The 62,259-nt window shown below is 39.4% G+C and overlaps 2 protein-coding genes across 3 annotated transcripts; both read left to right on the forward strand.

Annotated features, from left to right (window-relative positions):
- Positions 1-7,276: 7,276 nt before the first annotated feature.
- farp2 (FERM, RhoGEF and pleckstrin domain protein 2) lies at positions 7,277-44,385 on the forward strand. 2 transcript variants are annotated; one of them, XM_015001314.2, is made up of 27 exons: positions 7,277-7,495; positions 9,464-9,686; positions 20,185-20,289; positions 22,094-22,136; positions 22,212-22,290; positions 22,905-23,002; positions 23,229-23,343; positions 26,126-26,273; positions 26,370-26,465; positions 26,556-26,719; positions 26,834-26,902; positions 28,276-28,333; positions 28,935-29,187; positions 33,160-33,344; positions 34,110-34,199; positions 35,006-35,139; positions 35,231-35,312; positions 35,401-35,638; positions 36,434-36,564; positions 36,665-36,733; positions 36,816-36,905; positions 38,875-38,957; positions 39,636-39,754; positions 39,942-40,105; positions 41,753-41,860; positions 41,950-42,101; positions 42,959-44,385. In XM_015001314.2, the coding sequence occupies exons 2-27, from the start codon at positions 9,486-9,488 to the stop codon at positions 43,050-43,052; spliced, it is 3,168 nt and encodes a 1,055-aa protein (XP_014856800.2). In that variant the 5' UTR covers positions 7,277-7,495; positions 9,464-9,485; the 3' UTR covers positions 43,053-44,385. The 2 variants fall into 2 exon arrangements, with proteins under 2 accessions (XP_014856800.2, XP_087861257.1); XM_088005131.1 differs by having other exon boundaries at positions 33,160-33,296.
- A 3,078-nt stretch (positions 44,386-47,463) lies between these two features.
- On the forward strand, positions 47,464-60,195 carry boka (BCL2 family apoptosis regulator BOK a). Its single transcript, XM_015001318.2, has 5 exons — positions 47,464-47,839; positions 48,045-48,399; positions 52,948-53,076; positions 56,416-56,579; positions 58,858-60,195. The coding sequence occupies exons 2-5, from the start codon at positions 48,186-48,188 to the stop codon at positions 58,981-58,983; spliced, it is 633 nt and encodes a 210-aa protein (XP_014856804.1). The 5' UTR covers positions 47,464-47,839; positions 48,045-48,185; the 3' UTR covers positions 58,984-60,195.
- The last annotated feature ends 2,064 nt before the right edge of the window (positions 60,196-62,259 follow it).

The raw sequence follows: 62,259 nt of genomic DNA on the forward strand, positions 1-62,259 counted from the left end.
TAATAAAAAAAATTAAATTTATATCTCCCATCAGAGACATTGCCCAAGGAAACAGGCATTCATGTATCACTAAGTAGAAGTTTCAAATTCAATTCAAAGTCAACAAATACTTTATTTATCACAAAAGCAAATACAATTTTGTGATGACTCATATCATCCATGGAGTAGTAATAGCTAGTCTTGAAGCAAATCTGTAGACGCCCCTGACTGAAGTTAGCTAATTTTCTGGGTAGCAGAGATGACGTTCTACAGTGACATGTCCTGTTACATGCTCAGTTACCGGCGAGCATTGCTACTCCACCTCGTTTGCTTCTGCCACTCCTCTATAAATCTCTGTCTGGTTGTGTAGTTGGAAGCTGGACAGAGAGATGTTGGAATCGGGGATATGATCCTTATCCATTCTGATCAATGGAGGAGATGGTGTGAACTTCTTCTTTCTCTCTCTCCTATTTGGTCCTGCTCTGCATCAGTGAAGTCACCTTTTCCAACTCGTCTGGGATTTCCCACCATGCCTCACCGTACACAGGATGTTCCTTTTGTCATGTAAATTTAATGTGCAATTTAGTTTTCTACTGGTAAGTTTATATTTGCATCTTTTAGAATTCAAAGTAATACATTTTTTTCTATAAACGTTTGTTATGGTGTCCAACTACCACAGGGTTTTATCAGCAGCTGCCAAATGGTATGAAAATTAAGCTAACTGCTCCTTCCAACCTGAGATTGTATTAAAATCATATTAAAATGCGTCCAGCTTGGAATAAAAACACTATTCTAAACTACACAAGAGGTACAGAAAACAATTTGAGTAAAAATTTATTTTGGAAAAACAGATGCAGCAGATGAAATAATGGTAGACCGCTCACAAGAAAGAAACTGCAGCAGCATTTTCTCTTGTGAATCAGAACAGAAAGTATTCAAAGTAACATCTGGATGACCACAGAAGGCTTTTGGAGCTAATGAAACGGATAGAATAAGTTAAGAAACTGAAACTGAAATTTGGCTGCTCAGTGCACTAAAGCAAGCAAAATTAAAAACACATTTAAGAAAATGTTTCAGAAATAACCTTTTCTTAGGGGTAATAGACATTTATTGTATAATTTATCATGATAAATGATATGATAAATTTATCGCGATAAATTTCTTTTCATGATAAGAATTTTGATTTATCACTGACATGATAAATTCCAGTTAATAATGTTTTTTTTGTTTTTTTTTAAAAGTCCACATTGTCAGGATTATTATTTTTGCTATTTTCTCCACTGTGTTGCTAAATAAACTATGTGAAGTTTAGTGATACAAATCACTTCTTTAAGCATATTACAAATTGGAATGTTTTTCAAGAGCAATGTTTTTGTTTATGGGGCTACGATTGCTGTGTCATGCAGTCACAGCCATACAGCTACCTTTAAAAAATAATATAAATAATATAATGGTGGTAACATGACAAAATGTGAAATCGCTTATAGTGTAGGAATACTTTCTTACTGTTATCTTTACTGGGGTTTTTTTTAAGCCTTTTCTTCTGTATTGCAGTTTGCTTTCTGAAACTGCTATCAATTGTTCAATCCTGGGAAGGCAGGTGGGATTTTTTTTTTTTTTTTTTAGCACTGAGGCGCATGGATAATATTTCTGTTCATATTGCCATCATGATGTGGTAAACAGAGAATAATATAAATGAACAACAATATACTTCTTATTATTTCCACCACTTTCACTCCGTATTAAGTTGTAATCTGTACAATACATAAAGGAGCACCGTGGCCGACTGCCTCATGTTATTACAGAACCATGTATCACGACTAACTTGATTAAATACAGACACTGTGAGGAGGTCCTGGACTCACTGAGGATAAAGACTACAGATCAAAAGATAGCCTGAAAACGGCCAACTCAATCGACCTTGACTCTATCAATACGCTCTCTGGTGGCCGTCTTTGTTTTGATAATCATCCACTAAAAACATCTAGATATTTGAAAACTAAAACTAGGAAATGAGTGAAACGTTTTGTCAGAAATAAAAACGAGGATAGAAAAAGTATGTGAGTACACTGCCAGACAGCTTAATGAGAGATGAAGTGTTTGATCATTTTTAAAGATGACAAGACAAAGGCAGGGGTTGGTTAAAAACAGAGACAGGGACCTGCATCTCAAACAGACACACAGCTCTGCTGCTGACCTGGCACTTTCAATGCATGCTGGGACTTCACTCCATGACCATCTGAATAAAATAGCAGATCTAAAACCTTAAATGAGAGTCTGTAATTGTGGTTATTTAAGGATTTGGTAGAACAAAAGGAGAGCACCATGATAAGTATTTTTTACACTTACAAATTCAGACCCTGATCAACAAACTGAGCTGTCAGGTTAGAAAGGAGGGAAACAAACAAAACACTCTAGAAAGGTTCACCCAGAATTAGCCTTTCTAACATTCAAGCTCTAGGGTCTGCATCCAAAAACCACCAAGGTTCTCAGAAAAACAACAACAGCAAAGAAAAAGACAACAGGACCCAAACCATGCACAAAAACACCACTTGAGGGACAGAAAGACACCCAAACCGGAGGGGACAGCCCAGTTGAGAAACATGGCTTCAGATGTAGAGAAGCTAATTCCTATTCTAGCTGCTTCTAAGTAGTTAGACTTGTTCTGCTCAATGGTAAAGGTAATGGGTCAAAGATGTCAATAAGATGAACCTAATCAGCCAGAATCAAAGATCCTGAGGTCCCAAAGCAGAAAGCTTTCTCTTCATAACTTAATATTCTGTCTCCGAATATCTTAAACAGGATCAGTGACAAACACCATGCCAGTGTCCAAACCGGTAAGGGAACGGGAATGACATCATTGGATAAAAGCAACCCCATAATACAGCAATGCCTCCCACAAAATAGCTACAGGAACATTGCTATTGGTCTTTTAAGGTCCATAAAGCACATGACCATGTTGGACTGGCTTCTCTTCATCCTCTTGACCATGGTCAGGACCTCTGTGGTGTTCTGGTCAGGTCTGTTTCTGGCCAGTCATGTACAGTACAGTAAGACCAAGGTCATTGAACCAGCTCTTGGTACCTTTGGCAATGTCAGCATGTACCGTGTCCTGCTGGGAAGTGAATTCGGCATTGTTATAGCATTTGTCAGAATAAAGAAGTGTTCTAAAATGGTCTGCAAGTTGGCTGCACTGACTGTGGACCTCAGGAAACCCAGAGACATGACACTCTGAGTTTCCTGACAGAGAAAACTTCACTCTGGACTTCAAGCAACATTGATTCTGAGCCTCTCCACTGTTCTTCCAGACTCTGGAACCTTGACTTCCAAATCAAAAGCAAACTTTACTTTCAGAAAAGAAGACTTTGGACCACTGAGCAACACTCCAGTGTCTGTTTCAGGAGAACCTTGGCATGAGGAATGTCATTTGTCTGTGTGTAGTGGCTCTTGATGCTTGAATGGGTTTTGCTTGGCACTTCTCACAAGGCTGTGGTTATCCCTGTCCCTGGTGCAACATTTCACACCACAATTTCTCTTGCCATTTAATTTTCTATGAATGTGCTTGGATATAACATTTACCTTTGTGACTTACTCTCACTGGGAAGGTAGCAGTCTTCCCCATGGTTGTAGAGTTTACTGACCCAGACTGAAACACTTTTTAAAGGCAAAGGAAACCTTTGCAGGTGTGTTGAGTTAGTCAACTGAGAGTGTGACACCATGAGTTTACAATATTTAACTTTTTCACAATACCCAAATTTTCTGAGACATTGTATAGTAAATTTCCATAGCATGTAATCCATAATCACCATAGATAAAAGAAATAAAGGCTTTGAAATACTTCACTTTGTCTACAAGCAGTCTACATACTGAACGAGTTTCACTTTCTTGAACAAAGGATAAAAAATGTTGAACTTTTTCTCAGTATTATTAAATGTATCCATATTTATTGTACTGCTCTCCTGTCCTCTTCTACTGCCACGTATTTTAGATTTTGTTTGTCAGGTTTTCACAACAGAGGTGACCTCTCGGCATCCTTCTTCTGCACAGGTCTTAGCCAATTCCGAGCTGATGGCACTGCTTATTATCGTCTGATTTAAAAGGAAGTAAACACAACATTTCTTTTATCCGCTGCTTTAAGTTACTTTGACCTGTCCCTCTGCCTACAAAGCTCAAGGTTTTCTATTTCTTTGTGTGCTTCAGAGCCCTTTTAAAGCCTTTGTCTGGGAGGACAAATCTTGCCAATGCAGTCTGACCTGGTGCTATGTTTATTTATGCAACATAACACAACCATCCGTACACTTTTGTTGGAAACGGTCCGTAATTTGAATTTTTTTTTTTTCATAAGAAGCCATAGATTAAAAAACCCCCAACTAATTATTTGATTTTTATTTAAAATGACAAATTGTGAAAATCAAATGAGATTCATTGTTTTATTTTGTTTTATACAAGCAAACGGATAAGTTGCATTTGATTTAATTTTATTTTCATATTTAAAATATAAAAAGCCACAGGTTTTTGGCATCAAAAATATTAGATATTAGAACTGGAACTCACTTAAAAATATTAAACATGTCAATTGCGGGATATTTAATTAGTCATATATGTAGTCATACCAATCATAATCGTCTTTATTTAATCATATATATTAATAATATACAGTAATTATATATAATCAAAAACTGTATATATTGACAAAATAAATAAGATTTTATTTGAAAACCCCTTTTTGATTTGAATTAATTGAATAAATATACATATGAGCTCCACAACAATAATATTTATTATGTTTAATCTATTATTTTGGTTATCAAAGTATATGTAATTGGGCTCAATTGCCTATAACATATCTCTGTAAGATGTATAAATGAAAAGTCTCTTAGAGAGGCTTAAGTAAATAAATATACTACAGCACCTGTCACAGGTTGAAAAACCACAAAGTGTTTTACAATAAAAACAGGAACAAAATAAAAGCACAGAAGACTAAACCAATTTCATATTATACAGAAAAAAATAATTCTGCAGTAAACTATTTACAATCCAGTCTGAATAAATGGGTCTACAGCCGTTTCAGAATTGACACGGAGCAGAGATGGAAGCAACACGTTCCTCAACCCGAGGGGTCAGCGTTCCAAAGCAGCCTATGTCGTTCCAGACATAGGCTGGGGGTTGACCAAGCACAGCTCTAGGAAAGGTCTAAAATTTGAAAATAAATTCTAAAATAATACCAACAGTTAATGTAGAGAGATTAAAACAGCAGTAATGTGCTGTCTCCTTTGTGTGTCAGGTTTGCTGCAGCGCTCTGTAGTGACTGGAGATGGTTGAGATGATTCTCATTCAAACACATAAGAAGACTGTTGAGATAATAAAGATGAGAGGAAACAAAAGCACAAATTATCATAGAATTTCAAAGTTTAGAAATGTTTTTTTTTAACTGAAAAATGTCATTTCAATGCTAATTCATTTATTTATTTGCAAGGATGTTGCAGAATTAAAGATAACACCATAGTTTTAAAGGTTTAGATGGACCACATACCAACATATTCAATAAATTAGAATATACGTCCCAATGAGTCTGGTTTGTCAGATTAAAAGTACCCTTTGAAAATAACAACCTTTGTGCAGGTATTCAGCATAGTTTTCACTAAGCACACATTTCTGTTTTTAAAAAATACTGTTTACATTGACCTGACGCAATCTTCTAATCTTAAATGTTGTATTTTCATTAGCAGTTAGCAGAAAATCATCATAACTAGGAGAAATATAGGCGTTAAAACATCTGTTTGTCTAATTAGCCATTATAACGTGTTTCACTTGGTGATAGAGAGACTGAAATAAATTGACTTTTCAATAATTTTCTAATTTGTTGAATGGGTCAGTATATCAGTCTACAAACTATTTATTCGACCATCATGCATTGTGGCTTTAGGGGGCGCTGTTTCTCCTCTATACATTGACTGTCCCCTGAACTGGAAAACTGACACTCATATTGAGGGATCTGAGAAGCTAAGGTTTTTATAAACCAAAGAGACACAACAACATATAACTGAGGTTAAAAAATAGGAACATATTCTACATTCAAATAGATCTGTAGACCATTTTAATACTTCACATGTTGGTGGTGGATAATATTTACAAAAAATAGAATCAACTCTGTACACAGACAAACTAATCAAACAAACCTGTTGCTTTTTCACATTCATGTTTGAGAGAAGTCCATGTGTTCAGAGGAAACAGCGCCTCCTTGCTTTACATACACAACATATAATGGTCTTAGAATAGCTTAGGAATGTTTTATATATATCTATATATCTATATATCTATATATATATCTATATATATATAGATATATATATATAGAGAGAGAGAGAGAGAGAGAGAGAGACTCTCGTGTATCTCTTTAGGCAGCGATTCAGGTATGGGCATCTGGCAGTACTTCTTGGGTACTGATCTTTTCATTGCACCCCTTTGGAGTTCTGAATATTGATCAAGGTGCAAATTCAACCACAAAATTTTAAAATGCTATTCAAACATGACAAAGATATTTGTTTGGTGCTCAGGAGTTAAAATAAGATTTTTTTTTTATGTGAAAAGTATCAGAGATTGAAGGTGCTTCACATTTCTGCGCCAACAATAGTCTGCTGTCACAAATATTGAGTTCATTCTTACTGATCTGTACAAACAAAAGTCTGCTCAGGCTAGAAGTGCTGTAAAAGTAAAAGAACAGTTTTAAGTCTGACTTTAGAGATAAAGTTTGTATGGCTATCTAATTAAAGAAATGTAATTTATACGAAAACTAAAATTAAAAAAGGCCTTTACTTGCATACACTAGATTGCTGCAAATTTATTACATTTAACACATGGCATAAACGCTAAAACATTTATTTGCTTAAAAAGGCCAGTAGGGGGAGCTATATTATAATGTGAGAAACACCTTTGCCTTACTCTCAGATGTTAGTCTTTTTTTTTTTTTTTCTTCACCTGAAAGCTACTCGAAGACGTTGGACTTTGGTTAAACGAGACATAGCCTAACTGAACATTACTGATAGATAAATACACATATATACAGAATAATTTAAATCAAACTAACACAAGCTTGAGGAGTGGGAGATTTTATCTTGTGAGTGAAATCTCAGCGTTCAAAGTACTCAGAAGAACAACCATTTTATTTTCTATCAGGGTTGACCACTCTGGTAAGAAAGCCAAGTCACCGCCGTAAACATTTCGAAAGTTTATTTTAGGCCCTAGAAGAAAATACAGTGTGCTTTTCCCTCCGACATATTTCTTCTCTTTTCCATCCATGCAAGCTATTTAAAGTGAAAGAAGGTAAATCTTCGTCCCACAGCCCACAAACCCTCGGCCACATCTGAGCCAATGACAGGACGAACGCGACGGTTTCAGCCAATGACAGAGGAGTGTGAGTGCACACTGGTTTAGGCGACGCCGACCATGGACAGGAGCGGTGTCCTTCTCAGTGTTGCGAAGTTTTAACGTTTTGTGTCATTTCCAGCAAAATACGGTAAGTTCAATACCGCCGTTTATACTTTGTTTTTATCACATATGACTTTTATTTAGAATAGGTATCCGAAACCGTAAACTTCAGGATTTAACTTCGCGTCCCCACTCTTTCGGTGGTTTTGTATTGAAATGTATCAAACTTCTTTCAAAACGAATTAAAAAGGGAGAAAAAAAAAACAGCTCGTGCATTTTCTTGACGTCTTCTGCGCCATTTGTTGTAATTCCTCCGTTTCACAATTTAGCGACATTTGTATCTTCCTGACCTAGTTGGGTCCAACACTCAAAATAAACATCGAAAGAAAAAAAAACCCACACTCACAGCGTCATTAACGCTGCACACCGAGGTTTCTTTTTCTTTTTCTTTTTCAGGCAGTGGTTTCTGCATAGTTTTAACCTTCTGCACCACATCCACGTCTCTTTGACTGTCTCAGATGTGTGTTGGCTTCTGGTCATTTCGCTAATTCTTAGCCCCATTTAGTACCCAGGCGTTGTCTTTTCATCTCTGCCTATCTCCATTTTGTATATATTTACCTAAACTGCTCAGTTTATTTGTCCTTGTTGCTAAATACTTTAGCTAACGACAGTGAAAAGTAGTCGTAAACATGCTCAAATCTCAGATATAGTGTAATTGTGTGTTGTTTACCCTTTTTCCATTTATTTTGGTTCCGATCCTCGTTTTGGTAGCAAGGGCTAAAAGTACTCAATAATTTGTTCAAAAAATATCGATATTAGTTATTGCGAAATCGGAAATACACTCATATTGAAAGTACGTTAATTGATACTTGCTTCAATAATTTATTGAAAACATAATTATTTTTGAAAATAACAAAGGAAACTGCATTTTATGTTAAGAGGACATGTAACTAGGCAACATTTTATTTGTTTAAACTCAAGTGAAAGTCCTGTGTTAGACATATCAATTTATTTTACCAATTATATCAGTGGGTAGACTAGCTGCTAGTGGTTTGATCTGCATTTGAATGGCCTTTCTTCTTATCCAACCTTGGTCTATTTGATGAGCCACAGTGACTTCATTAATAATATGTTGGGGTGGAGAACATGAACATTTGAACCGTTTCCACCAATCAGCACCAATTGGGCCTGTTAACTTTTATGAAATAAGAATAGATAATGGCAGATAGTGACCATAAATCGATAACTTGAAAAAATAAGTGATCTGCTGTTGGTTGATATTATTACTTCTAGGGTATTTTCTTCCAGGGCCTAAAATAATACAACACAGTATTATTATTATTATTATTATTATTTTATTTCACCTGGCTAAAAAAAAACAAAAAAAAACCTATTGAGATTTAAAACTTCTTTTTCAAGGGAGTCCTGGCCAAGAGGCAGCAACAAATACAACGCTGAAAAATTAACAGCTTAAAGAAAATGTCAAGCTAGGAAACGGGTACATGTCATAGGATCTGCTTCAAGAACTGCTTAAATTTAAATGCACTAAAAGAGATAAGTTCGGTCAGTCTAAAAGTTTCTTGAAACAAGTTCCGTGAAGTTTATCATAGAAAATAACTTTAAATCATTGGCTGTCCAAGCAGATTTGCAACATCTCCTTGTTGGGAGACACCTATATGTATCGCTAGAAGTCGGGTACAAATTAGCCAAGACTACAGAGAGAGGAGTTACCTGCTTCCAAAATAAAATATTATGATCTCTGATTAAAACAAAAGGAACTCCAAGTGACCTGACATAATTACATTTATTGGAGTAGACTCTGTGGCAGACAACTCTTTTACTTACCTTGAAAGCCGGGTGCTGAACAATGAAATGGTTCTGTTAAGTGCCTATAAATGCGGTTCATGTGTCCAAACCGGGAAAGGCTATAGCTAGTCTTCACTATGAGCCAAATCCAAACATTCAGCATTTCATCTGAAGTCTCGTTTGAAAAGAGTTTTATCCTGTTTTTTGTTTTCATGATTTGCAATAACATTTTTTTTTCTGTGACCTACAGGAGTTAGCGGCCCAGAGGAATTATGGGGGAAATAGAGGGTTCGTATCGGGTTCTACAGACCCCCGGCACAAGGCTGGGAGCCCAGTTCAACGCCGGTATCAGCACCCTGGAGCCAGGCCAAAGCCTCAGCGGCAACATGGTCGGCGGGAGCAAAAGCCACGGGCTGGGCCTTCAGGTCCGTGTGCAGGGACTGGACGACTCCCAGGAGTTCTTTGTCATAGACGTGAGTATCAGCAGTTGTCCCGCTGGGGTCACCGTTGCAATCCCCTCGCCCAGTTTTATTTACTCTGAGATAAGCCTGCTGTTTGTTCCACAGCAGGCTGCATGTCTTGGTTACCCTGCTTGCGTGTGGCTTTGGGTTGGTGACAGCTGCCACATGGCTTTGGTGCTAAAATCCCCTTCTCTTAAGGCCTCTTATTGCTTCCAGCTTTGTGTCTCTTTCCAGGGCACTTTTTGGTGTTTTGGCTTTAATTTCTGCTTCTCATCTAGAAGTTAGTGGTGAAATGGAGTAGGGTGCACTTTCCTTTCTTTCTGTTTTTTTTTCTTTGTTTTTAACCTAAGACTAGCCTGTACACCAACTTTATTTATTGGTGTGCCCAGACTTAAACAACGTTCTTTTGCTTTCCTGTTGTAACTCTTCAATTTGCAGCAGGGGTAATTCAGTAGACAAATAGGAAGTAATAAGGAAGCCACTATATCAGCACTTGTTTCCTGTCGTTTCCTGCCGTGAGGAGGATACTACCAAAGTGGAGTCAACCACAAGGATTAAATATTCAATCCGGTGCCTGATTTACGGGGAAGTGCAAATGCTGAGTTTGGCGGCTGCTAATTGTGTTTTTAGATGGAGTATTTCTACCTCTCTCCAGGTGTCCTAAATCCTCCTGTAGCCACAACAATAACCGTTCCAGCAGATGCAGTTTGGGAGCACCGCTGAGACGGACGTTTTATAATCTCATCCGCCATGTGTTACTGCCAAGTCCGATGCTAATGGACTGTGACAGATTTAAGTTTGATTTATAAGAGAACGGCTCGGGATGATGTTCAGTCAACATGAATACAATCTTTAATGACTTTTTTTTTTGTTTGTTTTTGTTTTTAGGGCTGCAGCTAATGATTACTTTAGTTACTTATTAATTGGATGAAAAAAAAATTGCACATTCTGCAGATTTTTCATTCAAGTCTTTTTTATACATTAGACATGCATATATAGATACAAATAACTCAATTCCTTTTTTAAATAGAAAATAAATATTTTATTGCAACAATGTAGCATTCCTTCAGTGTACGCTTAATCGTTCGTAGCAAAGGATGCATCTACAGAGGAAAAAATACTTCTAATGTCAATATGTGAAAAGCTCAGCTCCTTCTTCTTGATTTAACTTCAGTGTTGGGCTAGTCTGTTGATTATTTTTCGGATTAACCTATTAATGAATGGACAGCAAAAGGTGCTTAAAAGATTTTTTTAACAGAATTTGAATCAGCTGAAGCTAAAACTATGACATTTGAGGAGTTTTGAGTAAAACATATTTACAGTTTTTGTTTTTTACATTAAACACAAAGTGTATATATTTTTTGTACAATTTAGAGGTATTGCTTTGAGTGTGGTGTTTTTTCAGTAATTCGCTTTTTTTGAATCTGCATACTTTAGTTGATGATTAATCAGCTGAATTAGTTGATGATTATTTCAATAATCGATTGGTCCCGATTATTCGTTTCAACCCTTGCTGTTTTTGTGCTGGAACTGTTTTTGAATTTGGCCTGATGAGAACTCTGCACATGAAGCAGACAGAAATACATAGCTGCAAAAGGGGGAGTGACGGCAGTCTTGTTGTCAAGCAGACTGCAGTTTGGCAAGAACAAGATGGCTCTCTGAGAGGGTCTGTTGTTCATCCATGCTGCCTCATATGTCTGTTCATTCATTGAGGAGCTGTGGGTTGGTGGGAGAGTAGTAGTTATCTCTCCACTGAAAGACTGCATAGCATTGCTTTTATTTAGGAGAAGAGGATGCAGCTGCTTGCCAAATTATTCAAACTTGCTTACATTTTGTCATGCTGCAACCATGAACCCAATGCATTATATTGGGAATTTATGTGACAGACCAACGCAAACCAGGACAAAATTGTGGAGTGGGCTTCAAAGTGTTTTACAATTACAGACCTGAAACCCATTCACGTTCAGCCTCCTTTACTTTGATGAATTAAATTAAGTGCAATCATTGTTTTTGTCCACTTCACAATTATGTGATACTTAAAGCCAATAAAACCAATTCAAGTGTGTGATTGACAAGTTGAAGACAAGGCACCATCAACCTACCCTTCCCTGCTACCGTAGAGGCCCTGAAAATTGAGTAATTTTGTTCCCAGAGAGCCGTCCACCTGGCGAACTCCACACCAGGCGCCGGTCGGACTAAGTTCTGTGTAAAGTGTTGTGTGATTGGTCACAAGTTTGTTGCTGTGTTTTATATGTAAATGTGCTCAGAATGCAACGTCGATATTCCTCTTCCCTCATTATCATGGAGACATGAATATTTTTTGAGGAATGTTGGACTGGCACAGTTAGGAGTTTTGTAACTTTTATACAATGCTTCACTAAATAACTATAATATTAACATTGGCTAATTCACTAATTTAAGAAGTTTCATTGCTCAAGCTGCCATAGTGCCCTTGACTGTGCATTAATGTACAACTATTGTAAGTCTGCGGTTTAATGGAATTTTGCTCAAATAACTCACAGAAAGCAAACCTACGTTCCTATGTTCTTTCCTTTGTTTTTTTTTATTATTGTGATAGAAATATGTTGTATGACAGAATATTTGTGACGATGGCGCACAAAGTAGACCAAATCAGATAAGAGAGCATTGCTCTGTGATCTGTTAACCTTTACTACAGTTACCTGGCATCGTCAGCAGACATTTGCTTGCATAGCTCCTGTTCTCAGGCTCCTCCCACGGCCAGCGCAGGAGAAAGCTCAGCCTTGTGGTTTCTGGACAGGGGAGGAAGGCCCATCAGGGCAAGGAAACACAGGCTCCTTTTATCCAGCACAGCCAGCCCCTTCTCTGGCCTTAACTTCTAGCTCAAAAACTTGCGAAAATAGCCAAGGGGGGTGTGGGTTGTAAAACCTAGCAGTGTGAAAATCCACGGCGGAGGGGAGGGAATCGGCATTGCTTTAGTGTTGGCAAACAAGCACATAAACGGCAAAAAGGCTGACAACATAGATAGGAAGAAAGGGGAGCAGAAGTGAGTGGCAGTGTTTCGTGTTCAGAAAGAGCACTCACCGCCAGGACAAAGTTTGAGCAGAGAACGTGGGGGATGGGGCTCACACAGCAGTGCAGCCTTGCTGAAAGTTTGTCCCAGGAATTTCAGCCTCTTTGTTGATGTCGACTTCACATTTGGTTTCGTCTGTCAGCAACACGATGATATTTGTGTGATTCAAGTGCATTGTGTTACTTCTGTTTGATATTTTTTTCACTATTTTTTTCTTTATGGCTGTCCAGAAAGTGGTCATAAAAACCACAGTGTGAAGAACAACACATGGAGGGTAATCTTTTTAGAGTTTTATCATAAGGTGTTCCTTGCTGGTATGGACGAGTGTAGAATTTGATGTCACTTCTTCCCACTGACTAAAACAAATTTTGTATCCTTCCTTCTTTTTCTCCCTACTTGTATCCTTCCTTTATTCATTCCCTGCTCGTACACTTCCTTGCATTTTCCTTTTATTTTTTGCTTTGTTGTCTCCTGTCCTTGTGTTATTCCTTTTTTCCATTTTCTTCTTTTCTTCCTTCCTTGTGTCTTCTTTCAGTCCATTATTGGTGTGTCCATCATTCTTTCCTTACCTTTGAGCTTTCTTTTTCCTTCCTTCTTTATTTCTTTTGAGCTTTCCTTTTCTTTCTTTTGTGGTTTCTTTCCTTCTTGTTCTCGGGCTCTCTTTCATTCAAGCTTTCTTTATTTTTGAGCTTTTCTGTTCTATATTGTTTGAGGTTCTGGAAAGGTGAACCTTGGGCAGTTTTAATTCTTACATGAAAGATATGAACAGAATCTGCATGAAGTAATCATAAAAATAACTTGAGACTGTTGCCCAAGTCTGATTATTTCTCACCTTGACCAACCCTGATCCACGCTTTGTGTTCAGCCACAAAGTCAAACCTTATTCCAATCACTATGCAACCGATACCTGGGAGCTTACAGGTTACAGCTGCAACAAAAGTCTTTAATGTGGAGGGTGGTGGAGCAAGAAGACTCGCTTTTAGTTTGGGATCAAGCTCAGGGGAAACACAGAAGGTGTGGAGGGAACAGTATTTACTACAGAGACATGTGAACTGTTTTTTTTTTTCAGGCTGCTGATTGGTGCATTTTTAAACATTGCTGATTGTGTTTAGAAATGGACAATTGGCATTATTGTGCAAACATCAGTTTGCACAATACTGTCATTTCCATTGACAATATTATTGTGCAACTTGATATTTCAAAAATAAATTCACTTAAAAAAACTTTCGTTTTTTGATCAAAAGCTTTGGCACTAGGATCAGGTAGTATTTTTGAAATTGTCTTATTTTGCAAAACTGCAATGGAAACACATTTTGCATCCCACAAGTCACATGATCAACAACCAGCACAAACCATGAAGAATAATTCAACAGCAAGTGGTAGGAGGATGATGGTGCTGCATGTTTTTAATGACTTATTGTGTGAACAAACGTATTCACATGTGATTTTAATTGCGTTTCTTATTTAATGGAAACACTGCAATTGCAAAATTTATTTTTCACATTAACGGAATATAGACAAAGTTTTGCAAACATTTAAAACGGCTACTACACAAACCTCCACTGTACATTATGAGATCAAACATTATGTAAAATGTGTGCTAACATAAATTAAACCAGCGTTATTCAACCAGCACCTTTGTTGAGTACAAAGGAGGGCAGGTAGTATCAATTCCCTACTTCACACCTACTCACCAACTGACCTCAGAGGCTTGTTAAAGTAGCTAAAAAAGATGACAGGCTCCACATCAACCCCCCAATAGTTGAATGATATCGCATAGCAATGAAGTATGGAATCTGGCTTAAATTTGTCTTTAGAAAGTTGCAAGGCAACACACACACACTCCACAAATGACAATTCAGTCCCCACCCTATCCAGAATTTCACAATGACCCTGATGTGTAACAGCGTTTTATAGTGGCAGGTTTAAGAATGTTAAAATGGCTTGAGTTGGAAACGTGAGTCGAAGGTCACCTGCAAACAACCTGATCCTGATTATCAGCAAATACTGTTTATCTGCCAACAAATACAACCTGAAGGCAGCTGCCCTCAGGTGTGTTCTGTAGCCAGCTCTCTCTGAAAAGAACCCCCAGCAGTGACTCTTTAGAATGAAGCTTGACTTTGGTTGAGGAAAGCAGCTAAAGGCCCTTGAAATTCACTTCACATACTTGTGGCCACTGGTGTGCAGAGCTTTAAAAGTGTATATCGAGAGAGACTGAGAGAGAGCGATGGTAGAGCTAAGCTGAAAAAATGGTACGTGTCCCACTGTGCTAAATGCAAGCCTCAACACACCCCTGCTGCCAGTGGGAGAATCTGGGATGAAACCGTGCTTAACCTGTCACACAAGGCACACCCAAGACCTGGATTTGAACTGGGTTAGGCAAGATCTGCTGTTCACCTGTTTCCTTTCTGTTTATTTTTTCCATGCATGAGGAACTCAGTCCTCCTCCCCCCTGCAGATTGCTGATGTTCAAACTCCTACTTGTATTTCCCCCAACAGCACCAAATGGCACGCCGCACCGCTAACACACCCAGAGAAAGATTTGTCTCTGAGAAACATCTGCTTGCCATAATCCCTTCTGCTTTCGGAGCTTGATTAGGTGACCCGTTGACACGATGAGCCTGTGGTCCATGTACCACAAGCAGGGTGTGAACAACACATGAGCTAACTCTTATACCACCGATGTTTCTCAGCTTCAGATGCTGTTTGAACTTCTCAAAAGCAACCCACCAATTTTCTGACTCACTTGTGGCAACAGCAGAAAATCCCAGCAGATTTAAGCGAAGATGAAGAAGATGAGGAAGGATTATCTACAATATAGTTAGCTTAAAAATGGAAAAAAAAAATGCACTCAAAGTCTCTGCATTTTGTTTCTTAATTTACATTTTTATCAGCATGGAGTTTACAGGTCACAGTTGCAACAAAACTCTTTAGTGTGGAGGGTGGTGGAGCAATTAGACTCACTTTTAGTTTGGGATCAAGCTCAGAGAAACAGAAGGTGTGGAGTGAACAGTATTTACTACAGAGACATGTGAAGCCTATTTTAAGAATAGGCTTGTTTGTACAAATTTTTTTTATCTTTAAATATCATCTTAGAAGTATCTGGCAGAGTTTCCCCCTATTCTGCCAGATCATGCTACGTCTGATGATAGGGACACGAAGGCAGTCCACTGTGTTTTTGTGTTGGAAAAATGTTAAGTTGCAAAAATTTAGGCGTGCATGAGTATTCATCATGATTTGAGAAAAGTAGCGTGATGCCAACACGCTGGTGTATGGACAGCGTAACTGGTGCGAACTCCATTGTGCTCAGTTCAATGCTTCATATATAAACCTAGTTTAATCAGTCTTTGCTGTCATAAACAAGCTACATTTAGCCTGATGGAGGGGTCAAGTAAAGCCTGGTGGCCCAGGATTACAATACACTGGGAAAAATCCTGCTCGACATTATTTTCCATACCTTTGGTTGGTGTTCATTAAGGTATTTTGTTAGTTGGTGACTATAGTGAATATATTGTGTAACTCTGAGATATTGCCAGTGAGATTAAACTGTTTTAAAAAGATGTTGTTCATTGGTGTTTCTCCAACCAGCCCCGAACTACAGCTGTGTTTGCATTGGGGAATATAACGGAGTGCTGCTTGTGGCAATTTATTTTTCCATGTACTTGTAAATTTCTTTGTCTCTATGAAAAATCTTTATTTTTTGTTTTATGACGAATGCAGCCGTTTTCCTGAAAGATTACAATAGTTGTTTCTTTGGCTTAAAGTGCCTTTGTACTCTGCTGCTTTGGAGCTTTACCGCTCATTCCAGAATGCTGTTGACTCATCACCTGGTATGTCTAGTTTTCATAGCATGTCATGTCTTTGTAGGCTTGTTTTAGCACAATAGGATCTTTTTAGATGCACATTTTCACTTTTTCTTCTTGTGTGGAGTGATCTTTGTTCTTCTGCTTGCCTGGAGCTGCTCACTCTTTGTAGGCTGTGCCACAATAGACTGTTGATACCAAGATTGGATTAAAGTAGAATAAACTGAATTATTAATTTTTTTTTGCTGACTTAAAATGAATAAGTTGAGAAATTCTAAAACGGATCCAATGGGTTTTATCAGAATGAAACTTGGAAAGACATTAAGTAGACTTAAACTAGCTCATTGCTAAGGTCCTTTGTTTTGCTTTTGTATAAAAGGTCAAGGTGAAAATAACCAATGTGGATCCTTTTGTTTGTTCTCTGAAAGTATGCAGCCAACTAGCACATTTCAGACTGCTGACGACTTATCAGGATCTCACTATCAACAGATGACATTATGTGTGCATTCCTCAGGATATCTTAGATGTTGATGTTTGATGGAATGTGAAGCCGTCCTCTGCTTGTGTTTACAGTGATTTTTCATGTCATTAGAGGAGGGGTCAAGAGACATGGACTAGAAGGTTACACGAAAATAGCATTTCAATTTGTGATGTCCTTTTGCTGGCTTGGTAAATTAAGGTTAAGATTAAATTCAAATTAAGGTTGCACATCTGAAACCAAAGTCATTGGATCTTCCAATACCATAAATGTAACATCTTAAAAGGAAAAATAAAAAAAGAAGCAATGTGAAAGAAAACTAATTGACTTTTAACCCTTTTAGACCCGAATTTCAAACGTCTGCCTATATAAATCTTCCTTATTTTAATTGTAAGTAGTTATTTAAATGTCCTGTGAGATGATATACTTACCCATGTACCCATAACAACTGGAACTTTCAATATCCAACAAGTCATTTTCACAATTTACCGTCTATTAAACGAGTGCCCCCCGGATTAATTTCACTCTCTGCAGCTGCAGCTGTGAAATTACCGTAATAACCCGATATTGGCTGGAAAGTGCAACGTCTCCCCTTTCAGAAACCGTTGGAATTTTTCAGATAGCGCCAAGTGTGGTGGAATTACGGTACTGCAAATGTTTACATGTCGGCGGCGACAGGTTCGGTTCTAGAAGGGTTAACATTTTGATTAGAGTTAAGTTAGTAGCAGGTGCTGATGAACAAATAACTGACATCCACTGTTTTTTACATCCAATGAAGGATGTAAAAAACATCAGGATTGATGTAGAAGAGCCATCATTTCTGTCACATTGTTCTAAGGAGAAGAAGCTAAAGGTCATTTCCAAGCATCTAAATTCAGTTATGTAGTCAAAGATGTTTATCAGACGACAACCTGTTATCAGCTGAATAATCTGCTCTCTCAACAGGTCTCAACATGTCTCAACATGCAACGAAAATACAATTTTCTCTTATCATGCCCTCATCATGAGCATACCTCCTCTGACTTAATTTTTAAGCACCTCACTTTAAAAAGCTTCCCTCAATAACAGGTTGTTAGTGGAACCTGGTAGCATGGTGGCATCACTTGATCCGGAAAAGGTTGTTCTTTGACTTTCTGACCAACTGGTCACCGGTCAGGGCCAACCTGAAAATCAGCAGATTCATGTCTCTAGTTATCATGCTGTTTGTTTAATTCTGGAACCACATTTTCCTTTAGTTCTGTGAAAATGTCATCTAAAATGTTCTCCTACTAGATTTTTGAGGTTTTAATTTAAACACTCCTTCTCAGGGATAAAGGTGCAGCATGTAACTTTTATGACAATTTATTTTTTTTTTTTACATATTTGTTAAAACTGTCACAGGGACAGTATGTTATGAGACCAATCTGTAAAAAAAAAAGATCTACTCCACCTCCTCCCTGAGCAACTATTACTATCTGAAGAAAACAGCAAAAACAACCAATCAGAGCCAGTGGGTGTTGGCGCTGTCAATCATCAGTGGCTATGCTAACTAGCCTGAGCATTCACAACAGGCTATTCTAGCTGTAGTGTAACAAAGAGAAAGAAGGAGAAGAAGAGGGGGATGAGCATAACCACATTGAGGGGCGATTGACAGCACTAAGCTCCCATCCTGGCTCTAATTGGTTGTTTCTAGTTAGCACTGGGAAAAGATAGAGGAGCTCCTTTTTATTTTTGTTTTTTCAAATTATCTGTCTCATACCATACTGTCACAACATAATGATAGTTTCAACAGATTTGTAAAAACATATTATTTAATAAAAGTTATGTACCGCACGTTTGACTTTTGCATAGAGACATCTGAGAACAAAACCAACTATGATGAACTTTGTTATGAATGTTACTTTAATGAACACTTCACCTCTATTCAGCCCCGTCTCTCTGGTTTGACTCTTGTTTACATTTTGTATTTAAAAGTACATGTGTGGATGCTATAGCAGTTTCTGTACTATATTGAAGCTTTTCAAATGTTTTCAACCTCATTCTGCCAGATTATTACAGAATCAATTAAACACCACTAACATCATTAAATGGAGGCTGGAAAGAGATCCATGTTAGTTAGATCTAATGTCAGTGAAGAATTTGGTTTTGATAAACTCACTAATAAAGAAGTCCATCTGCTGAGAGCTCAGTGTTTATGCTGAATCTATGACTGAAAGGCAGCCAAAGTGACACATTTTGCCTGAATTCCTCGCATTTGCCCACTGTTTTCATTCAGCGTACTTACTGATATCGTCTAGAATGCGTGTTTGGCTTATCCTCAAAGGCAGACCAAAGTATTCCAACACATGTGCTTTTGTTCCCCACTTTAGTTCAGTGGTAATCAGACTCTAAGTGTAGGCACTTGAAGCCTTTTACAGCAGATTTCCACACTTGCTGATGGTGCTTTTGTAGATTTCACCTGCGATTTATAGGTTGTCTGAATGCAGAACATGTGACTGTATCAAAGTCATGAAAAAAGCGTCTCTACAGTTGAGCTTTTGGCGGCCGCTGAGCTGTAATACCTTACTTTAGCCGATGCAGTGCAGTTCTTTTTATAAGGCTTTTAAAAATACTATTTTACATTACTACCAGATGTTTTAGGCTGTAATTTTCTCAAAAAGTCACAGCCTAGATTTCCAAACCTCAACTGCAGTATGCCCTTAGTACATAGTAATTAGTTCTTCGTTTAGTGAAAACAAACCCCAGAGCGCTGAGAAGGTAAACCTCTGCAGATTTTCTGCCTGAGATTTGTTCTCCCCTCAGCTCAGAGCGAGTTAACAGTGCAACACAAAACACCTTTTTTTTTAAAAATTATTTTACCAGCTTATTGTCAACATCAAGGAGGCCATTTGACTCAACAGATGGAGCATACAAACTCATAAAACACAATGAAGAGAATTGTTTACAGATGGCAAGTATTTTCTGCTCCAAAGACAGAACTTACCCAGCGCTCAGCTACAGCTACATTGGTCTTTCTCCAAGGATCTCTGCGGATCACTTGTGTCCCGTCTACATGTATATATATTTTTTGACTGAAACCAATGTTCTATATGTTGCTTTTAGTGCTCGTTGAAGATGCTTCACAGGAGGGTATCAGAAAACTTTGTTGGCATGTAGATGAAAGGAATGCCTCAGTCTGTTTTCTTTCTTCTCTTTCAGCCAAAACTTCCTGGACAGAACCTCCTCACTGAGGTTTTCCACAGGGGTAACCTCATCGAAAGTGATTACTTTGGCGTCGAGTTTCAGAACATGCAAATGAATTGGGTACGTACTCCGCAATAATATCTTTCACTTCTGGTTTGAAGCACACAGATTTTACAGTGCTTTTCAAAACTGTTCATACACCTTTTAATATTCTGTCACGTTACAATCGCAAACATCAATGTATTTTATTGGGGTCTTTCATGGTAAATGGATGCAGAATGTTAGATTAGCCCACTGAAAGTTGAGACTTAAATCCAACTGAGACTGAGACTATTTTAAATAGATATTTAGAAATGCTTCCAACCAATGTGTTTGAACTGGAGCTAATATGCAAAAATCAGTTTCTAAATATGTAAAATTGTCAGTAGCCATTTGCTTTACAAATGTGCTCAAAATGTTTTGGTGTTTTCACAATAAGAAACGCAGTTAAAATCACATGTGAATGAGTTTGTTGACGCAATAAGACATTAAAAAAATATAACACAACATCATCCTACCACTTCCTGCCGTCTTCTTCATCTCTTCCGCCGGCCATGGCATCCAGTTGTTGATTGCAGTGACTCATGCGATGTGAAAACACATTCACATCGCACGAGTACTGACCAGCAGGGACCTCATCCATACTTTTTCACACTTTTTTGTTGTAAAATGTTGAAGGTTCAATGTTGAAACTATTGTATCCCTTTTCCTTTCCCTTCATAAATATTCACCACTTTGTGCCACAAAAATCCCAATAAAATTCATTGACATTTGTGGTTGTTATGACCACACAGGAAAAGGTTCAGGTTTTTCACTACTCACAATGTACTGTAATCGTACACTGCATACTCATTATTGGTGACAGGTCAAAGTTCTTAACATAAATGCAAGTGGAGAGGAATCCCTGTGCACTTTGACGTCATTTTACGGTTACTTTGTTGCTCTGGATTAGTACAATCAGTACAGTGGTGTTGTTTTCACTGGAGATAATATTGAAGTCTCTTTAATGCTTCGTTTCCACTGAGCATTACGGCATGGATTGCTGTGGTTTGGCCCAAACAATCAACACATGTCGCACCATTTCTGGTCACGCTTCAGATGTAGGTCTATAGGGCAACGGTACGTACAGCTGACGCAGCGTGAGGTGTTTGGGTTTAACCCCGCCTGCTCAGAGAAAGCCCCACTGGCGGTGGGAATGCTCTTCTGAATACACCGGACCATAAACTAGGGTTCGTACACATGCCGTACCACTCAGTAGAAATGAGGCATAACTTGTCTGGCTCGACTCACCCGTCAGAATTTCTGCCGTTTTTATCTTTCCAGAAACACGACTGGAATGTAATACCACCTTGGAGTTTTTATAAACCAACATGGGGGCCACGATCCAAACCATAGCTTACATTCTGAAACAATACTGCTTGTCTTTAATGGATTCACTGGCTGTACATCTCAAACAGTGAAGTGTGTGTAGCTTTTTCTAAAACTGTGCTCAAAGACTTTCACAGTTAGTCTGCATGAGCTGACTGATTTACTGCCTGAAGATGGGCTCCAATATATTTAGATCAACGACAGATGGAGAAATGTGTACATAAACGGATTACAACAGTTGGTTCTGGGTAGAAATGTTACTCAATGCTGGTTTCTTGTTGCACATTCCTTCATCAATCAGCCACAGTTTGAACAGAGGAGCTGAGCTACAATGAGGCAGAGATGAGGGATTTTTTATTTTTTTTACTTAGAATTGTAAATTGTGTCCCAAGAAAAGTAGACAGTTGCTTATAGAGCTGTCACTTTATACTAGAAGACCTGCATTGAGTTTAGTTGTAACAACTGGTCAAACTTGGAGCCTGAAATGCTGAAAAGCTAAAACTTTGTCTCCCTCTAGGTATGGCTTGAACCGACAAAGCCCATTGCAAGACAAGTCAGAAGTAAGTAGGATCAAACTGGCTGTAAATCCACCTGATGGAGAGAGGAATTTCAATATTTCTGTTATTGCTTTCCAGTACCAGCGAATACACTGTTCCGACTTTCTGTGAAGTTCTTTCCCCCTGACCCGGGTCAACTGCAAGAAGAGTACACCAGGTCAGTGAAGTGAAGTTTTTTTTTTTTTTGGCTCCTGTCTTCATGGAAGACGTTTCACAATCTTTGAGGGTTTTGGTTTTCTCTTCAAAAATCTCTCAGTAATCATTAGAGAAATAAATGACATTTTTATTACGCCTGTGCTGCCAAATAGTTGCATCACTTAGGTTTGAAGAATTTTAATTTAGCTTTACTTGACAGGTTTATTCCGACAGGAAGTGATGGTGTTATTGTGGAGCGGCCCAGTCGGAGGCTTGACTTGAATCTGATAGAAAATCTTAACCTTAAAAACATCACAAAAGTTAAATTATTGAAGGATTAGAGAAAACATGCAAAAAGCTGGTCAGTTTGATTTGCTGTGTCATAATGAAGAGTTTTCTTTGATTATTGAGAAAGGTGCCATTTTTAAAAATAAAAGTAAAATGTTCATTATTTTAGAAATAATGAAAGCGATTAATTATTTCTAAAATGTATTTATATTTCCTTATGTTGTTTTCTTGTCCTTTTAAGAGATGTGCGTCTCATTTCGTAGCATCTTCTCGGTTGAGTTAAAAAGTATTTCAAATCTAAATCTGTGAGTGTTGTGAGTAATTTTGGCCTCTCATTTCCTCCCACAGGTATTTATTCTCCCTGCAGATGAAGAGAGATCTGATGGAGGGCAGGTTGATCTGTACAGAAAATACCGGAGCGCTGCTGGCCTCACACATTGTTCAATGTATGTTTAATTCTACTGCCTTAACGTCAAAAACACAGAGCAATATTCAATAACTGCCTCGTAATGATTGCTGAATTTCAAAACCGAGATGAAGGACTTACTTATTGCACATTGTAAAATGATGATGATCTCATGTGGCCTTTAGATAATTCTGTTCCGAAGAGAGTTAACGTTTCCTCCAATTATGCAGACAGAATCTGATGTTTCCTCTTGTGTAAACTGACAGCGGAGATCGGAGACCATGATGACGCTGCAGACAGGGAGTTCCTGAGAGCAAACAAATTATTGCCTTATCAAGACAAAGTGCAAGAGAGAATCATGGAGTTCCACCGCAGGCACCTGTAAGTTTCAGCCCCTGTTCCTTTATATCTGCCAACATCTCTTAAAATATTTGAATCCAACCCATATGTCTGAAGAAATCAGCCACAAATCCCTGGAACCACTTAAAGTAGTAATAATATTGTCAGGTTTTGGTCTTTACTCTAGAGGGTTAGTGTTAGCAGCCGTGTCTGGGCTGTTGCTCTGGTTTTTTACAGCTAGCAAGACTTAATGTGATTTACCTTCACCTCATGAATTTAATATAATTTACATCTCTATTTAAAGCATTGCTTCTGACAGCTTCATCTTTCCCCTGGCCATAATGGTGTGGCTTTTATTCAGTATTCACCGACTGGGATAATGTTGAAGAGCTATTGTTAATCGTGGTGTTAAGTGTCTCTTTCTTTTAAGTGTAGCAACTGTTGAGACTAACAACTATTGCCAAGATTTAAAAGAAAAACTCCCAACATCAGCTGGAATATTCTCAGATATGTCCTCATCTAAAGCTGTTCACAAAGTATCACATTCTAAAGATTGTGTTCAAATTTAGCAGCCAAGAAAAGATCAGCATCATGTCTAGTGTCTTGTAAAAATATGCCTTAAGCCTTTGCACATTTCATCCTGCTGCAACCACAACACTTCGTGTTTTGTTCTCACTTTATGTGCTTGAACAAGACAGAGTAGTGCATAATCATCAGGCACATCACAAGAACAAAACCAGACATTAAAGCAGAATGGACAAAATGAAAAACGTAAAGTAATTTATTTTCAAGACATCCCCACTGAACAGTGAATGTTTCACAAATAAACATCTGAAATGCATATCTAGAAACTGAAATTTGTGCAGATTAGCCGATCAGTCAGATTGGATTTAGTGTCCTAGTACATGAACCTTCAAGTAACTTTGAAGGCATTCCAGTGTTAGCCTGGTAAAAAGCAGCCCTTGTTTTTCTGCTATTTGCTCCAAATAGAGGATCTGGACTCTCAGCTGCTTTCCTTCTTTTGTCAAAGGCTTACATCTAGCAACTCTTGATTGATCTGCAATTGTGAGATACTCTTTATGACTTCAGATGACTGACCAAACAGTGGTTCGTGAGATATTTGAAACCTGGAATATTATTTCTTGACACATTCCTGTCACCCGTCTGTGTTCTTTGGTCTTTGTAATGCTGTTCCCTCAGTAATTTCCTCTATCAAATCTCCAAGGCCTTCAAAAAAAAGAAGCTGCATTTGTACTTAGATTCAATAACAATATTCTCAAGGCAGTACAAGGGAAATGCATTTCATCTGCTCTCAGAATAAAAAGGGTTGCATGTCTCATTTTTCAGATTTTAGATGTATAGGTTTTCAAAGTATGCTTAATTTTCCTTTCACTTCCCAAAACCTTTTACCAAAGCAGTACTTTGAGTTTATGTATCACATAAAGGCTGAAGTTGGTGGTTGATAACATTAAAAAAAAAAAAAAACTCAAGCGATATTAACTTTTCAAGTCAGTGTGTGGTTACTGAACGTTTCTACAAACGATCCTCCTTTTTGGGGGCAGGTTGTGTAGTCATCACCTGGCTGTGTAAAATCAAACCATTACTCAGCCGATTCCTCAGTTTAACCAGAACAAGAACATGGGTTGCATGTCTGCTGAAAAGTGAACTGCAGGCTTTTTATTCCCCAACCTTCATATTTTTGCTAACTATCACCTTTCTGTGAACATATTTTTTTTTCCCCCAAGGGTTCAACTATAATACTTTAAAGAACGGTAGCTTAGCATTGTTTAAAAGTGAAGCCTCAGCAGACCTGCCAGTGCTTGCTTCTCCTCCTCCTATTTTTAGCCTTAATGGGAGGCATTCATGTTGCTTTTTTGAGCTCATTCTGTTATCTAATTATGATTTACAGAAGGTAAACTGACTTTTCGGTTCTCATCCCACACATGTTGTTTCATGTTGATGGTTTAAGAAGTGGTAAATGATGCCCCATTGCTTCTACGCAGTTTATGCTTGGTGAAAACCCTGACTGTGTTCTTCATGCACAGACACAACAAGTCTTCCTCACCCATATCTGTTGGTTTAGAGTTTAGCAGAAACCATTTACAGGACTTTTCCCACAGCCTGTCTCTAAAGGAGCACAGTGCTACCTCATAGCCAACAGAGGCTTTTTTTCAGCACCCAGGTTGAAAAAAGCCCTAAAGACTTAAGGGTTCTCTAAAGACTTTTGCTAATCTCTTTCCTTGGTTGCCAGAGTGGTAGCGCTAACAGAGAGTTCCCTGCTTTAATCCTTTGCTCCGGTTAGTCTATTAGCCATAAGGCCAGTGGGGCAGGGGAGGGCTCTAAGGAGATTTCATGCTTAAAGGATGAACAAAATTAGAATGGAGTAATGATGGGATGGATATGTTTCTAACATTTGTAATCACTTACTTTTATATGTGCCTGTTAAATTTGTAAAGCTTGAAAATCATGTTGTGTTTTATTTTGGCACTATGTGGAAGAAAACATTAAGAGTGATCACTATAGTTCATTTGTCAGTTTTTACTCTGTATTATATTTATTGCAAATATTGCTAGAATTTTAACTAAATCAATATTGGTAGCAGTTTTAAACTGAGAGCGTTTTTGCAAAAAGTTAAAGTATTTTCGACTACAAATGAAATTGTGTGGATACATTTTCGTGCCGTTTTGTTGCATAGTTTAATTCAATAAAAAGAGGGTCTTAGAATTGATCTTAGAGGGACTCCACATACCGCTGCTCACTATTACCCTGTATGAAGGGAACATGCCATGAATGTTTTTGTTTATGTATCTTTTTTTTTAACCAGTGGCCAGACTCCTGCTGAATCAGATTTCCAGATTCTGGAGATTGCTCGTAAACTGGAAATGTACGGTGTCCGCTTTCACCCAGCAGCTGACCGGGAGGGCACCAAGATCAATCTGACTGTTGCTCATATGGGCCTTCAGGTCTTTCAGGTGATTACTGCTTTAATCGCAGCCACCGTGACTTCACCCTGTCATCATTTGGTTGACTTTTCTGTTTGTCTTTTCTGGCGTTATTTCTTAACCTAGGGCAACACGAAAATAAACACCTTCAACTGGTCCAAGATTCGCAAACTGAGCTTTAAGAGAAAACGGTTCCTCATAAAACTCCACCCAGAAGTCCATGTAAGCTTTCACGGACTTCAGTTTAATCTCAGATTTTACATTCATTGTAAACATGACCAAGTCAGTGTTTCTTTTTAACTTTTATTTCAGGGGCCGCATCAAGACATTCTTGAGTTTATGATGGCCAGTCGTGACCAGTGTAAAAACTTCTGGAAGATCTGTGTGGAGTACCATTCGTTCTTCCGTTTGTTTGATCAACCGGAACCCAAAACCAAAGCAATCCTCTTCACACGAGGTTCCTCCTTCAGATACAGGTAGGAACTCTTTGAAGTCCGTTCATTCGGACTTTTGACCTTTGTTGTACAGTTAAGCATTTTATCATGTTATTTCTTTGGATTTAGTCTTTAATCTAAAATTCTCTCCGTCAGTGGAAGGACCCAGAAACAGCTTGTGGAGTATGTTCGGGAAAACGGAGCAAAGAGAACCCCTTATCAGAGGTGTGTTTGTTTGAATAGAAGTGTATGTGCAGTACAGTCCAGGTGACAAGTTTACATTCAAACATCATGGGCACAAACTTCAGTAATTTGGGTCCTTTGATGGCTTATTTAAATGATTCTTCTCTCTGCGTGGAATGAATATACAACACACAACTTCAATGATGTTTCAGGTTTTGCACAAATTATCAATTGTCATTTGTTTTTAAGGGTAAGAATTATTTATAACTGATATTTTACAAGGATAAAAAAACCCATTGAGATTCCAAAGGAATCTTGGCCAAGAGGGCAGCAACAATTACAAAAATTGTACATGCAGGGGTCAACTATTTGGCCAAATGTCCCATAGTAAGTTGTACTTTAACCACATGCTTTTTTTAAAGCTGACAACAAGGTTTTGGCACACTTATGGCAGGGATATTTGACCACTGTTCTTGGCAGAATTGGTGGAACTTTAAACCCGGTCGGTTTTCTGGGACAGGCCGAGCTTTGAGGTAAAGTCCATAAATTTTCAACTGGATTGAGGTTGTGGCTTTGTGAGGGTTATTCCAGAAGGCTTATGCTCTTTCCCTTTATCCATTCTAAAACCAGTTTTTGATGTGCGACAACTATACAGCCTCGACTGAAATTTTCAGCCAAATGCATATTTAGAGAAAAGCTTATGATCAGATGGGGTGCAGTTTGATCTGTTTGGACACAAGAAGAAGAATGTTCAGAGGAACCAAAGAGAGGCTTTTGAACACACAAAGTTTAAAGCATTATGGTGGCAGCAGCATTTTGCTGCCATGACTACAAAAAGCGTGTCCTCAAGGCACCGCTTTATAAAGCACATTTACCAAACATTAATGGGAGTGTTTGCATAACTTTCCAAGTGCTGGCCTTAGAATGATACATGTTCAAGAATGGCATAAATTTGGCCACTGGTGCAGGAATTTGATGGAGAATGACACATTTTTCAATCAGCAACCTTTACTCAGACTTAGCCGTACCCATTCTGTAAATACAGCGACAGTAACCTGCATTCTGTTATTTTTGGTGACCAAAGAGTAATATTTTTGTTTTATGTTTCACATGATTCCCAGATAAATTTATATACATTTGTTTCATTAAAATATTGAAAGTTTTGTTTATTGTTGGCCAATAAAAACAAAATAACCAAAAAATAAATTGTTGTGAAGTGTGACTACGTGGCAATTTTTAGCTCATAAGGGAAAAGTTTGGACACCAAAGTTTGAGTAAACTAAACTTAGTGTTGTTCATGCCTGTGATGAGTGTGTGTAAACATCTGACCCAAACGGGACACCGTCAGTCATATCATTTGTTTTCCATATGAGTAATATTGAATTATTCTGACAGTGAGGTCTGTTTTTGTTTAGGAAGAACAGCAAAGTAAGGATGTCTGCTCGTTCCTTTACCTCTGACATGCCAAAACAGGTAAACAAAACAACTAAAATAAATGTGTAGCAGTAGCTGCGTTTCCATTACAAATGTACGCAAATCTTTGTCTATATTTTATAAATGTAAAAGAAAAAGGAAAAAAAAATCACAATCGAGCAATTAGTGTTTTGATTAAATGAGAAATTGATTTAAAATCGCACATAAGCTTATTCACACGATAAGTCATTCAAAATCATGGCAGTGACGAATGTAAACAGTTACATGAGAAATGGTCATAATTCAGCCATGGCGCTAATGCTCATCATCGATCAGTCAATCAGAGGAAACTTCGGCGTCCTATTCAGGCGTTAGAGTGCAAACCCCCTATGTCTGGCTGTGTATGCGGCGTTTTGGGGGAATTGTAGTTGCAGATTTTACAGAAGAGTTATGGATTGGAAATGTTAAAATGACAAAGTTTTATGAACTTTGCATGCTGTGAGAGCTCTGTGAGAGTTTACCATTAATGGAAACGCAGCTAGAAACAACCATAATTTGTGCCAGAATGGATAAACTAATCAAAAAATGTTTTTTCTTTCCTTTGTGGCCTTCATTCTGTATGTTCTCTGGTCTTGTCCGTTTGTTCTGCCTTTGTTATCAGACCTTGTCGTTCAGTGACAGCCCCAGGGCCCCTTGCTCCCTCTCCTCCACCGCCGAGTCCTTTCTCCCTGCACACATGACCCGGATCTTTCCACGAACAGAGCTACAACCTCAGCTCCAGCCTTTCTCCGCACTCAGCCCGTCTCCAGCAGCGCAACAGCTGCCGCAGTCCCCGGCCGGAGCAGCCAGACCCCCCAGCCCCTCGAAGGAAGACTCCATCAAGGCCGTTCCCCCATCACACTTCTCGCATCAAGGTGCCCCTAGCAACCAGGCAGCAGGACACTGCAGCCCCGTGTTTGTGTGTTTAGACAGCAGCACATCCCTATCATTGCCCTCCAGAAACGACAATGAGAATAGTGAGCAAGGCAGGAGACGGGGAACGGGATGCTCGCTCGAAGCGGGGAGGGGGAAACTGAAGGGGCCCCTTACACCTGAGGCCTTCGAGGCAGAACTGTTGAGGACGAAGCAGAACGCCATGTTCTCCATGCCCAGCTCGCCTCTGCAGGTGTCAGAGGAATTCATTGATGACGATCCCACCGAAATCTCTTTCTACGGAGGCGGGGCAGAGGCCTACTCCTTCGGGCTTGATGAGAATAAAGTAGACCAGTTAGATTTTACAGAAGGGTCTGACATCAGCAAAAATCGGCTTTTTAGTGTTGGAATCGAGGACTTAAATGGGAATGTCCATGCGTTTCCAGACAGCCTGGTGGGGCATTCGGAGACCAGCTCGTTGGTAAACAACCGCTCCGAGTGTAGCTCCCTTGACAACCTGGGGCTCAGCTCTGCCGGGGAGTCCATGTCGGTGGGGTACGGGGTCCCGGACTCCTCCTCGCTGCGCCTGCCGGGCTCTGGCATCCAGTCAGAGGCCAGTTCAATGGTCAACTTCCCGGCGTACTCTATCCGCTCTGAGAGCAGCTCCGCCATGCAGTTCAGTGACCTGGTGGAGCAGCTCGAGCAGCTCAGCTACCCCCCCACCGCCACCGAGGGGTCCGGGAACAGCAGCTCCGACTCGGACTCCGACTGGGGCTCCGACGGCAACCTTCCCCCTGAGCAGGACCTGTTTTATAGCAACCCTCTAACAGGAAGTAGTGGGATAGAGGGCTTCCTGCTCCAATGCCACAACCTGCAGTCCCTGGGACTGACAGATCCCTCCGGATCCCCACAGATTAAAATGTAAACCTTTACAGCACTTGAGCCTTTAAACTGCTGTGGTGCAGTTACAGGAGAAGTTTTTGCTTTTAAGAGTAATATAAAGAGTAACGTATAGATCACCTTTTTTTTCTTTTTTTTAAAGAAGTAAGTCAATGTAAGCAGAAGAGGATGAACCAGTTTATTTTCCCAGAGGAAGCCATTCATGGCATTTTTAAACAAAATTACTCTTGAGTGTTTTTTGCTTCAGTCTACATTATGTGGTCTACTTACAAGAAAAGAGAGGGAGTCTAGTCTGCTATCTTGCATTGTTACTTTTTAAAAGATTTTTTACACATTTTTTACCTACAGAAAATAACAATAAAGCAGAAATTAGCTTACTTATAGCTCCATGTCTTTTGCTGAACACAGTCTTTGAAAACTACTTTCCATTCAAACTTTCATTCCATTAGCTGGCATAAATTTGTAGAACTTTACATTAATTTTATATAATTACAATGCGCTTCCTGTATTTAAATACCAAGGCAAGGCATGCCACAGTGTTTTTAGTTTCACTTCTGTGCGTTACTGACCCCTGCTGGCTGAAAAGGTGTTTACACCTGCCGTGTTATTTCTCAGAAGCATCATGATTAACCATAGAGCTTCATGTTCAGATAAATAATAGAATGTAAACCTTGTGCTGTTGAGACATAATGTAAAATGCTAATACCACTTTACATAAGATGAATGTATCATTTTAGAACTCTGAATAGCATTTTGCTACATAATTAATTAAAGCTAGAATGAAGATGATGTTATGTGATATTACGATTTTTCATAATGTAGAAAGTTTAAGGAAACCACTTTTGGTACATTAGTCCTGTATTTTTAGAACAAAGTTCTTAAAAAAACATTTTTTTAACCTCTAGCTTCAAGGATTCTTTACCATATTTAATAAAACAGGTTATTCTCAATTTAACATCCAAATATTCAGGTTATTGACAGGAAGCAGTGTTTTGCACATTAAGTGAACATATGTGTTACTTTTTCTAGAAACATTTGAAGCACAGGTATGCAAGCAAAGGTTTTCAACCACTAAAGGAGTAACATGTTCATGTTTCTCTTATCAGTGTTCTGGACTTTAATCCAGTAACAAAGGCAATCTGTTTTGCACAGCTCAAATTAGAGAGACTTGTTTGCAAAGCTTCTTCCATAGTGACTTACATTTTTTCTTTTTTAATTTCATCTTTCTGAGCCTCCCTTCCTGCAGCCCTCGCACCACGGTGCCTTAAAGCACTTCCATGCAGTGTGTCTTTAACTCAGGTGTATGATTTCTGCCTTGTGAAATAATTCCAACCAATCACCTTGTGCTACATGGGATCCAAAGCTTTAGATAGTTTCTTTAATTCAAACGTCTAATTGCTCATCTGTTCTCATTGTCATTTTGTTGGACCGGCATTTCCAACATCTGCAGTAAGACGTGTGCTCAGCTCCAGATCTTTTTTTTTTTTTTTTTTTTTAGTTTTACTAAACTTTGTTCTGACCTGATGAAGGGGTTTGTCTTTTTTGGGTGTTTTTTTTTTCATTTCATTCACTATTTTTGCCATAATATGATAATTTTTTCCCTACTTTAACCCAATTTTACACTGAGCTGATGGTAATAATAACAAGCTAACTACGCTTAGCCACCAAGTAATCATCACTTAATCTTGTGTGTATTTAAACTTAGTCATCATCAACATGTACTTAATGTTTGTATGTTTTATTCTCAAGAATAAAGGAATCACTTTTGGGTACCATGAATGTCAGACTTAAAATTCTTTTTTTTGCAAATCGGATTGAAGTTAGAGGCACAGCAGGGATTTCTGCCTCCCATTTGTTTGCAGTTTTAGACATTTAGAGTTTATTCATCGGGGTCATGGAGAAATAATTTGCCTCTTAATTTTGCTTCTTTGCTGATAGTGTTCAAACGATGCAAGACAAAACGGATGATCTGGTCGTTTCTCGCAGAAATATACTGAGTGTTTTAGGCTGTCCCACTTCTGAACAAAGTCTGTATTTTATTTCCTGAAAAGGAACGCTTTATGATCCCTCAACAAACTTATACAAACAGTAGTTTTCCCTGTTTTTTATTTGATTCAGCAAACCACATGCAGTTGGGAGGGGGGGGGGTTGTGTCGTGCACAAGTTTCCTCAACCTAATTCCAGCTATGTGTGTGTAGGTGTGTGTGTGTGTGTGTGTGTGTGTGTGTGTGTGTGTCTGCTCGTTGCTTAGGCAGGCCTCATGCCAAGTCATTCCACACCAAACCCCCCTCCTCATCTCTCTTTCTGACGAGTCAGATATGCATTGTCCTCCCCCTCCTCTCTGTGTCGGTCCCTGTGGGGCGCTCCACATCCACCATAAACAACCTATTTGCCCCGCAGAGAAGCCACATTCCTGATAAGTTTTCACTTGGGCAATTATTTCCGGGTCGAATAGCGAGTCCCGTGGTTTTTTTTTTGTTTTGTTTTGTGCTTTTTTTTTTTCCCTCTCTCGTCAGTCTTCCCTCCACCCCTGCATTTCATAAGTGGAAGAGCAGCTGTGGTGACTCCACTGTTAGAACGGGATGGGTCGGGTTTTGTCTGCTGAGAAGCTAACAGAAGCAGTGGAGGGAGGAAGGCTTGTTTATCATTTAGCCTTATTTCTTTTTGTTTTAGTGGGATTTGGAAAATTTATGACCAGGATTTAAAGAGTGTGGGAACCCATACTTACTGCGGTCTCATTTGCAGCTATTCTTTCATGAGCTGCCAGTATTTGTGTGTGAGATTAGGCTTGCGATTTGTTTGAAATGTTCAGCTGTGTTTTCACAGAAACAAAAAGAGGGAACCAGGTTAAGTGAAGGTTTAGTGTTGCTTATGTGACAAAATACAGTCTAATATATGGGATTAGTTCCTCTGCATGCACAGATTAAGACCCCTCCCCACTTAAGGAGAACATGTTTGTGCCTTTCTCACCACGTTCCCATCACCTGGGACTCCTGAAAAATCAAACCACCCATTTTTTTTTTTGTTTTTTTTTTTGCCTTTTTTTAATTTGACTCTCCCTCTTCCATTCGTAGATTCAGTAATGGACAATCCTCAGCTCTCGCCCCTCACCTCCAAGGGTCCCCTCAGCCTGTCGCCTTCCTTCCAGATGTCGACCCTCAGCCTGCCCAGCCAGGCCCCGTCTCCGCTGCAGAGCCCCATCCTGAGTGAGGTGGGCAGCACTGCCAGGCTAGAGGAGGAGGAGGAGGGCAGGAGGAAGGTACACTGCTTGCATGCCACCCTTCCAAACCCCCCGCCCCCCACCTGCCTCAAAAATTCAAACATTTAAAGCCGATTCACATATAGTGCCCTGTAAAAGTATTCAACCAAAAAAATATTTTTTGTCTCTATTTTGATTGGGACCCTTCTTAATTCTAGTCAAAGATTTAAATAATCAAGAACTGAAAGAATTTGAAACATGGATTTTTTTTTTTTTTTTTAAACAATTAAAAATCTCAGAAGTGTGGTGTGCACCCGCATGAGTCGATGGTTCGTTGTTGGTTGCAGCTACACGACTTTAGGGAGGCAACTCTGTCAATTTTCTTAGCAAGCAGTCCAACCTGAGTCAGATTAGATATTCTGACTATGTTCTTGAGTCAACATTGTCCTGTTGATTCAAAATCTGGACTTTGACTAGGCCACTCAAACACATGAATGTGTTTGATCTAAACTATTCCATTGTATCCCTGGCTGTATGTTTTGGGTTGTTGCACAGAACAGGTTTTTTTATAGTATCACCCTGTCTGCCCTCAGCATGATTCTGCCACTACCGTGTTTCACCTTGTAGATGGTGCATTCAGTGTTTTACATGTAAGCCAAACAGCTTAAGTTCCCCTCTCTGCATCAATACTCTTGCAAGGCACTGTATTCCTCAGGTTTTTATTAAAGGAAGGTTGTTAGAGGATTTGACTTTCTCTTTGGACTTCCTTGTTTTGGGATCAGTTTTGTTAGTCTTTTTACAATGAAGCCCCCTTTCTTCCTCCAGCGATATCCCACCGACAAGGCCTACTTCATTGCCAAAGAGATTCTGACCACAGAGCGAACGTACTTGAAAGACCTTGAGGTCATCACCGTGGTGAGTTAGAGAACCAAAAAAAAAAAGACACTCATTTTGTTTTGTAGCAGAGTTAAAGTTTTACAGTCGTTCAGTATTGGTATGAATGTCATCATCATGTTGGGCTTCTAAGTAAATATTTGGTCTATTTTTTTATCCAGGATGAAATGATAACACAACAAATAACTTCTGTCAGTTTTAGAAACAAGAATTAAGTGCACAAATACAAATCTGTTGTTGATTTTCATCCAGATTAGCACATAATACACACACACACACACTAATTTGGATAAATCACTAACTTTTTGTTTCTATCAACAAGGTTTTGGAAAGACATTCAATATCTTTTCATATCAAAACAGAAATGATTCTGATTTGTGTTTGGGATTATTGTCTTGTTAAGTAGAGTTTAAGGATTTGTAAGGATTCCTCTTCCTTTCTATATTCTGTCCTGTTTGTGCAAAGCGTCAGCACAACTGGCAGCTAAATAAACCCACAGAATTATGCTGCCACCACCGTGCTCAGCAGCTGGTGTGTTCTTCAATTTGAAAACTTCGCCTTGATTTTTCCCAGCATAATTCTGTCAAATGGCTCAAACTTCTAGCTGCATCTTTCAAAGCTAAAGGAAACTTTCTACATTTTATATCTTGTAATAATCACACTCAGACAAATTAGTGTCTAGTATTAATCAAAAGAATTTTTTGATTTAAAAAATTCTTTTTTTTTAATCAAAAAAATATTTTTTTAATTTTTAGTGATTTATTTTTCTTTAAAACATGTTGCATATCTTCAGTGTCTTCTGTGTAATGGCGGGTTGTTTGTCGCAGTGGTTCCGCAGCGCTGTGATCAAAGAGAACGCCATGCCCGAGGGCCTCATGACGCTCCTCTTCTCCACCATCGACCCCATCTACGAGTTCCACCGAGGATTCCTGAAGGAGTTAGACCAGAGGCTGGCTCTCTGGTACGTCTCCATTGCTCCGTTTCCGCAGTTCGTCAGCGACTCCTGCCTGTCGACGCGGTGATGACGATTAAACTTGCCTTTGTTTGGACAGGGAGGGGCGATCGAACGCTCACGTCAAAGGTGACTACCAGAGGATCGGTGACGTGATGCTGAAGAACATGTGTGCTCTTAAGGTACGGATGCCTTTAGCTTTTAAAGTACCGACTTCGGTTCTTCGGATGGTTATCAAACACATTGTTCCATTAACGATTCTGCCCTAAGGAATTCACCAGCTACCTGCAGAAGCACGACGAGGTGCTGACGGAGCTAGAGAAAGCCTCCAAGAGGATAAAGAAGCTGGAGACGGTCTACAAAGAGTTTGAGCTGCAGAAGGTGTGCTACCTGCCGCTGAACACCTTCCTGCTCAAACCCATCCAGCGCCTCATGCACTACAAGCTTATCCTGGAGAGACTCTGCAAGCACTACTCTCCTGCTCACCGTGATTATGAAGACTGTAAGGGTAAATGTTCCACATCTCATCACCCTGTAGAGCACGGATCCATTTAACGAGGCGCTCCGGTTTGAAAGGAAGGTCAGCTAATCCATGTCTTTTTGACAAAAAGCCTTAAGATACTAAAGAGACTTTAAAATATCATAAAACATGATTTTTATAGATTTTTTACATTACTACAACCTTTTGCAGTTCCCATAAAATAAGTATAATAAATCGTTTAAGTGTAAATGTTACTACTTAAAAACTATTCAGTCTTTTTTTTGTCATTTATTTGTTTGATTTTTAATTTTTGTACAAAGCAAATAAATTTAACGAGCAAACAAACTGCAACCTCAATGGGAGAAAAAAAAAAAACAATACTTGTGGACCATTAAGATAAAATGTCCAAACTGGGGCAAAGCAGCACAACTATGACTTCAGTGATATTTGTTAAAAACAAGTATTTTCTTAACATTGGATTCAAAGAAAAGGAACTGCAAGTGTATAAGTGACTGGGAACTGTAAGTAGAATCAATTTGAAAAGGCAGAGTGAAGTTTGGTTTGTGCTTGCACGACGACTCCTTTTCTAACTCTGTTTTTCTGACAGTGTGAAGCTTTCTTTTCCATAGTCTCAGACCACACTGGAATTGATTTTTAAAAACTTTATTAGTCCTAACAAAAATAAAAAGAAACATTTGTCAAGTTTAATTTCATGAATGTCGTGTTGAGAAGCACCATCTGACACCGTCTGTGAAACGTAATCGTAAGTCCTCGGTGGCGCGATGCGTGGCTTGTTTTGATGTTCTCCCTCTTCCCTTGCAGAAGCGTTGAAGGAAGTAGCGGAGATAGCCACCCAGCTCCAGAGCAGCCTCATCCGGCTGGAGAACTTCCAGAAGCTGACGGAGCTGCAGAGAGACCTGATCGGGATCGAGAACCTGACGGCTCCGGGCCGGGTGAGTGCACCGATGCCGAGCAGATGGCAGGGGGAGCAGAGACACCAACAGAGACGGAGAGAAAAACAAAGATGTCCTCTGTCTGCCTCTCTGTTTGCAGGAGTTCATCCGAGAGGGCTGTCTGTACAAACTCACCAAGAAGGGACTGCAGCAGAGAATGTTCTTCCTGGTGGGTCCAGAGAAGACTCCTCCTTCAGCTTGCTAATCAAGCCGACAATCAGCCATTAATGCTCGGGTTATTTTCTTTTCAGTTCTCAGACATGCTCCTCTACACCAGCAAAGGTGTCACGGCAACCAATCAGTTCAAAGTACATGGACAGCTGCCACTTCACGGCATGATTGTGAGTCTGGAAGACAAAATTCTCTCAACTTTTTCTACCTTTATTACCTTCATGCACACGCACGCATAGGCGCCAGTCTGCGGAGGAACAGTGTCTCCTGATGGCGTTTCAGTTAGCACTAGGGTTTTAGGACAGAGCTCCAGAACGGAGGAGTGTGGGTCTCCTAACTCTGCATGTTTCTGTTTCACTCCTGGCTGCAGCTCATAGTGCTGGATGCACCGGTAAGTGAGCTCTGCCAGACCAGCCCTGCTTCCCCCATGTAGACTAAATAAAAAGCATTTTTGGCAGATTGCTGCAGACACACCAATGTCAAATTCGTTAAGTTTATGCATCAACTTAAAGGGGCAGTATTATGTAAAATTAACTTTTCTGTGCTTTACATCATGTAATGCTATTCCCTCATCATTAACATTCCTGGAGTGTTGCCTAGATTATTTCCTGCATGTTTGAGAAATGCTTTACTCTCCCGTGACAACTGTAACAGCCCTGTGCCTTATGGGCTGGGCTGCAGATGTTTTTATCTGCCTTTGTGCTCATCCCCTTTACAGGTGCTGCTGATCTGTTAATTTGGAGCACAGAATATTTAAACCTGGCCGTCTCCACCTTCGGGGTCGCCTTTGGCGTCCACTCTGCCTCTTGTCACTTGTGTTGCTCGGCTGCCAGGCCTCAGCTCTCGTCCTCATGCACATTTGAGTTTGTTTTTCCACCTCAACTCTTTCTTATGCACTCATACAACACATCCAAGCTTTTGCATTACGCCTCTGACACTGACTTCCACAATCCATTGTAGTTTTTGTTAAGAAATACTCATTTTTTGCACTTTAACCTCTGCATGGTCTCCCGTATCCGTTATGACCTTGAGCCAGTCATAACAGCAACCATTCATCTGTGCAAAATGCCTACGTGGAGCTAGCCCTGCAGTTTTTAAGCTGAGCTTCTGCCTCACAGAGCAGCCCTCCCACACGACTCCCCCACTCAGCTCCTGCAGACTAGCCAGCAACAATTAGCAAACACCTAGTGGAACTGTGTGTCTGCTGATTTCATTAGATGAGCTACTTCTCAGAGGAAAAAGTGGCACAATGTTGTTATACTGTTAATGGAGGAGCCATTTTGTGATGACTTCAAGGCGGAGTTTCAGAAATGGCAAGAGTTTTTTTTTTTTTTTTTTTTAAGAGACAGTGGTACAATTTCATGGTGCTAAATTACAAAGTCAAATTTCTTTATAGTCATATTTGATGTAATTGGCATTTTTATAATTATGAAGGCGTCATAGTTATACAACTGTGCTACAAAATGACCCTATGCGTCTGGAAAATACATTTTACTGCCCCTTTAAAACAAGTAAAAGTGTCATTGTGTGGGGATTGCTAATTAGAACATGGCAGTGATCCTTACCTTCCTGTTTTTGTGTTTATATACATCTGTAACCTGGGCAGTTTAGATTTAGTTTTTTTATTTAGTCACTTGATTGATCCTTTTATCTGTTTGAAATGACATCATTGCTTATTACCTGTTTACTACTTTTATGGGTTTATTTGGAGAGTAAATACACAATTAGAGTTACGTCAGCTCATAAAATGATGGGGAAAAGATCATGCTAAGATATCTCAGTTAAATCACAGTAAAAACAAATTTGCAATGAACAGTTTCTAAACCACTGCAACGTTTTAATGATCAGTATTTTAGTTTGTATAGAAATAAGAACAAAAGTTGTTGTTTATGTGTATTTTCTGCTTCTTCTGATGATTTTAACTGAGGTATAATAAAATAAGGTAACCCAACAAAAAACGTAATACACAAACATTACCTCCTGATGATGGATTCTGCTGCTCTGTGTTACAATCAGACTTTTGTCTTGTGTTTCCCCCCTTCCTGTTTTCACTCGTGCTAAATCCCTCACATTAATAGAAGCTAGTCACTGCTAGCTGCTCCATTTAACTCTTGTTTATTTGTGAATGTTCTCCCACAGGTTGAGGAAAGTGAGAACGAATGGTCAGTGCCCCACTGCTTCACCATTTACTCTGCTCAGAGGACCATCGTGGTGGCTGCCAGGTGAAGAGCCTGAGAACTATTTACATTTGAAGATACATTGGAGGAAACTTCAACTTTACTAAATCCTGAATCTTGTAAAAAAAATGCTAAAAAAAACTTCCTTCAAAAGTCAACTCAGCATCAGGCCTTAATTTATTGAAATACGACCCGTTTAAAAACAGGAAGTTGGATCAGTAACGTTTTTTCTTAAGCTCAAACTAAAGTTCAGAAATGTAATTCCATACGATCCTGTTCTTGTTTCTGTTATTAATTTGCTATGTGATATTAATACAAAACAAAAAGTTAGTATTTAGTAAAAGCAGCTCAAACTTTCACAGAACCTGAAGCGGGCAGAAATCAGAACTGTTTGGGGTTTTAATGTTCAGTTCGTGCTCCAGTGCTGATCTTTTTCCAATGAAGACGTGCTGATTAGCTTATTTGTTGTATGATATTATCAACAAGGAACAAGGAAGTTGGCAGGAACTCAAGAAACAATTAAAGACAACAACTCCGTTGGTGAATTAATCTCTTTACTCATGTTAAGTTACTCAGGCTCAGTTAATCCAGTTTTCTTGTCAGGATTTGTACAAATCACTGAAAGCTGATTTATTTTCTTTTTTCTACACTCTGACCCAAACTCTTTTTTTTTTTTTTGCCTAATAGCCATGTCATGATGTTTGTTTTTGTTTGTGATATCAGCTCTAAGGTGGAGATGGGGAAATGGATCGAGGATCTGAACCTGGCCATCGATCTGGCTAAGAAGTCTCAGGAGAAATCTGGCGTCTTCCTCAGCACCGGCCTCAACGATCACTCCAACAGTAAGGCTTCCCAACGCCCTCACCGCCTCCACATCCCCACATAAAGCCGCTTGTCTCTTTTGGATAGGTTTTTGTTTTTCCGTCCAGTTATTAAATCTAAAACGCAAGTAAGTCAGAAGTAAATCCCCTTCTCCTCCACACAACTTCCTGTTATCCTTCCCTCCTCCTTCCTCTTCCTCCTCCTCAGGATCATCTGATGAGGTTTCTCTGGAGCAGGAGTCAGAGGACGACATGAACTCCTCTCGAACTTCCCTCGACAAGCAGACGCATCACCGTGCCAACACAACCATGCATGTGTGCTGGCACCGCAACACCAGTGTGTCTATGTCAGATCACAGCCTGGCCGTGGAGGTACAACCTCCTCCTGGAACGCAGACACACTAAAACACACACTGTTTCACACACACTTCCTCACTGGACCTGTGGAAAGAGCAGCGTCTTCCGTCTGGATCTGAGTCTTTCATCTTTTCTTTAAAGCATTTTAATTGTTTTAGTTTTTTTCCCCTCCTTTCCCCCCTCTGTCTTCCTGGTTCCTCCATGTATCCTAACAGATGCGTCATCTTCTGCTCCCTTTCATTATCGTGCATGCCAGAAAACATCGTCTGACGAGTTTTCACTCCACAGATCTGGACTTACCCTAACTTGCATTTCCTGCCAACTTCCTTATCTTAACTAACACGCTAAACCTTTTCTCTGCACCCTTCTCTTTCTCTCTTTCACACTTCCAGTCTTCGGCTCCCCGGCCGTGTCGCCGGAGCTTCCTCCTCGCTATCTCCTCGGTCAGGGACAAAGACCAAACACCATCACGCATGTTTGCTGGTACAGAAACCAGAACCTCTCTCTCACTGATTACCTGCGCATGAATCAGGTACCAGAACCAGGAGCTTTAGTGGGACAGTGACCTGGCAAAAGTCACACAAAATCAGCTGTGAATATACAGAAAATTAGAAAAGGACGACCTGCAAACTCTTTGAGTAATAATAGGGGTAAACATTTCATTTGAAAAAAATGTCTATTAGTACCAAAAAGTGTTAAGTCAATTCAAATAAAAAATAATGAGTTTTTTAAAATGTCTATAGTTATGCCACATCCACCAAAGATTAATCTTAACTCTGAAAAAATATTACTGATTTTTTTTTTATTGCAATAAAGACAAAAATGAAAAAACTAATTATTCAATTTGGAAAAGAAGGATTTTTTTATATTTTCTTTTACAAAATCCCCACAATTATTGGTACTGTTGAAAATCCCAGTAAATTAAATGAAACAAAGAGATGTTTTGTAATGTATGCTTCACTGTTTTAGGTTGATCTGTGTTTGGAAGCTTTTAATCTTTTTTCTTTATTACTCTACAAAATGGGACAAACAAGAGCACATATCATTCTAATAGAGCAGATTTTCATAAATCAGTAAATGTCTTAAAGAAAATAGCTAATCACCTGGATATGCCAATATCTACAGTCAGAGCAATAATTGATACGCCCCAAAAGTTGGCAAATTGGAGCTCACCAGGTCTCCATAGCGACCATTAATTTATATTGTTTTATACAAATCTTTATTAAGGGTTCCAGTTTATGGTAGAGGGAGCTGTAGGTTTTTCATCTGAAAACCCTGGAGACTAGATTATGAAAATGTCTTATATAAATGCTAACATTTCTTATATAAATGTTTACAGATATCCTTTATTCTATTTTAGCACATTTTGAATAACTAAGTTCCTGATTTTACACATAGATTGTAAAGTGAAATCATTCAGATCATGTGAATTTAAGTTTATTTTCCAGAAAATAACTAAGCTCTGTAGCTTAGCCGGTTGTTTTTCATGTGCATGAAGCAAACTTCACCATGGCGACTCATGTTCCTAAATCATTTCTTCATTTAAAAATCACAGCATGCAGTAAAACTCTTTCATCACCCTAAGTGACACAGATCTATACATTTATAATAAACCATAAATCCAGCTGCCAGCATCTGAGCATCTTTCTGTTTCTGTGTTAGAACCAGCTGTCAGGCTACCTGCTGAGGAAGTTTAAGAACAGCAACGGCTGGCAGAAACTCTGGGTCGTCTTCACCAACTTCTGCTTGTTCTTCTACAAGACCCACCAGGTGGGCCGGAACATCCGCCGATTCTGCATGTGCTGCTCCAGCCACACGAAAACAGACAAACAAAAAAAACACTTTTATCTTTGCCGCAGGATGACTTCCCTCTGGCCAGCCTGCCGCTGCTCGGCTACACGGTCAGCACCCCCGACGAGTCGGACAGCATTCACAAGGAGTACGTCTTCAAGCTGCAGTTCAAGTCCCACGTTTACTTCTTCAGAGCTGAGAGCGAGTACACCTTTGAGAGGTTCGTCGTCTGGTTCGTTTCGCTTACATCGGACGTGTTTACAGTTACCACAGCAACAATAAGGCCTTTTGCTGGCATTTTATGACACAAATCAAAATAAAGAAGCCCAAGAAAACATCTGGGGAAAAACATCCCAGTTAAATCGGGGTATCTTCGCATTTTCAAAAAGTCTTAAATCTATGCATCTAAAATTAATGTCTTAAATTCATTCTGTGCCCAAAAGTTTGGTGTTCCTACTATTTAAAATATCCAGTTTGCCTTTGTACATTTCTATCATGAAAAAGGTTTTAAATTCCAGTCATAATGGTCTTAAAATATCTTAACTTAATTAGAAATCAGGCAAGTTGGCCTTTAATACATTAATCACTGGTCTTAAATTTTGCTGTGGACTATTTAATGTTATAGTTTATTTTTCTCGTTAAACTTTCCTATCAGACAAAAGTTTGAGTCACGTGGAGACATCTTTGCCACATTCTGTGACTTCAGGCGGTTGCGGCTACCTCCACATAGTTGTTAATAAACCCTTGCTAGTTACATAGCTAATTTTTTAGTGTCTATCATGAGTAAGTTAATTTATCAGCAGTTGGCTGGACAACATTAGTCTTTGCCGTAGCAAACCTGTATGATGAGAGGTGCAATCTGTGCAAAAAAACCCTTGCCACTACATTTTTGTTGTGGAAAATGGCTTAAATTTCATTCATAATGGTCTTAAAAAGTCTTAAATTTCAGTCTTTGAAACCATCAGAGACCTTGTAAATGTGAAATCGGGACGTGAATACTTTTGCACCGCACTGTTTTCCCATCTTCAGTAGCAGTAGGATAAAATATGTCTGTGTTCCTTTTTTGTTTTTATTCAGATGGATGGAGGTGATCAAGAGTGCGGCGAGCACCACGGGCCGGATGAGCCTGCTCATACCTAAAGGTGGTCCCGGGGAGATCAATGGAAGCTAAATGAAGCATTATGCATCCTGAGGCTGGGCCTCTGGGAAAAATCACATTATTATTTCTAAGTTCAGTTTTTGAAGAATAACAATTGGAGACTGAAAGATGCTGCCAGATTGCGTGTTTATGTTCTCAGCTTCTTTCTAATATGTGTGCATTTTTGTTTTCCTATTAGGTATATAAATAATAACAAACATCTCAGTATAAGGGATATAATGAAAGGGAGATGTATACATTATGATCTATTTTTGTGACTTTTTTTTCCCCTTTTTTTGCATGTGTAGTGCCCAGTTTGATTATTTCACGCAAACTGAAGGTAAATCCAGTTTTATGGGACCAGCCTCATTTCAAAGGGCTTTAGTTTTCTGCTTTTGAAAGGTCATCACGCGTGACGATTGAAGCTTTACTTGGTACATGTTTGGGATGCGGATGAAGCGCGGCATGTGGGACATGAAGGTGCAGCTAGGATGTGCTCTGCGTTGTATTTCAGGGTAAGCTAAGACGTGTTTGAGGGCGAGCAGAAAGTCAAAGTCATGTCGAACAATTTGTCGTCGGGGTCGAGAGGTTTGGAGGTTGCTGCTCTGCTGACTCAGACTGAGCAACTAGTATTGCTGGAAATAGGAGGATGCATTAAGTGTGTCTGCTTCTTAACAGAATAACAATTTCAGTTGTTTACAGGGTAGATGTTCTGCTTTATGCCCCAGATTAAGCTGCATTATTGTCAATTGGGTGCTATATTTCTCTCTGAGCTGTCGACTAATGAAATCTATCCTGTTTTAGTTTACATAGGGATAACCTGTCAGCAGCATACTGTGCAGGGTTATCTAAGAGTGAAGGTTTTCCCTTTAATAAAGCTGAAGAACATGTTGAGCTCCTCTTATCAGGCTGTTTTAGATAAACAGGAGTTGATTTCAAGGAGGTACAACTGACTGAACAGCTGATTTAGTTTGGTAAGAGAAATAATGGTATTGTTTGGTTTATATATTTTCTGTGAAGACTGGAATCTTTATCCACTGTGTGTGTGTGTGTGTGTGTGTGTGTGTGTGTGTGTGTGTGTGTGTGTGTGTGTGTGTGTGTGTGTGGGTGTGTGTGTGTGTGGGTGTGTGAGGAGGGGAGGTACTATCCATGTACTCTTACACCTCCGCCTCTGGGGCCTCAGAAGAATGTGACGGAGGCCATCTCCTGCCCGCTAGTCATTTCTGCATGTGTATGAACCTGTTGCCCAGGTAACCAACAGTGTGTCTCACCTATTTATTGTCGCCAGCGGTGTTCCTGAAAGCCCTCTTGTAGACTTCATGTTATTCCACTGAAAAAATAACAAATAAAACTGAATTTGACTGATTCTTGAGTTGCTTTTTTCTTGTTTGGTTTTTGACTGAAGGCTGAGGTATGTAATTTTTATTTAAAAAATATGTTTTCTTACATATTTGCTAAAGCAATTACCATGTTGTGTCTGTATGTTATGAGACAGATAATCCTTGAACTGCTCCACCTCCTGCCTGAGCCACTATTGCCTTCTGAACAAATGCATCGCACCTAGTCAAAAACAACCAATCAGAGCCTGGAGGAGGGTCTTAGCGCTGGCAATCAACCTTGTGAATGCACATCTAAATGTGGTAATGGTGGAGAAATGACTCATCATTACAGGAAAACCATTTATATCCCATCATAGACGTATAATTTACCATTGGGATAGAGTATTTCTGAATTGAGTTTGCCACATGCAGAACGCAGACTGTTTGATTCTCTTGCAGCTGAAAGACGTTTCAGCATCACCTCTTCATATTTTTTTGGAGAAATATCAAGTTTAACTTTCGGTGACTACTTTCTCTATGGCATGATCTGTATTCAGTACAATACTTGTGGAACCTGACAGAAAAGTTGAATCCCTTTGATTCTTAACTTTTCTGCTAGCATTGGCATCAGGCTTAGCATAAGTCCAGAAGCTCCTGCAAGGACAAGCCTGATCTGTGTGTACAGTTCCTCAACATTCACTCTAAAAGATTGTAGTTCCTTCCTGTAGTTGCTTGTTTTCCCCAGTTACAAGATGAATGCCATAATGAATGCTGGATAAAGTTTTCAGATGATTCATCATCGTCTCATTTCATTACATCAGAAGCAGAGGCGTGTACCCTTTTTTTAGAGACCCTTCAGTGCTGTGTCCGCTATAAAATGTTCTGTGAATAATCTTCCAGTTACTGTTGAACTTTGCCTCTACAGGATTGTCAGGGCTGCTACGCATCTGATGTCAGCCACTCATAAACAAAACAGGGCATTCCTCTGGCATGTCCTGACAGCAGCGAGTGGGAGGAAGTGGCTTTCCCCAGAAGCACCAATGCTGGCAGGGAGATCTGCTCCAACAGGTTTCTGCCCTGGCGTGGAGAGGGTGTGGAGGTAATCACAGCCAGACTGGAGAGTGTTTTCCTCCCAAACAAGGAGGCTGCTGCGCGAAACCCCATTAGCTGGGTGTGGTTCAATGGGACGACTTCAGATGTGCACATTTGTTTGTGACGATGCCTTTGATTACTTGAATTATGTATTAACGTTTTACTCAAATTCAGGGGCTTGAATTTAACAGTTAAGATTATAAGGCATGCTGCATTCATTAAGCCAGAAATCATTAGCATGCTAAGTCTTATCAGCGATGCATAATTAGGTCAGTGAAGATAGCTACACCGCTTCATGTGAAATCCAATAAAACTTGAATAAACTGGCTAACTGTTATAGTATTGACCCAGGTGGTGGTGCTTCCTGCCTACAGCGCCACCATCCACTAAGACTCCCTGAAGATAGTTGGATGATACGAGTTGCAACATTTCGCAGACGTGGAGCTGCTGCAGGTAGTGGAGTCTCTCTTTCACTTTCATCATTACAGGGTCATTAAAACAGATTCAGATGAAACAAAAATAAAAAGCTTCACCTGCAATAAAGTTTTGAAAGTTATGCACACAAAAACAGGTTGTTGCTTTAAAAAAAATTACCAGCAGAAACTATGAATTTACAATGTTGTTGCTGCAGGTGCAATCAATCAGATCACAGCAGCAGATCGGTAACAAATGTGAGTTGGTCTTATTAATCATTTGATTTCTTTCATTGGGATCCAGTGCTGTGGTCTCTCATGCTTGTGTCGCAGAAAAGAGGGGAATCACCATAGCAACCAGTGATTTAATACTCTCGGAGTGTTTGATTCTTACATTAGTCAACAACTTTCTCTTTGTTTTAATCCATCATGAGTGCTGCTCTGGACAATGCACTGCAAGAACTGTGTGGAGCTTACATTGAAAATTAAGGGAGAAGCTCCATAGTTGTTGCATATAGGAAGAGGATTTTCAAAATCAAACTTTATGAAGTAAGAGTGTATAGAGCTTAACTTATTACAAAACTGGGTCCAAATTCCTGAGGACCTTGGAAAGATAAAGTTGATGCATGACGATCGTACTATTCGTGAACAATTTGCCAATTCCAGGATTTTCTTTTCTAGCACATGTCTAAAATATTCTAGAGAAAATGCAACACGGAAAGTGAAACACCTAGCCGCAATGCTACTTGACATACTATTAGCTGGTGTTTGCTGAATAGCCAATCCAGGAGCGAGATTCATTACCTTTGCGCTAACTGGTTGCTCTTAACAGCATAGAAGAAGGCGTTTGAACTTTTAATAGCTAAAGGTTTTTTAGAGGGGACCAGAACCTTTCTCACAGTAGACTCTTAGTATTCTCATTGAACATTCAACTAGGGTTACCACCTTTCAGAAATTAAAATAAGGGACCAGTCCCTACATATGTAGGGTTGCCGTCCCGTAAAATACGAAATCGTACAGACACTGGACGCGATGTTTTCCGGATTCTACAAATGTGTATTTGTAATAACAAATAAGCTGTCCCCGAGTACTTCATATAGTAGGTTGCCCTAGTCATTGTTTGACTCACGGTGTTGATGTCGCGATATTGTGCCCAACTGCTTTCTGGGTAACACAAACTAACCGACATGCTGCCGCCGACGCTACATTTAACAGCCAAATACGGGACGGTTACGTATTTTACGGGACAGGTGGCAACCCAAAATTCAACAGTAGAAGCCAAGCTTCACCATCACAACAACATTAAATCATTTATTCTAATGGCGTGTCGAAATGTCATGTTTTTGTTCTTCGTGGCCCCGCGCCCTTAAATCTGAGTGACATAATAAAGTAGCTGAAATTTCCATCGTCCCTCTTTCTACAATTTCCAGAAGCTGCCATGGTGGATGTAGTTTTTATTAAAACTGTTTTCACATAGATATCCTGTGACATTTGCGTCTTAATAATCCCCAAAATTATTTTGAATCCATCAAGCTACGAGCTAATGTCAGTGACTTGCTGTGTTTCTGCAGCTTTACCTCTTATTAAGCTAAAGAGAAACTAACAATCAGTGTGGCCTCCACCTGTCATAAAGCTTGTTAATGATTAACGAGTTTCTGTGAGAGAGAGAGAGAGAGAGAGAGAGAGAGAGTGTGCGCGTGCGTGCGTGAGTGTGTGGAGGTGCCGATGGGCGGGGCTTATAGTTGCTGCTTATCTCCGCCTTTGGACTCCACAATAAGTGCCCTTAGATGGAAAGCCCGTCAGTCTGCGAACAGGGGAGCATTTTTTATTTTTTATTTTTTGGCTCAGACTGACTTCGGCTCCCCTGCTTAAAAACAACAGAAACAAAAACTTCGTTATTAGATTCACTTCTCTGCTCCGCTACAAGATTTTTTATTTATCATTATTTTTTGCATATTACCGTTGGACTCAGGGTTTTTTTCTTCTTTCTTTTTAGGTAAGTGCAGCTTGTTTTAATATTTAAACGCCTTCATTGATTAATTCAGAACTTTTACCTGCTGTTTTTGTGTTTTTTTATTATTATTATAATTTTTTTTTTTCTTTTTCCAGCTCCCTGTGTAAACTTTGATTGGTTGCGACTGTAGCTGTGAGTTTTATCCAGGCTATCAACCCACAACCTAATCCGTGTGTTTGTTCTGCAGGATAATCTCCGCAAGTCTGTATCTGATAATAGCAGCAGGAGATCTGCGGTGCGGTGGTGGAGGGTGAGAGCGGGGGAAAGTTGATCTGCTGAAGCCGCGCAAGAAGCGGCAGCGGCGGCTGCTGCTGCGACACTCGGGGACATGGAGATGCTGCGGCGCTCCTCCGTGTTCGCGGCCGAGGTGTTCGACCGGTCGCCCACCGACAAGGAGCTGGTGTCCCAGGCTAAATCGCTGTGCAGGGACTACATCCACTCCAGGCTGAACCGCGTCGGGATAGGCTGGTCCAGACCTGAGCAGGGAGTGGCGGCGTCGGGAGGAAAGCTGGCGGAGGTGTCCGTGGTGGTTCAGTGGCTGTGTAAGTCCGTCATGCTTCCTACAGAAGTTTGGGTCGGGATCCATCTGGGATCCTCTGCAGAAATCCAGCTGATAGAACTGGAATTAATACGGTGCACTTAATTTATGCTACAAACATTTGACTAACTGGGACAAAAAAAAATTCTGACTTGTTTAGGAAAACCTTTCACAACAATCTTTCATTCTGGAAGAATGAAATATAGTTTAGTTTCAAACTATATTGAAACTAAATAGAAGTGTGGAGAATTAAAAAAAAGCAAGAGGAAAAAAAAGTTTAAGATTAAATCTAATCTTAATTGTCTGGAAAAGAGGGATTAGAAGGAAAAATAGCCAACAAAGCTGAATCCCATGTCGTTTGTTGATCTGTATACATGTTGCCATGTTTATGCAGTTAACATGTCAGCAGCACACTATTTTTTTATTAAGTATAAAATATCATGCCAAATGTGCCTCACTAGTAAAAACAATTCTAAAAGATTTCATTCTTTGATAATGATTTGCCTATTTATTAGCAAAAATGTAATAAATTTTTTTCCTAATAAATACTGTTTTAATTTACCAGAAGCTACAAAATCTTCAAAGAATAATCATGAGCAGCATAATATTTATTTATAATACACTATGTAGTGATACTAACCACTTCAAGGTTGTGTTTGTATGTAAAATATGCTACCTGACAGAATACTTACATTTATCTGAGGCTCTCTCTTGTCGTTTTGTCCAAGTGTTTACCTGAAAAAATCTCCTTCTTCATTAGTAGCTATGAGGCCATTCTCCTTAGCTCCGCCCCTTACTCCATGTGTCAATTTATTTTTAATATATGAGACAATGTACAGCATAAATTAACCACTGAATGAGAGCTGCACTCTACCAGGCACAAACGCACAAACACTAAATTATTCTAAGCCTGTGTTATGTGAACAAACTCGATTGGAGGAGCTGCCATTTTGCCATATTTATAGAAATCTGTGCAGTTGGCAATTTAATAAGAAAATGCTGACTGAGACACAGCAGGAGGAGCTCAGAGGTAGAAAATGATTCAGTTTTCTGATATGAAATCATGTTCACCATTTGCTCCAGGTGAGACGTCGTTTTGGGATGTTCTGAGCGACGGTCGCCCGCTCCGGTCCCACCATGTGACCAGTGTGAATATAACCGAGTCGTTTTTGGTGCTGAGATAAGATATGTTGCCTGGATTAATGAATAAAGGCAACAAATCGTTTATGTCCTCATCGGTTATAAAATTTGAGCTCCCTGATTGGTCCTCTGTCTGGCCTCATCTCACCTGCAAACAGAAAAAAATAAAAGTTTTTCCCCTCCACACCGACCCGATCGTTTGTTTTTCTCTGCCGGGTTGCTGGCGGCGCCAGGTGCAGCTCACATGTTTTCACCTCAGACACTTTTGGACCAGAGAGACAAAAGTCACAAGACAAGGGGACTTGTAATGAATTCCCCTACATTTACACTAATTGTCCTAAAATAAAGTCCAGTTTAAGTTAATTAAAGCTAAAAATGACCACAGACGGATAAGTAGATCTTTTAAAAACTGTAGAAAAAGATTGTTTGAAGGTGGAGGAGGATCTATGAACCTCTCGGTGCATCTGCTCTCTCAACTCAGTCATAGTACCAGAAATGGTTTGGATGTGAATATATTGCAGTGGATTAAAGCTGCATCCTTGATGCTGGTGATGATTTTTTTTTTCCTGCTTTAGACATGTACACTGAATCAGTTTGTGTCTTTTAACTGTTATTTATTGGACTGACTTTTTATTTTTTTAGAGTAGTTTGACAGGAACGAGAGTAAAGAGAGAGGCATTAAAGCAGGTAGTCAGGGAGTCGAACCTGTGACCTCTGGCACGAGGACTAAGGCCTCAATATGTGGGATTTGCTTTGCCCCTGCGCCACCTCAGCATCCCATGGATTGGGAATGTTTAAAGTGTATGATCTCTGTTAGTGAAATTGTATAGTCTGTCTATTTAGATGAGAATTCTGGGTTATTTTGAGCATTGCGTAACATATTCCACATTTTTATTAGTTAGATAATGGAGACAAAATGCAGATTTTTTAAATTTTATTTCTTTTAATACTAATCACTCATGATTAGCACTAATCATGCGTGATTAGTTTTTGTTCTTTCTTTCTTTCCAAAGAAAGAACAAAAAAAAAGGTGCCGTCAGTGTGGGCAGGTCTGGCGAATAAAAGTCAAGTGGAATCCAGTTGCGTTCGAGTCACATTTCAGAGGTATGCAAGGAACGCGTTGAATTTTCAGTGAAATCCCTTCAGAGGAATCTCTCTCTTTAACGTACAGGATTATTCAATCCTTTCTCCTCAGGAGTAATTTCTCAATGCAGAAAAAAACACAGTAGACCAAGTTGTTTCTGGTTAAGGTATTGCTTTACGTTTTGTGGTTAAGACTCCACCTCTGTTTTAGGGTAGGAAATTCACTTGAAGCCATATATGTATGTGAATGCGTGCGCGCGCGCGTGCGTGCGCGTGCACGTGTGTGTGTGTGTGAATCATGTTTAGTGCTGAAAATCTGCCCTCAGATTTTGACAGAAAACTTCAACCTTCTTTAAAAAATCTTCACTTTTCTGTTTTATAATATAAACACTGGAGATGAGTACCGCTCTGATATTCACAGTAAATATGTAATCTCGGCCTCTCAGCAGGATAAGTAATACGGTGAACCGATAAACGGCAGGAAAATCCACTTTGATTCACCGCGTTTTAAAGTCGATAATTAACCGAGCTGTGTCCCGGCGTCCTTCCTTGATCCGTCACATGTTCTGTGACTGCCACTCACTTGATCATTCAGACGGTCCAGGCGGCTCATCCTGCAGCTGCATGGATGTCTTGGAGTCAGTCCTTCATCTGAATCTGCCGTTAAAGCAGGTAGACTGGATGGCCAGGTCTGGCTGCAGCTGCAATTCCCTGAACAAATTAGACTTACCTGGAATACATTTCAGTTCCCCGTGTTGCAAAGCCACTTACTCATTTGTTTTTTATCCCGTAGAACAGTGTGCTGTGGTTGGTTTTTCTATTTCTTCTACATTTTGAGTGATTCAGTATTTCATCATGACAAAAACTCGTTTCCTAAAGAACGCCTCTGGTGACAACCCACTGGGCAGCTGGTCACCGATGTGTTTTTCTGCTTTATTTTTTTCTTTTTTTAATTTTGTTTTGCGGTTTTTCAGGTGTTGTAAAAAGATGATTTGCCATCATTTTTCTTATTGAATATTTTGAGAGTACCTCTTTGTATATAAGTTTTTAGCTAAATTCCTCCTTTAATGGTGTTTACTTGTTTTCTGTGAGGTGAAGAAATTCCATCGATTTCAGGAAAATTTGGCATCAATAAAATAATGCTGTTCACGAAGAGGATCAGGACAAACAGCAATGGCTACGTTTTATACCAAGCTGAGGAGGTATAAAAATCCAACAGGCTGGTCTGTGTGTCCTGTGACCTTTACAGAAATGAATACAGAGTCATTTCTACGGAGCTAAATTGGGGTCCTGAACTTTGTTCAAAAGGAAAAAAATGAAACTGAAAGAAGTTTCAAAACTGAAAAAAGGGATTTGAAACAGGGAAAAAAGCAATCAGTTTCCATTTTTTTTCCTCATGAACAAACTTTATGGATCCAATCTAGCTCCATACATTTCTGCTCTCAGGCCAGCCAAATAAAACCTTAGAGCCGTAAATGTTACAGGACTTTTTGAAAAAAGACAACTTTACAACTTTCCCAATTTTGCTGTCTTCTTTAACAACAAAAATTGTATCCCTTTTTTTTCTAATTTTAAAATAAAAATAAACATAAAATTTAGTAAAAAGAGGATGAATTTTCTGATTTGTGGAAAAGAAAGCAAATATATTCTACATAATTTCCAAAAAACAAATCTAAAAACCCACTACTGGTTCTCTTGGTGTTACTCCCTGTAGAAATTAAATGCAAATATTGCAAAAATAAAATGATGAAAACCTGCAACTCTTATTACATTTATATTTAAAAACATTAGTTAGTTCTTTATCCTTTTTAGAGCTTGCCACCTCAATTGCTAAAAATGACCTTTACAATAAGACCTTTACAAGATTTACAATAAGCCCATTTCCTCCAGTTAGCCACATCATGCTAGCACAGTACAGCCTATGCTATCGCTCCTGTAAGCACCAAGAGGAAGAAGTAAGACAAAATTTATCCCCCAGCTGTCAGACAAGTTGTTCAGCTGAGGATTGAACTGTGTGTTTCGAGTTCATAGAGATGCTAGCACAGTTTCACTTTCCTTCATTTTACAAACCACAAATATTACCCCAAAAAACAGACTGAAAGGTTATCTGCAGAACCCATTAGAGCTGCAACTCAAATGCTGCAGAATTTATATTAAAAAAATCTATCAAAATAGCATTTGCTCATGCTAGCTGGTCAGCTCCAGTAGTTTCTTTGTTTTAGTGCATGTTTAAAAAAAAAATCATCTATGCTGTGAAATCCAACCTTACCTGTGTGTTAGGCGTTGAGAGGATGGGCCGAATGAACTCAGATTGCTCTGTTCCGACCAGGTGAGGAGTTGGAGTTCCTCCGGCCCAACATTTACCGCAATGTGGCCCGGCAGCTGAACATCACGGTGTCAGTGGAGGGGGTGGTGTCTGACGCCTTCATGGCTATCGCTGCGGACGTCTTCTCAACAGGTGTGTCTTCCTTTTACTGGGATTTTATACAATAGACCAATTTAAAGTAGTGCATAATTGTGAAGCCGAAGGATTACATCTTGTGTTAGGATGTCCTACTTAAAATTCCAACCCTAAAATTCAGCTGGGAAATGGCAGTATGACTTCAACATTGATGACAATATCTCCATGCAGTTTGACTCCGATAGTTATTTTGCAAAAAATAAATAGGGATGCACGATATATCGGTATCGGTTGATTTTAGTTATTTTTTAAACATATCGGTATTGGTCCGATGAATAAAACTGGTCTAATATTAATGACCATGTTTGTATTTGTGACTGTATTTATGGGGGACGAGGGGTGACAATGTGATATTTGTTAATTCATTCATATAGGTATTTATTATATCTGTAAATATTGGTTATTGGCCGTAGCACCTGTATAGTATCAGACATTGATATCGGGCCAGATTTTTGAATCGGTGCATCCCTTAAAAAAAAAACAAACAAATCTAATCTGTTGATGTACAAAGCTGTAAAAGCTGTATAACAGATCTGCAGCTGTGAATACAGAACAAAGCTGGTTCTACAGAGTTTTCTCTTTGGATGGCTGAATATGGACCTATGCCACATTTTTCAAACTTATAAAACCATGCATCTTTTTTTTTTACTTCCACTTCTCTATTCTACATCATTTTATGTTTGCTTGTCACAAAATCGCAATAAGATGCACTGAAATTCGCCTGCAGGTGGATCTCAAAGCAGTAATGGTGAAGAAATGTTTCTCTATTTAGAGAAACTCCTTTTGGAAGGAGGAAGCTCAGAGTTTCAGGCAAACACAACGAAGATACAGAGCAAATGGGGAACTCTTTCTACTTCTCTTATTGTGTATTTTTGAGTAGTTGTAAAACAGATCCACAACTTTCACTGAGTAAAACAAAACCCACTTGAAAGTTAGAGCATTACTTTTCATCTGAACCCAGGATTCCCTGTTATTTAGAAGAACTTTGGCGACCTCCCCCCCCCACCTTTTCTCTTATCCCCTGCCAGGAAAGGAATTTCAGTGGGAAACCTTCAGCCCATATTAGGGTAAAACGCTGTCAGACTCTGTGATTGTTACAGACAGTTTGGACCCCACCCAAGAAGCTCAGGCATGAGTCTCAGCTGGCTTCTTTTCCTCCGGGAATATAACAAAGAGATGAGCTGCAAAGGTTATCTGGGCTGGATCGGGTTAGCCTGGTCTATTTTTAGTGAGTCCAGTTTGAGGTTAGCTGTATTTATTCAAGAATGCTCTAATGGTTAGGATAAGTGATGGTCAAATTCCATTCAGTGCATATAATTTATGGCCCAACCCTTCCATAAACTCAGAGTGAACGTGCAGCAAATGGGCTCAGATGAGTCATTGTGTCGAGAGGAAGTCCTGAGCAGCTGGAGATCATGACCACAAATGCCTCATCCGCGAGAGTTTGGTCTCAAATGTCACACTGCGCTTTGTTGAGCAGAGATAAGCAGTTAGACTATCTGCGAGGGCTGATGGGGGGAATCCTTCATGAAACTTGCCAAGTCACTCCCCCTTAGTTCCTGTCTGTCTGCTGTGAGCTTGACTCAAACATATCTGCACCGCTATAAGCATCCTTCCTCGTTGTTTTGATCCTGAAAAGACATTTTCAGTTTTAGCTTCTCTCTCATTGATCTAAACCATAAGGGAATTAATTAAATAAGTAAATGAAGTGGTGCCACCTGTAAGCATTAGCATTTAGCTGGTTAGCGCCATGCTGAAGTACACGAGAAGCTAGCTAGAGAAGCCGCCCAAGCTAGAGGAAAGCTTGGAGAAAATAACAAAAGCGAAGCTGCAGTTACTCTTTTGATTTTGTCGATGCGTAGTTGCTCTGTAATGCTGCGATCCAGTTTAGTGGGAACTTGGAGCTAACAGCGTTTTATAGTTAACATGGTGACGCCCGTAAACGTTGTTAGCAGGACCTCTAACAAACATCATTTATAAATTAAAAGCAACTTTTAATTTGTTGAGTTTAGAGTTACAGGCGCTACATGTAACATTGATTTTAAATGCAGTCTTGCATATGGTCTTGTAAAGTAAACATGTTGAGTTGATTTTGGACACTCCTGGTGTAGAATAATCCAATCCACATTTTTAGCATTCGAGATTAGAGATGATCCTTTTAAACCCAGAAATTGTTAAAATGCCAAGCAGGAAAGACATCAGTAGTAATGTTAGAGAAGTTTTTTTCTTTCTGAAAGGAACACGACATCATCACTTAGGCCATTTTGACAGATGAGACCAGTGTGAAGATATTTTGCCACAATGCAAAAACCATGACGCAGTTTTATTACAAACAACTAAAAACAAGCTATCGAACAAGGTGGCCTGTCTCGCAGCCACATGATCTATGCACCTGTGCAACAATTGAGTTGACGATTCCCTTCGAGGTTTTCTAGAGTCAACTGTGAGGCCATTTGTCTTTTAGCTGAAGCTTGGCCTAAACTGTGTCCTGCAGCAGAATGATAATAGTCCCAAACACAGCAGCTAATGAACAATGACAGTAATGTTGTACTGAGAACTTAAGAGAGCTGCGCAGGAAGGAATACCCACAAACCTCAATAAACTGAAGCAATGTTTAAAGGAAGTTTAGGTCGAAATTCTCCCACAAAGATGTGAGGAACCGATAAAGTCGTGTAGAAAACAACCACTTCAGTAAAATTCTGCAACACACACACAAAAAATGTTTTGCAAAAGGAAAGAAAAAAAAAAGATATTATGAAACATGAAGGTGACTTGTCACGTTAAATAAGACGTTATACCTCACTTGAACCTCTCTCATCATCTGTTCGCATGAAAAAAAAAAAAGATCAACTGAGATGTCAACCAGTGTTAGAAAGTCCAGATCCCACCAATAAAGAGAAACCCGATCTGTTTTTAGGAACTTCTACAGACGGCAGTGACAGACTGTGGATAGAGCTGCGGCTCCGTTTGGTTGTCTTGGATATATAAACACCACAGAAATAGTCTGAAGCTTTGACTGTAAATGGCGTGGCAGCATTTGACAGGAACGCCGCTCTGGTAAAAGGATCTGCTCTCTAATGTAGCGAGACTTTCTGTCTGCATGCTGTCATTAATTTCTGTGTTGGGATGTTTTTGCCTCTGTACCACAGTGGGAAACCTCAAAAAGACCCTGGCCTGTCTCCTGTTAGCTTTCAGCCGAACCCTCAAGCTATTATGTCGTGTTTCAGTTTCCATCCTTAAATGATTGCCATCGCTCAACATGTTTGCACATTAGAGAGTGCAATTTGCTCTGAGCTCTAACTCGTATGTGTGTTTGTTTGTGTGTGTGTGTCTCAGGAGTGACGTGGGGAAAGGTGGTTTCCTTGTACACCGTGGCGGGATCCCTGGCAGTGGACTGTGTGCGCCATGGTCATCCAGCCATGATTGACACCATCGTGGACTGCATGGGGGAGTTTGTTCGCAAGAGTCTGACCCCCTGGTTGAAGAAAAGAGGAGGCTGGGTAAGGAAAGCACTCACCCATTTCGAGAGATGCACCAATCACAATTTAGTAAAGCCTTCGATCCGCCAACACCAAAAAGCTGCTCTTTTTTTAAAGAGCTGCTTTTACCCAAATTCAAAATATTAAGTGGTTAATTATTTCATCCGTTCAGGCTAAACATCAAGAGCACTAACAGATTGTGTCTTCATCATGATATGTATTCATTGGTGGGATTCAGTAGCCAGAAACTGGACATCTGTTTCCATAAAGTTGATTCTTAAGAAGCAGAAGACATAAGACAAAAGTAGAAATTTTAGCATCTTTTGGTTGTTAGTCTGAGTAGTATCTAAGACGATCATTTAAAATCAGTAGTGATTTTTATTTATTTCTTCTTTTTTTTTTGGTTAAACAAATCCCACGCATGGAGGCCACAACTCGCACCTTACGGGACCTAAAGCTCGACACAATGTGTGGTTCATCACCAAAATATGCCAGAAATGTTGAAAGAAAATTCTTTTCTGAAGACTCACGGTCCCATTCTTCATTATTGGCAGTGTACCCTGATATAGGTTGCATCCTGTAGATCTTTCTGTTCCTTTTGACTTTTTTTTGTGTGTGTACCAGATAACTTTGCACCAGTCTTTCTGCTACCCATCTATGTATAGAACTGTTTGTCCTTTCGTGTCTTTCTTGGGAAAGAAGCAGTTTCTTTGCTGCTCTTTTGCTACAAGGCCATTCCCCAAAAAGTCTACACATCAAAGTGCTTGCAGTTGCACTCCCACCCACCTGTTGGCTCGTCTTGAGCAATTTCTATTTGATCTAATACTCTGATCTCCAGGATGTCCTGAACCCCCAGCAGCTTTGTTTTGCTGGTTACATTCTGATTCAATGTCGCTTCCATCTGGAACCATTCACACCGATTCTGCCTCAGACCTCCTCTTTGCTCAACTGCTTCTGGGTATTCTCGTTGACATGAGCTAACATCTGCAGCTGGTTGATCAAAACCTATGGATCTTTAAACTATGGCTGACCTTTACACAGACAAAGTTACAGAGGAAAAGAAAGATGTAAATATAAATCCTAGCTTTTGCACCGTATGTCTTGAATCGTGGGAAAGTGGATTCGCAGGAAGTTCCTTTTTTAGATAAACATAAGGCAGAGGAAATAGTCCCGTTCATTTCAGTGCGTTTCAGTGTTCTAGCAATAGAGTTGGACACGGTGGACGAAGAGCGACCGACAACGTGCCTCTGTCTGCGTTTGCTGGAAACGCGGCTGTTTGCTCAGAACCGCGGCTTGCATGCCTGCGGTGTTTTGAGGAGAAGTGGAGTGTGACAAAATGATGAGCGGCGTATTGTGCCTCTGACCTCACAAGCTCAAATGAGGGAGCGACCTGTTTTTGAGCGGAGCTCCAAACCAGACCCAGAAAGTTTTCCACAGAGAGGCGGGCAGGCAGCCTGTCGGGAACCCAAGAGGGGGATCTGAGGATGGAGACGTGTTTAGTGTCAGGGCTGATGCTGCGCCGTGCTGCCTGGGGTATGTCACTCTCTGTCAAGCTAGTTATGTAAGCTGCCTTGGAAGAGCAGTTGGAAGCATTTAACTTTTTCCACATTTTGTCAAATAGCATAAGCGTCAAGGTGCTTAAGATTTTATGTGATAGACCAACATTAGGAAGAGCATTACTGAAAATTCATTTAAGAAAAAGAGAGAAAAGTGTGGAGTGTGGCACACATTTGTCGTCTCAAAGTTTTGTAAGAGCATTAGTGAACAAACGGCATCATTACCTTTCTTTGTGTTGGTCTAACACTGTTTTACAAAGAGGAGGCCGCCAGGGGGCGCTGTGGTGGCTTCAACAAGTTGGAGGGAAAAATGCAAATGGTAATAAAAAACTTGAATCCCATAATTTTTTTAATCTTACATTATTTCATCATGATTTTATTTTTATTTTTCAGTCTTTCTTTTTCTTAAAATCTAATTTCAAACAATAGATCTAAATGCTCTTTGGGGGGGTGGAAGGACATGACATAGAAAAAGCTTGTTATGTTGTCTAACATGCAAATTTCCAGTAAACAAACTGAAGTTTATGACTCCAATGTTGGATGAAAAGTTTTCCAAAGCCTTTTAACCAGTGAGACTGTTTTGTTTAAAGTCAGTGTCCTGTTCGTTAAGCTACGTAAAGTTATAAATTATTTTCATCCTGACAGAGCTGGCTGATCCTCCTCGCTGTGAACCCTGTCTGTGCCGCCTGCCTCTGTCCACATCTTCCTCCAAAACGTCTCTTAAGATCTCTGTCTCCCTACAGGCGGACATCACGAAGTGCGTGGTGAACACCGGCTCCTCCTTCCACTCCCACTGGTTGGTGTCTGCTGCCTTTGCATTCGGACATTACCTGAAGGCCGTGGTGTTGTACCTTCTCAGAGAGAAGTGAAAGACTCTGCCAGCGCCACGAGGGCCTCCATGGGACCAACGTTTACACTGTTTTGCACTGAGCCTCGGTCGACGGGCCGCTGATCTCCTGTCTATTTATTGTTTGCACTGCTTGTGTTAGGGCACGCTTTTTAAATTGAAAGAAGACTTTTTTTCTCTCTCAAGCTGCTGCACTGTATGTATTCCTGTATGGGTGACTTGCATGCCATCTTGTGGTAATTAGGGGTAAATGCTTCACATCAATGAATAACCAAGACATATTCAAGAGATTCTAAGTTTAACAAAGATTACCACATCTCATCGTGGCGGTATTCATAACACAAAAAGGCAATTCTGCTATTTGACAAGAGTGTGGAGAAAATTATTAGAGAGGTTAAAGTTCAAAACATTGAAATGATTTGAGGGAAAGCAGTTCAAAACTGTATTTTGCCATGAAGTACAAAAGTAAACTAAAGAGTGCCTTGCAAAAGTATTCAAACCCGTTAAGAGTCACATTTTTTTTGATGTCACAACCACGCAGTGTAACCTATTTTATTTAAAATTTTAGGGGACAGACCAAAACCAGATATTGTTTATGTTTTAAATAGCTAACTTTATTCTTGACTGCTGTTTTCCTTAATTCTTGTTCACTAATGCTCTCTATCAGAGGCCTTCAGCTGAGTTTATACCAAGATTAAATTACACACAAAGGTGGACTCTATTTGCTAATTAGGTGAAATTTGAAGGCAGCTGATTGAATTTGAAAAGTGGGTGGAAAACAAATGCAAAACACTTTTTTTTGTTAATAAAGCATGTGTAAATTTCCTTCCATTTCAAAAACATGAACAACGTTTAGTTTGTCCATCACTTATAATCCCAGTAAAATACAGTAAGGTTTGCAGATGTTAGACATTCCAAGGAGGTTAAATACTTTTGCAATGCTCTGATTCCCATGGGAATTTCCCTTTTATTGTTTTTTATATCAAAGAACAAATAAATTATTTAAGAAACATTAAAGATGAGTTCCTAGTGAGGTGTTTCTGGCCAAGTTTCCCTCCATCTCTATGGTTACCACTATTGTTGCTGCACTGTAAAATGAGCTGTTAAGCGATGATACTCATGCAGTTTGTAAATAGATTTTATTCCATGAATAATGTCACTGCTGTGTGTAGCGTTAAGCAACCTATTAAATGTTTGTCAGAACTGTAAATAGTAATAAATGGTATAAAATTGATTTTTCATTTGTTGCAAATGACTTTTTTCTTTGTAATTTAATGTAGAAATGAGGATGTTTTAGATTTTTCTTACTCTTCACTATGCAAAGATAATGACCATATTGTATTAATACTTATTTTATAATGTTTACTCCACACAGCTATTTTCCTCTTTGCTCTATTTTCAAGATGCAGTCGCCAACTAACTTTATCTTCAGAAGCTGTTTTTAGCTTCAGATCTGTGGTTGATGCACACAGTTTAAACATGATCAAGCTCATGGATGGCTCATCTCCTTCCATATATTATTACAATACTGGGATATTCTAATGGCGTTTTTGCTTGTAGGTCATTGTTTTAGCCACATTATGTGGCTCAGGATCAACCAGACTAGCAGAGATCCAGAGTTTTTGAGATTTTTCAGTGAGTTTGAGGTATCTGTGACACATCCACAGGTGTTTCTCTAATTAACATGGATGCAAATTGGCCTATCAGAAGCTTACTAAGTCATTGCATCATCATTTGGTCTTTGTGCTTTTGTTTATAGTAATCTCAGTGCATGTCAGATAAGAAATCTCTTGGAATATTCTGCCATTAGGAACATATTTTGGGAATAGAAACTGACCTAAACTATGTGAGAAATATGCCAATTTTCTTTTTACATTTTTTACTGTGTATGTTGACATTTGGTTTCAGTTATTTTAACTACCATTAACTACCAAAGCTTTATTTTTAATTTCACTATGACACTACTTCACTGGCCAACACAGCAGCATGGTTGTTATTGCCATCAGGGTCCTGGGTACGAATCTCACCTTGGAGATTTTCTGCATTGAGTTTGCAGGTTCTGCTCCCTGCACATGCGTGGGTTTCCTCCCACAGACCAAAAATATGTGCCATATGTTAATTTGTCTCTAAATTTCTCTTAAGAATGAGTGTGAGTTCTTTAAAGCTATATAGAAAAATAATAAAACATTCTGAGGCGTTTGTTGTTCCAAAAACAAATGTTTTCACAATTGAATCATGATTCATTGGGTTTTAGGCCAACAGACATCATCCCGCTGGTCCTAATTCTTACCAGTGACGTGCGGTCAGGGGAGGCATGGAAAAATAATATATAATAATAAAATCATTTATATTGCTATTTTCACCCTGTGGTTTGTACTATAAAGTATCTATTTTTTACTTAGCTTAACCAATTCTGATTAGCTTTTTTCTTAAAAATCGCTGGATTTTCGCATTTTCCCATTGAAATGCTCAGAAGCGAAGCCGGTGAGGCAGCAGTGAGCTGAGCCTCACCTGGGATTGCGCAACCTCTCGCTAACTGCACTGGCTGCCATTCTATTAGAGCATGTTCGTCCTGTCTGTACGCCAGCTATAAAATGGCTAAGAAACATTTAATATATGGACTGATTTTCCATAATTTCGCTTATGTATATAATGTACAGTTTTTTTGTCACTAACTGTGTGTGTATCGTGTTTTGTGTGGGTAGGAGCGATCAGAAACGGCAGAGAACAGACTCGAGGTGAGGCAGGCAGTTCTCTTGCCTCATGGCAGGGGGCGCTCATGATCCCAGATATTGTGGCTGCACAACTGCAGAGTAAGACAGAGTGAGCTAGCCATGGAGCTAGCCACATAGTAAATATGTAAAGTACAGCGATATATTTGTTTTCTCATGTCTTCAGATGTCAACATGAAAGACTACATTTCTACACTTAAACAGTTTTCTAAAGTGGATTTTCAATTGAACCAGGAGATAATAACTAAAGGAAGACCAACACCAGAGCTGAAAGTTTTGCTTCGAGACAGTTTGATGATTCTCAAACTGAGTAGAAAAGACATGCCGAGGATAGACTTGGCTTTGGATGAATGGATATTTTTGTGCAGAATTAGCGGTGCATGGATTTCATTGATACATAAAGGTAAGACAGCAATAAGATGTTTTTGTTTAGTTTTTTTTAATGAAATGTGCGTTTTTTGGGCTACAGTTTATGTTTAAATAATTCAGTAAAGTAGAAGTGGTAACTCATCTACCACAGCAATTATTTATTAATAAAACATTAAGTCTAAAACGTCCTACAACAA

This window comes from Poecilia mexicana, unplaced genomic scaffold (genome assembly GCF_051168715.1).
Source record: "Poecilia mexicana isolate PSO_F unplaced genomic scaffold, ASM5116871v1 scaffold_4, whole genome shotgun sequence".
In the NCBI taxonomy this organism is placed as follows: domain Eukaryota; kingdom Metazoa; phylum Chordata; class Actinopteri; order Cyprinodontiformes; family Poeciliidae; genus Poecilia; species Poecilia mexicana.

Bases quoted from the DNA above. Each gene is read 5' to 3' on its own strand.
- farp2 (XM_015001314.2), top strand. From the start codon at position 9,486: ATGGGGGAAATAGAGGGTTCGTATCGGGTTCTACAGACCCCCGGCACA. The intron at 40,106-41,752 runs GTACAACCTCCT...TTTCTGTGTTAG, and splicing joins ATCACAGCCTGGCCGTGGAG to AACCAGCTGTCAGGCTACCT. The intron at 41,861-41,949 runs GTGGGCCGGAAC...TCTTTGCCGCAG, and splicing joins TCTTCTACAAGACCCACCAG to GATGACTTCCCTCTGGCCAG.
- boka (XM_015001318.2), top strand. From the start codon at position 48,186: ATGGAGATGCTGCGGCGCTCCTCCGTGTTCGCGGCCGAGGTGTTCGAC. The intron at 48,400-52,947 runs GTAAGTCCGTCA...TGTTCCGACCAG, and splicing joins CGTGGTGGTTCAGTGGCTGT to GTGAGGAGTTGGAGTTCCTC. The intron at 56,580-58,857 runs GTAAGGAAAGCA...GTCTCCCTACAG, and splicing joins TGAAGAAAAGAGGAGGCTGG to GCGGACATCACGAAGTGCGT.